At 43.1% G+C, this 58,190-nt stretch overlaps 2 protein-coding genes across 4 annotated transcripts; both read right to left on the bottom strand.

Annotated features, from left to right (window-relative positions):
- Positions 1–906: 906 nt before the first annotated feature.
- Positions 907–34,305, bottom strand: wtip (WT1 interacting protein). The gene is made up of 8 exons (XM_080492701.1): positions 32,240–34,305; positions 22,641–22,742; positions 7,741–7,808; positions 6,066–6,128; positions 5,754–5,884; positions 5,463–5,514; positions 4,368–4,436; positions 907–2,099 (listed from the first exon to the last, which is right to left on the bottom strand). Exons 1-8 carry the CDS (start codon positions 33,708–33,710, stop codon positions 1,947–1,949), a joined length of 2,109 nt encoding a protein of 702 aa, XP_080348827.1. The 5' UTR covers positions 33,711–34,305; the 3' UTR covers positions 907–1,946.
- An 812-nt stretch (positions 34,306–35,117) lies between these two features.
- sdr42e1 (short chain dehydrogenase/reductase family 42E, member 1) lies at positions 35,118–41,295 on the bottom strand. Of its 3 annotated transcripts, XM_080458674.1 has the most exons (4): positions 41,135–41,295; positions 39,003–39,300; positions 37,173–37,249; positions 35,124–36,921 (listed from the first exon to the last, which is right to left on the bottom strand). In XM_080458674.1, the coding sequence occupies exons 2-4, from the start codon at positions 39,075–39,077 to the stop codon at positions 35,823–35,825; spliced, it is 1,251 nt and encodes a 416-aa protein (XP_080314800.1). In that variant the 5' UTR covers positions 39,078–39,300; positions 41,135–41,295; the 3' UTR covers positions 35,124–35,822. The 3 variants fall into 3 exon arrangements, with proteins under 3 accessions (XP_080314801.1, XP_080314800.1, XP_080314802.1); XM_080458675.1 differs by lacking the exons at positions 39,003–39,300; positions 41,135–41,295 and adding an exon at positions 37,562–37,619 and having other exon boundaries at positions 35,118–36,921; XM_080458676.1 differs by lacking the exons at positions 39,003–39,300; positions 41,135–41,295 and adding an exon at positions 37,562–37,602 and having other exon boundaries at positions 37,173–37,294.
- Positions 41,296–58,190: the final 16,895 nt, after the last annotated feature.

Consider the following 58,190-nt stretch of genomic DNA (forward strand, 5'->3'; position numbering starts at 1 on the left):
CCTTTATTTTCCTGGACGTCTCGAACGCTCATTCTCCCTATGAAATTTGGATTGCCAAAAGTTACAAAAAGCTTCTTTTTTTTTTATATTAAATACAAACTGTAATATACAGCATAGTCATCACATTCTGGTTTCACCCTGAAAATACCTGCTGTGCTTCTGGTATTGTGGTTAAAGTCATCGTGTGTAGTTTTAAATTTGTTGTTTCTGAATCTGAATGACGATAAACACAGACATTTGCCACCAGGAGCAGCTGCTTATTGCAACTGCATCTGCCACACAGAGCAAAGGGCTTGTGGCGAGAATAAAGACAATAACACTGAGGGAAAAAAAGTCAGAATGTCAAAAATAACATCTCGTCTTCCAGCTCAGGGGCGACTTTATCCTCTACATTGCAACTATGTGCTCAACTATGCATTTTATGAAAGCGAGGTGGCATTAGTACTATTACAGGTTTCATTCCTTCGCTCGGTCTTTATAGCAAGAATTTACAAGTGAAAGGAGGGCTGATCAAGCTATGAAATGAGTATATTAACAAGCTGTGTTGTGCAAAAGATTACATTTATGGCACTAAAATGCCACTTGAGCAAAAGTCAGCAGGTACTCAAAGCAGATTTCTAAAGGAAAAAAAAAGGCAAATGCTATTTGAGTTGGGTCTGCTCAGACAAAGCTTGTGGATCTCTGACCCACTGACACTTAAAGAAGACTCTGCATCCTGGATGAGAAATGATACAACAGACCTAAAGGTTTCAGAGGCTTCAGACAGATCGACAAGACAGTTTCACCTCCAACACGAGCGCAGAAACATAAAAAAAAAAAAAAAGAGAGAATAATCTACATCTAGAATCTTATGTGGAAAACATCTGCAAAATATATATTCATATATAAAAGACAATCTATGTGCATCTAAAATTTTTCTTTTTTTTCTTTTCTTCTGTCATAATATAATCATTAATTAAGACACTGCTTGTGAATCTCTCGAGGTGTCATCTTGGACTTCTACGTGGAATGTCAGTCGTTCCTCCGGGCTCGTGGTGCTACGGTGCATCGGTTACGGCGGCGCGGCGCGACGAGCGGCGAGTCAGCGGCTCTTCTCGTGTCGTGACGCTGGCTTGTCCGTTGCATAGCCTTTTTAGCGGGGCTCCATTTCAGAGTTGGGGAGCTGCACGGACAGAGAGAGAGCGAGAGCGAGAGCGAGAGCGAGAGAGAGAGAGAGAGAGAGAGAGAGAGAGAGAGAGAGAGAGAGAGAGAGAGAGAGAGAGAGAGAGAGAGAGAGCCCGCTCTGAAGGCACAGCATGCCCACCCCCTCGGGCCCGTCCGGTCCAGCCAGCACTGGAATGCAGCGGCTCGCTCCCCCGGCCTTCCTGACGCCGACGTCAGCACAGTTCTCAGACGTGACGGCACTGGTGAATTCGCTTCAGTCAGAGCGCAGGAATGAAAAACAGGGAAAAGGCAAAGAGGGAAGCGGTGGAGAGATAGAGAGAGAGAGAGAGAGTTTGCCGTCTCTCCTCCGATCTCTTTGATGAATGTGCAGGGGTCAGGGAGAGTGACGTCACCGGGGGCCTCTGGGTGGGCCGCCGTGTTGGCTTTCAGGGTTCGGCACCCAAGGGGGAAGAGAAGAGAGGAGGAAAGGACCTCAAATGGAGGAAAATGGGGGGGGGACCCTGTTTTATTTTCCCAGCCATGCCATGTGACAGCAGGGTTTGTGGTGGGAGCTGGACTGTGTGTCAGTCCGTGGCCCGGCCGTCCCACTGAGGACGGGGGAGTGGGTCGGGGGGTGGGGGGGGGGGGGGGGGGGGTGGGGGGGTGTGGGGTGCTCAGAGGGTCACACTGAGGCTTTCCTGGAACTGCTCAAGAGGGGTCGATTGTTTGTTTGTTTGTCTCTTTGCCCTCTTTTGGTGTCCCAGATCACCTGGTTGGTGGAGCGCGGTCCTGCTCCAACCTCCTCACAGTTCAGTGACGTGGAGCGGGTAGCTGGGGGGCGGGTGTGCCGGGACCTGCGACTGAAGCCGGTGGATGTGGCAGCCGTGGCAGAGCAGGTGGCCCTCCAGTGGGTAACAGCGGTGGCCCTCCTCGTCGTTCAGCTGGAGGCCGCAATCCTGACAGGGCGACATGGAGAAGTAACATGAACACACCGCAGAGCATGTCAGAGATCCACGGCAGCACGTGAGGACAAAAACCAGGGTTATTTTTAGGTCTGCTCATTTCAGATCAAACAATATGCTGACAATCTTTTTTAAGTCTTTTGACAAGTTTGAGGACAACAGTTTCTCTCTTTTCCCAAATATTCAACCATCCATCCAGCTTGATTTGCTTGGTTCCAATCCAGCCGAGAGATGTCATCCCTAGAATCTCTCCCCAGGGTTCTGCTCCACTTGGACATCCTGGTTCACCTCTAATGGGAGCTCGCCTCAGACTCCTCTCAAGAAGAAGAGCAGCAGTTTGGCTTTGAGGCATTCATGGATGATCATTGCAGGTATGAGTTCTCTCCTCGCCCTGCGGCGGGTTTCGACCTACATCTCAACCACCTCGCACTCACTGACAGACCATCCCAGTGCAGACTGGAGGCCTCCGTGCATGAACCTAATAACGATTTTAGCAAATATATTTGACATAAGAAACATTTGAGGTTTAATCTCATCACTTTGACTTGATTCTCAATATTTTGACTTTACTCAGAACTTTTCATCTTATTCTTGATCTCAAAACAGTAATAAATTTAAATGTTTTCCTTTTAAGATTTAAATGTACTCCTCAATAGTCTTTTTATTTCCAGGATATCATCCTATTAGAATTTTTCATATTCTAAGCGTCTAAACTTTATTCTGAAATGCATTTTTTCCCAAACAGGCTCACGGTGTGTCTGACGTCTTTTTCAACTTGCAGGATTTGTGTTGTGGCTGCTGTTTGTTCACGTGACTAACTTTCCTGTAGTTTCAGGTGTCTCTCGCTCTCTGAGTACAGAAGTGTCTGTTGCAGTTTGTCGTCTGCTTTGTGTTGTTTGCTTGTTTCTGTACCATGTTTGTTTCCTTCCAGCTGTTTTCTGATGATGTCCAGGCAGTGTATCTCACATACATTCAGTTCTGGTTTGATCATCTAAATAGCTTTCCGTTTACCGCTCTCTGTACTTTTCTTGGGTAAACTGAACTGTCAGGCAATTCTACTTACACCTGACTACACGTAAACCTTTTGGACTTCAGTCTATGTGCAGACTTCATTTGAGTCTTCTCCTTGTAGTCATGTGAGATGTTTAAGATAGTTGTCTGCTGGGAGTATAATGAGACACTGCGTGAGTTCATCTGTGCAGAATCCCTGCAAATTCCACATCTTTATGAATGAACACACTGAACCTTGAACCTGTAGAGGAACTGTGTGTACAGTTGCCATCCTTGTATGTGGAATTGTGTAAACTGGCCTTTAGCCACTTTGATGATTTATAACCGTTCTAGCAGGTAAAAAAAAAAAAAAAAAAAAAAAAATCCAAGAATGAGTAGGTTGTGAATTCCTCTTCAGCTTACAGCATGAGATCGCTTCCAAGAAACCATCTGTGGAAGCAGGTGAAGTGTGACCAAATAATGACAAAGCAAACATGTTTTTCTGTGAATGTAGCATGTCTAGAATGCCTCAGCTGTGGACTTTACTCTTCCTCGATCTTCCCTCCCTCCCTTTCAAAGCTCGGCTGAATGATTACCCACTTACATAATGATCCCATCCATTTCTGTGCGGTGGAATGTCAGCCATCCCAAAACATTAAAAAGTATTACTCAGCACATGAAAATAGTAAACACGATGGGTTTCACAGATTCCCTGCTGGGTGGCACAAAATGTTTGTTTTGCTAAATGTTTCTGTCACAGTTGACACACGAAGCAAGTGGCAGGATAAATGGAGACGATTTCACAAGTCGGGTTTAAGCAACGAGCCCCCCTGCCGAGTCCAGAGCAACAAAACTGGAATGTGCTTCTGTCAATGAATCACAATGTTGAGCTGTAACCTTGGGTTGGTATCAATCTGTGTGTTGTTTTGCATCTCATTCAGTCTGTGAGTGCAGTGATTCACCCTCGCTGGTACAAAACAGCGAGTCTCATCCCACAGACGCGCAGCTTTCACCCCGGTTCGATGGGTTTATGAGAACCAGTGGGTGTGTGTATTTTGTGTGCAACGATGGTTGTAAATAGAGTGTGTGTCTCATTAAGTTCTACAGTGTGACTTGTAGTAGTCAAAACACATGAAACATATTTATAATGAAATACAATGAACTCAAACGGGAATTTGAGTCCTGTTTGAGTTCATTGTAGTTGTCATTCATGTTCCAACTATATCCGAGAGTCGAGATGTAGCGTGTCGGTGTGCAGTAGCAGCGTCTCACCTCACAGTGGTAACACTCCACGTGGTAGTCCTTGTCCATAGAAACAACCCGGATGGTTTCTTCTGATCCCTGTTTTGAAAACACACACACACACAGTCTGTCAGACATCCATATCAGCCTGGCGTCTCGCTGAGGTGAAGGTTTGATAATCAGCAGAGGTTGAGTTTGAGCGTCAGGAATCCAGAGCATGCATGTACTAATTTCCTAACAACACAACATCACATTGGAGTCACTCTGTGAAGAACAGACTTTGGATTTTCAATGCTTTCAAGTTTAAAAAACCCCACAAACAACATCTATATCTGGTGTTAATTTAATCACTGTCACTGTCAAAAACAGTCAACTTGAGCAGTGGTGTCCCTCTATAATCCGACTGCTCTGCTTCATTCAACAAGTCAAATGCAATCTACCACACCAAATGTTCTGTGAATCTATACAGTCCAGCCTGAAATGTATTTTTCATTAAAGACTATTTTGGTGCAACTGAAACCATTATCATATTTCCACTGCACTATGTTGAAGTGCAATCACACCTCAGTACGAAATGGTCTCCACTTCTGTGTGTTTCCTCATACACGTCAATGAAAAATGTACAAGCCACTATTTTAAAGATTGACCTTTTCTGACCACTGGATGCAGACCTTTGGAACTGCTCTCCTCATTTAGACTCTAAGTCCATCAGTTAAGAAGAGGTTGAAACAAGCATGAAACACTGATCCCAATACTGAAGGCATGCTGTTATATAGTATACTTACAAGTATACGTTTAAGTGACTGTTACAGTCTAGTTATTCAGGAATAAAGTAGCTGATCACACTTTAAATAGCTAGAGGACGTGAAATGAAAACTTAATAGCTGTTAAGAAAATTTCTGTTGTATTATACGCTTTCTTATTTATTTCTTATAGATACTGTATGTCTGGGATAGCTCTATGGGGTGCTTTAACTTTGTATAGATTTAAAGTAAGAACAGAAACCAGTTTGTAAATTTCCAAATAGAACGGATTCAAGTCTTAATCTCTGAATCAGACCTACTATAAACTAGAATTGTAGCGGTCAGGAGTGAGACTATATGAGCTTGATTTTGCGGGTTTTACCTGGGCTGGAAGGATGGGCTGGCTGCATGAGGCACACTTGGGAGCAAAAACCCTGAAAGTATAGAAAAACACAGTATTACAACACATTTACGTACGTGTGGAGCGAATCAGTCAATTTTCTCGTTTCACTTTTCAGGCACGTTTTTTTTGTTTCTCCTAAAAATACCAGGACAATACGACTCGACGCCGAGCGGCGGGGGCACAGAGCACAGAGTGTGCTGTCTTCTGTGCAGAACTGCCTGTTCGCCTCACATTTTAGCAACGCGGTGAGCCGAGAGACGCTCTGCTTACGTGTGGTAGTCTTTGACACAGTAGATGTTGTTCTCGACGTCCACGGTGAAAGGCACTCCATCTAGACCCTCTTTACACACAACGCAGCGGAAACAGCCTGGATGGTAGGACTTGCCGAGCGCCTGGAGGATCTAAACACCCACACAAAGAAAAAAGAAACACACACACACAAAAATAAAAAATAAAACCAAGAAGACAGTGAGATTGAGGAGTGATGTCATATGATATAACACAATGGAAAGAGAGTCCAGAGAGACTGAATTTCCCTCTTTGCTGCTCTGCTTCATGTTTTCACTTGGACAGACCGCTTACCATCTCCATGATGAGGTGACCGCACACAAAGCACTTCTCAGCCGTCTGCTGGAAGCCAGAGTACTGTGGGTGAGAGCAGACAGAAGATCATCCTCAGAGGGGTGTTTCAGGGAGAAGTTGGCTTTAAGAGTGCCAATGAACGCACACATCTTGACCCGCACAACACGAGCATGATGATATGGCTTAGTTGTGGAGTCGCCTATAGAGGGCGCTGCTGCACTCTTCAAACTGTCATCGCAAGGAAATCCTTGAAAATCATTTGTCAGTTGGCTCAGTTCCTCTTTGAATAACGAGGTGTTTTAGTACAACTCTTTAAAGTTGATGGAAATTTGTGCATGCAGGAGGAAATGAAGTTCCTAAAACCCCCATGTCACGTCAATACCCCCTTTCTCTTAAACCCGAGGCTCAGGATGATAATGAAGGCGACCATCTGCAGAGTGCAACCCCCTCTGGGTCGTGACCTGATGATTTGGAGGTTGGGGGGGGGGTTGTACGCTGTGTTGTTGGAGACACAGCTCCCAGGTGGAGGTGGGAGGTGGTGATGCCCCCCTGCCTCTGACAGCTCCACTGCAAATCTACCATCTGCTCCCTCTAAAAAAAACTAAAAAAAACTGACCGCCCCAAAGCTCCCAAACAGCCCCGGGGGCAAAAAGCCAGACTAGTCAAGTCTCAGCCACAGGAGGGAGGCGGAGGAAGATTAGCCTCATCCCTTCATCTGACCTCCAGCTTCAGAGGTGCAAAACAGGAATTTCCATGTTTCCCAACAGATCAACAGGTTGACATGAACAGGGAAGTTGCTGATAAACAGGAAGTGTTGGGTTATGAAGTGGTTCTGCTTTTATGTTGGTGAAACATTCTGTGAACTTCATCCACTCTCTGTGATCCAGCTGCAGCATTTACATGACCCGAATGAATCAAAAGGAAAAACAATTATTGACAAAACATCATAACGTCCTAAATAGACATAAACGTCATCATGAGTTGAAGCTTTTGTGTTTTTGAGCAGGACCAGGAACCAAAGTTTACATTTAGCAGAACAAATTTATGGCTGGAATAAAAAGATGTAACGTTTTCCAGCAATTAGTCTTGACTTAAATCACACTTTAGAGAGGCATGAAGACTTTCTCTGCAGAAAGTGTAAACACTTGCAATAGAAGAGTGTGAGAAACCAGCAGCAGACAAGAGCAATAAGCTCCTTAATGAATATGAATTGAACATGAAGTCGTTGCTGCTTGAGGTTCTGGAACTAAACATTAATGAAGGATGAAGTACATATCTATTGGTTGGATTTTGATTTGGCTTAATAGTTGTTTGTTTGTCTCATCCTTCATAACTCTGGTGTCTAATAAATATTGCGATGCCAGGATCCGAGACGATGTCTGTTAACCTGAAGCATATGGACCAGAGTCCTCAGAGCTCCAGCTGTCCAACAGACCTCCTCCGCCTCTTAATTGTAAGCACTGGGGAGCTGCTTGTGGTGTAATTTAGCTCCTTGGGGAAATCTGGAGGAAATTACTGTGAATTGTAGGGGTGGTGCCAGATTCCTGATTGTAGCTGTGAAGCTCGTTTCCTCTGGAGGGTTACAGAATGCAGCATGAGATCCTAATTCCTCTGTTTTTGCACCACCTGTCAGAGTGATCCCTTCGACAGAAAGCAGAAGACACAGGTGACTTACCAGGAAATCCTCCTCGCAGTACACCTTCCCATTGACATTGTAGAACGCTTTGCCTCGCAGTCGTCTCCCTGAAGAGAAAAATGAGAAATTAAATATATATATTCCAGAACAGAATTCATTAAACATGTAAAAACAGGTCAAACTGAAGGCTTGTACAGCACCACCGCACAATAAAACAATCCAACACAATTTTTTGGTCAAAATAGATCTAAATGTGGACGTTTCCATATATTTTCTTCTTCACGCTTTACAGCCACTGTGGCCTGTGCGGTGCAGAACAGATGGCCGGGCCAATGCAGGCGATTTTCTGCCTGAAATCACATCGATTCCAATGGAAAACCCATTCACAACCGGTACACAATCAATACAGGAAAGTGCCTTCCAAACCTCCCCCTCTCCCAGAATATACGGGCCTCTTCCTTTCCCTGCCATTGTTCACAACTAACAAGCCAAGAGTTGATAACGGGAGGATGGTTCTCACATTGACTTGTGCTAAACATGTTCTGATTTGGTTTTCCATAATAAATACTAGTAATGTATCAAAATACATGACCCGATACAGATTTGTATTCTCTGTCCGATAGCACTAATACTTGCAGACTCTAAGGCTGTCTTAGCTGCTAGTTGTTAGAATACTCAAACAACTTCTATACATCACCTAGTTTGTCGTTTCCAAAGCGAAACACAATGAAACAGTTGCAGGCTTAACAACACATAAACACATCCACACGGCGGTGGGCCGAGGTTCAGCACACTGAGCTTCGAGCACACAGCATGAAGACTGAATTCCTCTGGATGAGCGCTCATTCATCAGAATCCAAGTTTGAGTCCAATCCCAAAAGGAAATTCTGGCTTCTGCAGCTCCCCCCCCGCCACGCATCTCACACAGCTCGCCCATTCAAATTCACTTAACGGCAGCGGTGTCTCTCTGGCAGCGCGATGACTTCACCAGAGCCTGGCAGACGGATCCCGCGGATCTCATAAATCTGCTGGATTAGTCAGGTTTAATTGTCTTCCCGAGCCACCACTGATTTTATGGGTGTCCCAGCATGGAAGAGATGTGCTTTCCCCTTTTCTCTCTTCCACACTGAAATTTATGCAATCGCTGTATTTCACGTGCACGTACGCACACACAAAGGCGCACAGACACACGGTGTCACGACGCCGGGAGATGGCAATACATTAACACCCACATTAAATGGCCGGAGCAGCGGAGGAATGCCGTCCACACAATAGGTGAGACTTTTAAGACTTTGAGACTGAGAAGCAATTAGCATTTTGGTGGTGGAGAGCAAAGAGAAAAGCGGGATTGAGGAATAACTCTTGAGAAAGACTTGTCTTCAAACCCCCAGGACTCTGGAAGGGGCTGGACTGGTGAAGAACAGTGAGATTATGGGGAGCAGTGTCGCGGCGGGGGCTGCCAGCGAGGTGTTGCTGTGTGCTGGTCTGTGGCCTCTGCTCCGGAGTTTGGGGTCTGGAAGGTGAACACAAAGGCCTCAGTGCTGATGACTGTGTGGAGCGCTGCTAGGGGAGCAGGCCGACTGAGCAAACGGGGACATTCTTTCTGCCTGAGGTCACTAGCTGGTCCCATTCATCCCCCCCCCACACCCACCCACCCCTCTGCACCTCTCCAGCACTCGCTCTCTGCCCACATCCCTCCCCGAGAAAAGGAGGGGGAGGTCTCCGTGCCCCCCCCCTCTCCCCCTCCTCTGGCCTTTTGTCACCAGACTGTGCTGCAGAAAGTCCGAAACGTCCCCGCAGAACTGCAAGAGATCGAACCGGGAGCAACCAAAGTAAACACAGTTCAGGAGACTAATTGTAGTCAGAAGATGGAAATGAAAAGCGCAGAGGATAAAAGTTTGACTGTAGACATGAAGGACTGGTGTGGATTGATTTGATTCTACATTTTCTAAAATGTAAAAAAAATACTGCAAGCTCTGCAGCATTGAAATGGGAAGTTAAGACACTTTTCACCATTTCACTCTTTTCAGAGTTTTACTGAAACTTATTGGCTCATACCCCCTCTGCATTGTGTGAAAGCCGGTCAGCCTCTGGTTGAATGTTTTCCTCCAGACTCATTATCATCACTCTTGGACGGTCTGACAACTATCTGAATTTACAACATGATCGGTCAGGAACATTAAATTATACTGTGCCGCTCTGATCAATTGAGGCATGGACCCCACTCATGAGGGGTTTTCATGATATAACACCTGGGTATGTGTAACGTACCAAAGAACCCACACACAAGGACTGCAGGACCCAAAGAACATTGGTCAAAGCATCAAATCACCTCAACTGGTTTGTCTTCCTCCCATAATGCATCCTGGTACGGTGCATTCGCCAGGTAGGAAACACATGGACTCATATTTATCATCCACTTGTTGGAGAAAAGATCCACGGTTTCAATTAGAAATGCTTTCAGCAGAAGAACCTCAACTCCTCTACAATCATGTCGACGGAAACGCAGCAAACTGTGTATCCTGACGCCGCTCAGTCGGGACCAGCGGTGACGTCTGCAGCAGTTTGAGCCACAGAAGCTCGACCGTTGGATCAGATCAAACAAGGAAGTCTCGGCTTTCATGTTGAGTGAGCCTTTGCCACCTTGTGACCGTTTTACTGCTTTTCCTTTTATTAGACAACTTGTGATAGTTGCTGCAGACAGGGACCGTCACAATTTGATCCTTGCCAAACTTAAATCCTTTCTTATTACCTTCTTGCAACAAGTCGAATTCAACAGCAAAATGTCGACTCATAGTCTAATTTCTAGGTACCATGGTAAAAGGACCAGAGCAAAACACGCCATTCACTCCCTTTGCATAGTCATAATGTTTTGGCTGATAAGTGTATATAGTTTTTAACCTTTTTTTTTCTATAATCTACATCCCACTTGAAACACTTGAAGCAGATACTGTAAACTTTAAAGTTTCATAACTTTTTCAAGCTGAAAATAAACACAAAATCTCAATTCCATGAGTCATTTGTTTGATAATGTCATTTTTATAAATAGAGTCTGTTCTCGAGAGCATCGAATGCTTGGTTGACCAGATATGTAAAGAAATACATTTCTCAGGATGCATGCACATTTTCCCATGACCGTAAGATTAAAACAGATTGGCTGGATCCAAACATGCTGAGGGAGGAAAAAAAGAGTGATTCCCATTGAAGACTAAAATAAAACCTAAATTCGGTCAATATTGTGAATAAGCGCCTAACAAAGAGTGATTTCCTCGTCTTCCTCGGCCTGCGTTCCTGTGAAGGCTGCGAGGCCCCGACCTCCACCTCCTTAAAATTGGCTGCGTGCAATTTTTCATCATTTCGGGAGTACTCGGCTAATGCATTCATTCTGAGTGATGATGTTGCCATGGGAATGTGTTCTGGTCTTGTTGAGAAAATAAAATTGAATAAAAAAACAGGATGGACGTGTCACCATGGCAAAGGTATTATTTGTCAAATTTTTTCCTGCAGTGCAGCAGCGAAAGTCCAACCTACTGAGAATTAAAGCGGAAATACACTCAATCCCTCCCCAATAACCAGACACTGGACTGAATCCACGCTCCACAGATTACAGGCTTCCTCGGTACTTCGACCAGAAGCCTTTTAAAGCTTCAACCACGCATTGTGATTACCAAAATTAAGATGACAAGAGTCTTCTTTGCTCTTTTCATATTCATTCAACAGCACAGTTAACAGCCCTCAAGCTTATTAAGGCAACCTCCATCCTTTTTCTCTCATTTCAAAGGCTTTTTTCTTTTCATCCCATTAAAGCCTGGATCAATTTCAGATACAGACAAAACACTGATTCTCTGTTCTCAATACACCACTCTGTCTACACACCTCAGACACCGCGCGTGTGTGTGTGTGTGTGTGTGTGTGTGTGTGTGTGTGTGTGTGTGTGTGTGTGTGTGTGTGTACATACTGATGACTTCCTAATAGTCTAAAACGTAATCCAACCTTGAGACGAGGGTCAGTTTCACAGTTCAAATTAAGTCGGAGAACAGGATTTATTTCTATGCAACCTCAACTGAAAGAATACATTACAGGTTTAATAGTTGTCCATATACTCTATAGAATGCTGCATTATTTTTGGACAATTGGAAATGCAACGGAATATGTCGTAACAGCCATCCAGCATGTGTTTTGCTTCCATATTTAAGCTCCAACTGAACCAAACTGGGCTGCAGGATCGGGATCAGTGCCTAACAACTATGAAGAACCTCACATTTGTTCTAGTGGGAACTGCAGATGCATGATGCAGTTGCATCTGGTTGAAGCTGGCTCAGAAAAGAGAAAGAGCACTGTTTTATTAAAGTGCACGTCACGAAGCATAAAGATATCAGCAACATACAGATAATAGTGAGCGCTGCTAGTGAACAGTGCCTGAAATATCATCTTGTTGTGTCATTTTCTGAATACGTGCACAATTTAAATGAGGTATTTGCTGATCATATCCTAAAGTTTTGTTAGCGGTGCGGAGCTAAAGTCTGGGAGTAATGCATTATGTGAGATAAAATGCTCTTTATGTGCTAATAAAATGATTAAGATGACTTAACGTCACTTCTCCAAAGCCAACGTGCAACAGTCAGACTAATGTTATTAAAACAGAAACCCGGCTACAAACTCTTCAGGAATGTTCGCAGAATCAGGGATTTATCTTTAACCTGCGAAACATTTTTACTGCTGACTTTGTGACTCAATAAAAAGCTGTAATATCTACATCCCCTCAGCAATCGCTGACACAGACGTGGATCACATCAGGTCACATTCCAGCGAGAAGTGTTTGTCAACCTCCTCTTGGTCACAGGCCTGCTGCCGTTTCCACATGAGATAACTTCCTCTCAGCGAGGGCAGCTACTCTGTGGCTAAAAGACTTGCTTGGAAGTGTTTTTTTCCCCCACAACCATATAACTTAACATATGTTGACTATTTTAAGCTTAAAACTTAAGCAACTGGACTTAGTTGATGAGGTTTTACTCTTTTTTGGGGGGTCAAAAACACTCCTTCAGCTCAGATATATGTTGGTGGACTCATTGATTTTTTTAGTCGAAGCTTAAAGATCCATCATTCCTCCTAAACTCTCCAAGCAGTCAGCCTTTTAGAAACACCTTCAAAAGTCCAAGCAAGTCTATTTGCCTCTATGATGAGACGTTATTTATGCCTTCAATAATAACTGATAAACACAGTGAGGAAGCAGCAGGTCTGTTTTTGTTCCTACTCCTACATGTGCCACTTGGCGTCCAATCTGACCGGAAGAACAATTGTTGTTCCCCTCAGTGACGCTCCCAGAAGTTGTTGCAAATGCTTAATTAATGGACAATCTTGGGTTTTAACCAGAGGCACACACAACACAACAGAATGTATTCTTGATGGGAGCTGCGTCAGTGAGCGATGTAAATCCAGTCAAACTGGAAGAAGTCAAACAAATGGCTCAGTGGTCGTTTTCTAACTTAAAACATCCCGGTTTTCATTTCCAAAGTCAAAATCGCATTATACATGGTGGAAACAGGCCGAAAGACATATGTAGGAAAATGACTACAATTGAATGAGTCAATTACTTTTCCCCTTCTGAAGTCCAACTGTTGGGAAGTGCAGTGTAAAAGAAGAAATCCACGGCACTGTGCAACAACTGATAACGAAATAACTCCTGTTTTTTTAAATTACAACCATATGTGAGAGAGTTTGTATCCTCAATGAATGAATATGATGACTATCCCATCCACTGGAACTAGTTTTCTTAAGCAAACTGCACAAAACTTTTACTTCCAAGAAATGCAGTTCTATTTGTGTATATTTCCATTCGTGGCTCCAGTTATTACATTTTAAAATGATTTATTAACACTACTTCAATCATGTAATAAGTTATTACATTAATGGTAGAATGTTATTACCAGAATGGATCAAAACTCTTAACACAATATTTGCAAGTTACTGCATTATTGGCTTTGCTACAATGAAAAAAGGCCAAAATGGTTGTATTCCTGGCATTATTACATGATTGGTCGTTACACACACTCGGACCTGGAGAAAGTCATCAGCCGCGGGGCTGAAGGAGAATTTTCACGATGGATAACCGATTTGATTAAACTGATTTGACAGCACACACAAACTCACATGCCATGTCATCAGAATCTGAATTTTGGTGGGCTTGCTGTGGGTGCAGATCAGCAGCTAAGGACCAGCGACTAATCACACCTCTCACTGAGAAGTCAGGCTGATTAATGGGATTAAGGACGGGCCTGTCAGGGTCCTGTCAGCCCTGCTCCAAATGTCCTCCCGCTCTGCACGTATAGTAAGTCACTTTAAAGAATTATTTCACCCCCTTTTTCTGTAAAACGTTTGACAATCACAACAACAGCGTGGCCTAATACAGAGGATCTGCTCTTGCTGGCGGGAGGCATCAGAGTCACTTGTTCACAATCAGAGTGAGCAGAGGCCACAACTGGGCTGCAAGGACAGAAACGCTCACACAGAAAAGGAGAGTCACTTTGAACGCAGTCACAAGCTTGTGCAGGCCTGGTCTTGGAGAATGTTTGGTGAAAACCAAGCTCTGAAGGCTTTACCACCACAGGCACTGCAAACTAAGTGAAATAATGACCAATAATTGCCATAACTCGTGAGCAGCTGCAGAGACAAATAAACGTGTGCAGAAGAGAGGTGAGAGTGTCTGTGAGACAGAAAGCATTTTCTCTGCTGCGCCAACTGGAAAACTGAGGTCACCCAAACCCAGTTTAGACTGTAACACCCCATTATTCTGCCGTTCTTAAATCTTCACATTTAAATTGAGATAACAAGAGAAAGAAATGCCTCTAATGCATTTCAATGTGCCAATCATCTAATCCGACAGTAACACAGCTACAGGCGATTTAGAGGAATATTAAGAAAGTAGCAGAGCTGTAAAATATATAAAACAAAAAAGAAACGAAAGAAAGAAAGAAAGAAAGAAAGAAAGAAAGAAAGAAAGAAAGAAAGACAGCAATCACCTGCTGTCAACTTTACATCCTTACACCTTGTACTTGGCTGTGACCTGCTCATCTCCAATAACAGACTGTGAAGAGACCTAATAATTTTTTCTTCTTGATCACTTGTTTCCAGTATTTAGGAATGAAACATTTTCATAAAACAGCAACCATTTCGAACAGGGAACAAATCAATACTTTGCAGCAGGTCAATCCGGGGTCGTGTTTACCGACGGTAGTTACAGCGTGTCTCACACTCTGCCTGCTATTTATCGCATGAAGTGAAGGAACTCTGAGTCGAAGAGGTCACATCAAGCGTGAAAAAAGAAAAAAAAAAATACAATCCTGCTACGGGCTTGTTAGACGCAGGCTCACTGGCCACCTGCTAATGAGACGGCTTGTTAGCGGCTCGTACCTCGCGAGCCACTGACTTTTACAGCAATATAAAGCAGACCGTGTTGGATTCTGGACAAGCTGTTCGAGTCTGGAGAGCAGCTCATGAAATCTATATGTGAAAGGATAAATAGCATTTATTCTTAGTTTAAAACTTCTAAAGGTAATGTGATCAGTTCAAGGATGAGTGGGAAAATGGGGAACTTAAAAATGGGAAACTAAAAGCTTCTGCTGTCCTGTAATACTACTATTTACCACTAGATGGTGCAGTGAGTCACAGGAGAGTCCGGTCAAGGGGAATTAGAAACAACAAAATAAACTCCTAAAGCTCTGACATTTTCACTACTGAGAAAGACAAACAAAACAGTGATGTTTTCCATCACTTTGGACAGCTGGCGGTGAGTAAACAAGCTGTTTGATGCAGACATTGAAATGTTTCCTGGGGCCTGGGGCAAGCTCATGTAGAATAAACACGAGGATGAAAAGTTTTTCTGCCAAATCTTAAAGTCACAGTGTCAATACACATTCAAACTTTATGGTTTGTGGACATTTTTTATTTTGCCAAATAAATCCAACAACTGATGAAAGTTGCTGGCGGCTAAACGCAGTCGTCACAATAAAAAGATAATTTCATGGTACCAACAAACTGCACCACAGTCACATCATGTTAATGTCACAATCACGAGGCCTCCAAATCAACGCTTGATTAAATGTGTCTTTTTCAAATGGTTTTAAGTTAAAAAAGCACAGACAAGTCTCTTCGGTCGAAACAATTAGAAAGATTTATAATATAGCTGTGTCTATTATAAAATATAGCAGACACAATTAACCACCCAAACACTGACGCTTGCAGGTTCGCATTACATTTGAATTAAGCCATCATCAGAAACCTTTTGTCAAAATAGTAATGTGGAAACAAATACACATGTTTATTATTTGACACTCTTTCGCACCCACGGAGCACTTTTCTTGCCTCAGTCGGCTCTTTGTAACTGTAGACTGCGTCTAACAGCCGGTTAGCCCAGTTAGCTCGCCCTGTGTCTGTCCACCAAAACGCACATAATGGTACGTGGGAGTACGAACCTTTTCATTAAAACAAGTCTCTCCGGCTAATGGCACCTCATAATATAAGTAACACATTCGAATACGACTGATGGTTTCACATTAGCAGAATTATTTATTTTATCGCTGCTATAAAGTGGACACATGTCAACATAAAGCATGGGTTGGACAGAACAAGTGAAGCCTCCCTGTGTTTGAGCTCTGAGACTCTTGCCCGCCAGGTGTAGCTGATGGTGGTGAATGATATGAGAAATTCAAGCTCCTCGGCTCTCTGCTGCTGCTGCTGCTGCTGCCTGTGGTCTTTGAGGCCTTTTAGATTATTGTTACACTGAAATGAGTCATCATCCTCACAGTCGATGGTCTGCCTGTACAGCCCGAAGCGCCATGTTTATTTATTTATTTATTTTTTAATCTTTCATCCAGAGAAAGCGTGTTTATCCTCAACAACACCCAGCCTCGCAGTCAGAGAGAGAAATACGCACCCGCTCTGATTAGGCACATGTTTATGTGTGTGTGTGGGGGTTCAGTAGCAAGCTGATGGGAAAACACAGCAACAACTTCAGCAGATCCACGTCCGGCCGGCCTCCTCCGAGAAGCTGCTAACACTTGGTGACCGTCTGGCTGAGGTCCTCTGGGGAAGGCTGGCTGGCTGAAGTGGTGGCGGTGGTGCTGCTGCTGGTGATGGTGGGGGTGGAGGGGTTGCATTCTTGGCCATTTCATGAAAAAAGGGTGCAACCATGGGAGTAAGCCAAGAGGAGGGCTCAATTATGCATGGTTAAACAAAGCCCAAGGCTACCAGCGAGCAGTGTCTCAGCAAACCCGGCCTCACTCTGGAGCTCCAGACTCCAGGAGGGACGCGACTCAGGAGCACCAAGGAGAAGAGAAAAGAAAAAAAGAAAAAGAAGAAGAAGAAGAAACAAACAGGAGACACACAAACTCCTGATAAATCACCAGATTGTGTTATGACAAGCACAGGCACTTGGAAACTAAACTTCTCAGAGGTCTTGGAGACACCAGTTAAAGGAAAACATTCCCATTCACACGAGGTCAAACGATACATCACCCAGTTTACGTTCCTAATAAACCATCTGAAGAGGCGGGGATGGCCCATGAAGCTGTCAACAACAAAAGTGAGTGGTTAAATAATCGCGGATGACATTTCTCTCATAAACCCCACCGTATTTCTCTCCGGAGCGGCGGGATTTTTTTTGCCGTGGAAGTAATCCGGGGCAATATTTCAGCGTATTTTCAGTCTTTAGAAGAAATTAGCTGGTTGTTTCACCAATAAGTGTGTTCGGAAGACAGAATGCCGAAATAAAGCCTCTGTTTTGGCAGGGAAAAGTGACTTCCAAATGAACCCTAAAAAAACCCAAACCATCAGCACTATTAAAACATCTCTTACAAGCTCAGCCGCGCCGGGGGCTTCTTTTCCACAGCAAGCCCCTCGACTTCGGCAACTGGACACTCAGCATCTGGCCCCCTCTTTCTTCCGCCACACAATAAATCGGAAAGTATGTGGCTTTGGTTACATGTAAATTATAGGCACTTCTTCCAGAGCCGGAGGGGGAGAGGCGGAGGATCAGTATCTGTGTATAGTGCACATATGAATGGATCTCGGCTAAAATGCTCTCTACCGACATCTTCCTCTTGTTTCCCCGGGAAACGGGAGAGCGGGACTGGAGTCAGGTGACGGGCACATCTAAAAAACACACACACACACACACACACACACACACACACACACACACACACACACACACACACACACACACACACACACACACACACACACACACACACACACACACACACACACACTATACTGTACTTTTGCTCAAGAAGAGATTTAATTTGAGTTTTAAAGAGGAAACATTGTCAGCACGGTAGTTCTTCATGGCATCATTAGCTCGTCTCTGCCTGATGATTTATATTTATTTATTTTGTCTAATCAACAGATGTTTTGATCGCTGCTGGTTCACCTCTAACAGCCAGCTGCTGATGTGAATGTAACGGTAATCTAGCAGTGGTTCGAAGCTTTGAGCACGGCCGACACCGCCCATGAGGATAAACACATCTGAGACGGGCTTTAATCGTCTGAAGAGGACCAAAGCCTGTCCAAAAAACAAACACTGGTTCCTTCTTTCCTCTGCAGGTGAGCCTTGAGACCTCAGTACGAGTGCCGTTTGTGATATTTATTTTAAGTTTCCAGAATGTTGCTTACGCTGTGAGCACTTCCACTCAGAATATAATGCAGCATAAGAAAAAACTTTTTGAAATGGAGTCACAACAACAGTTTCTATGACCTCATGTGAAGCACCAGTAAATGGAGGTCACTTACAGTATATGGCGCTAACAGCCCCGAAAGCACTTTACAATGTGAGTCACATTCACCCATACCATTGGAGACGGCTGCCACGCAAAGTGCAAAGTGCTAAGTGCTAAGTGCATCCAATCGGAAGCAATCTGGCGTTTGGGGCATGGCGACATATGAACAGGAGGGGGATCAAACCTGCAACCTTGCAATTGAAAGATGAACCGCTTTAGCAAGTAAGCCAAAGTCGCCCAGTTAGGTAACAACTTGTCTGTGCATTCTGACCTGTTAGTAGAAACTTTGTCTTGGTGTGTGTGTGTGTGTGTGTGTGTGTGTGTGTGTATTGAGAAATGTATTATTGAAATTACTACCAAAGCACTACCATAGTGTGACTCAGGCCGTTTGCATGACTATAGACTGAAAACGGGATCGTTCTTGCGTTTACATTTCAACAAAGTCTCCAGTTCAGACAGCAACCATTTGAAAACAATCGCCACAGAAGATGAAATGCTGATGATACCGTAGCTTGCAAGTCAAACCACTAGTTGGTGCTTGTGCGTTGGTGGAGCATTCGTGGAGCATTTGGTATCTGGTGTTAAAGACATGCGTCACCACATGTGATCCAACTTGTTCCAGATGTTATCGACAACGATCATAGTTTGCAACCAAAGCGTGCAAAAATATCAAGATTAGTTTACTGTAATTTATTAACGTACATTGTAATGTGATTTAGGCCTGAAGACATTTTAATTGTTTATGATTGTGTTGTCTGAGCCAATTTGCAGCAACTTTTCAAAACAGATATGCAGCTATTATTGTGGCTGGCTTATCTTAGACTTTAACTAAATAAATTGTCTCCTGTGTGTACTTCTTCTGTTTTCATCCTTTTTGGGAATTCTTCTGGTGCGCTTGGTTTTTTCCCCCCCTACAGCTTTGGCTTCACATGTTGCATTTTCTTTCTTTTTTAAAAAATACTTCAAACTTAATAGTTTCAAATGTAATTTTGTACTTGTCAGACTTAACGTTCTACACAGTCATGAACAGAAACAATAAATCCAGCAGATCCTTCTCGTGTAAATGTTCTTCTTCGGGCAAAACCCTGATTTTAATACTTGGTCGATTGCTGACAAAATGTGTTTGCGTGCAATTTATCACACTATATGCAGGAACTCAGTAAATCAGGCTGTTAATATTTTAAATACTGAGTGAGAGTGAGTCTGCTGGTCTACAATGAAAACAAACAAAACACGGAAATGCAGACAAATCTCTCCATCAAAGCATCAGAGCAAACTGCACTTGAGCAAAGACAACAGACTGAGAGACATTTACAGCCCATTAAACAGGCGTGCACAAACATCTGTACACACACGCACAAGTTGTAGCGTAAATCTAATTAAACATGCACAAATTCTGATATGAACATCCAAGTCTAGGCAGGGACAATTCAAACCGGCTGTCGCACCATATCACAGGCAGGCTTCTCTGTAAACGTGTTCTTTTACAATCAGATCTGAGAAGAGACATTTCTGACACAGGTCAGACACAAGGATGGATGAATGTTCTTGTGAAAAAAGGGCTTCTGTTGGCAAACAGTGGGGCCCCAGTTCACCTTGTCGTGATTCCAAAACGGAAAATTCCCCAAACTATGTTTATATGGGGAGGAGGTGGCACCAGACCACGGTCACTGGATGGATGTTAAAAGCCCCATGAAATAACGTCCGAGTGATAAATTGAGACGCATTTTGCAGATTTGATTGACATTTTCGGACCACAATCAGGATGACTGTGAATTACACCCTCCACCGTACTGGAAGGTGGTTCAAAGACACAAGGCCAGCGGCAACAGCGGCACATTTCATTTGGAATTTGACAGTATTTTAGAGAACCAGAAGTGCCTTGCATGTGAAATGTTAATCGTTTTTTTGGTTAGGGGAAAAATAAATGCACAACTTGCCAGTTAACACATGATAAAAACCTACGAAAACCTATTTTTTGTATCTCTGTGAAAAAGGCACCTCGTGATACCCTTTTTCCCGCCTCTGTCTGATGAATGCTCACTCCTCTCCGTGTCTGAGGCCGCAGGCCGAGCAGACGCTGCGAGGAGCCTCTCCCTAAGAGGGCGTGGGAAGGTTGCAGGGGTTGAGGCAGGAGGCAGAGACAATGTGCGAGACGAGCCTGACAGATGCATCCACCGATCTGAAATCCGTCTGTTTAGCCGGCCGAGTCGGGAGCCGCGGGGACGGCTAGTTTCAAATGCATTGTGACTTCAAGCGCCCCAATGATACGATTAACCCACAAAGGAAAACATCCATAAATCTGCTTGGAAAACAAGTTTCATGAATAAAATAGAGACTTACGGAATAGTCTATAATAAAACCGTTCTTGTGCAGTAAAACGCAGTGAGATGTCTGCACCTGTCCACAGGTATTTCAGCAAACTCTGTCAGATGTAAAGGACGCTTCCTCCTCCTCCAGACTGCATGTTTCAGCTCTCTGGATGTTCAGCGGGATTCGGATAAGAGCCCACAGAAGCCCACTTCAGACTAGTGCAACGTTTTGTTCTTGGCATTCTCCAAGGACTTGGAACCGAGACGCCTGTGTGAAGCGGCCCCAAAACCTAAAACGGAACTGAGACTCTTCCCTCAGTCTTTTCTTTCTTTTTCTTTCTTTTTTTTAATGGAAGATGTGCTGTTTTATCCAACACATCACATTTATCAACCTCAGTTTTCCCTCATCAGTCCAAACGACATTCTACCACACAGATCTACCTTCACCTTAAAGTCGAAGCACAGTAGACGAACTTATATCTTTAACTCATATCGTACTGGAGAAATTCCTTTAAAACTAAACCAAAGCACGACACTGATGTAATCTCACTGTACTCTCCGATTGTCCAGCTAAGACAGCACATAGTAAAAGTGTGACTTTCCGTCAGATCAGTCGCTGGCAGCAATGCATTCGAAAGCAGTTTGCCAATCCTCAATATAATTGTATATTTGTATATTTGGTTTGCTGTGGCAGAAGAAGCATGCTGTTAAACATTAGATCGGCACATTACTGTGTTTTCTGGACACATGCCGGCTTAAGTTCACCACTTCATGCAGCCATAGAACGAAAACCAGCAGGTTTTGTGCGACGGAGTCGTGTCACAACGTCAACGATGACGATGACGCCCGACCGAGCTAAAAGCAGCTGATTTTAATGGCTCATGCGACTTGAAAAAGGTTCCAAAACTACACAATATACCCAGAATAAGTCATTATCTTTCTTTTCAATCTGGAGAGTTTCTTTCTTTAGGCTGTGAAGCTGCTCACTGGTGGTTTTAAACGATTTTCAATTAGAAGCTATTTTAGCTTGTAAGCTTTTCTCCCTTTGAAAAAGCGAAAAGAACAATTACTACGAGTGACAAAGTCACAAATATCACGACCATTTTTTAAAATGTCAATAACACAACTGAATTGAATTAAACACTTTTTCTTGGGTTTACCACAAAACTTACAAAGGGGTGACCTCTTCGTCACTATCCAGGTGGACTGAGTTAGTTTCAGCGAGCTTCAATGACATCTGTCTACATCTCATCAAATTTTAAACACACTTCAAATAACGCCTCCAAAATGTATAACGACAACTGTAATCCCCCAGTTTAGACCATCTTTATCCTTCTATTATACAAGCAACACAAATGGAGTCCAGTAATTTGAAGTCTTTCATGTTTCCATAATCACTGATGACTCGTAATAAACTATAAAAGACGGGAGGGGTTTGCAGGTGCAGGACAACAAAACAAACAGTCCAGCTCTCTCAGCACATAGATCAACCTTTAACATTACAATATCACGTATCACAGTTTAGCGCCAACAAATACTGAAACACATTTTGTGCTCAGGTGAAACGTAAATAATCTGGACAGGTAATACATTTGAATTCTACAACAATCTGTCAGATGTGAAGTACCAACTCCTATATTTCCAATGTGCAACGTGAAGCTTTACTATGGTAACAATATGACGGTTAAAAGCACCAACAGCTGTCACTGCCCACGTGTTTTACAATTAAAGCCATTAAATATGCAACAAAAGAATTCACTGTGTGGATTCCGTCATAGCGGGCGATTTCTGTTTGAGCAACATTTGCAGACCAAACAATAATCGCTGCTCTGCACAGACATGTTGTACTCACCACAGGAGCAGCAGGTGAAGCAGTTTGTGTGGTACAGGTTACCCATGGCCTGGCAAGCCTGGCTGGCTCCGTACACACCCTTCCCACATTTGATGCAGATACCTGCCGGAGACAAAAGATCAGTCACCACACAGAGAACTTCAAAAAGAAAAAGAAGAAGAAGAAGAAGACTATGTGAGCAACAGAGGAATAAAAACCACAAGCTTAATAGACACACTGTATCGTAGAGACTAGAGCCAATCACAAGACGGCGTCAACTGACGCCCATCGATAACAGGGATGATTTATAAAGCTGCTCTGAAACGTCCTCCTGCAGCTTGGGTCTCCTCCGAGGACCAAACACCACAATGAGTCACTCAATAATACATCAAAAAACAGCATCACAGATCGGCAGTTGGCTGGTAAATCGAAAGCAAATTATAGTGTGAGAATATTCTTCCACGAGAAATATTTCATGATTTAATTTTTTAATTTTTTTTTTTTATTCCAGCGACTGGAGTTCGACTTTCAGCATTTCCACGCGTTACATCACGCCGTTTGAAGGCCAAGTTGTCCGGGAAAGCCGGCGATTATACCAAAAGGCGTTGAAAGGAAATCCAGAGGACGAGGTGAGGGGACCGTCAGGACAGGAGGGCCGCAGACAAAGGCTGAGCTCCTGCAGTTTTCCAAGTTACCAGGAAAGGGGTAGTTGGACACATGGTCACTCTTTCCAATGTTTTTATAGCCCTCAACTAACAAAACATGTTTCAGCCTGGCTTTGTAGATGGTTTTCTTTTTGTCTCTTGTTTTAAAGCTCATAGTTCAGTACTTTCTCTCACTTTCTTACTATAATTTAGGCCCTAACTAGAATTTCATACATATTAAGTCTTTTATCTCACATTTCAGACACTTTTGAGAGGATATGAGACGCATGGTTTCCATAAATATAACTTCTAAATGGTTTGTAACGTCTATAAGACAGAGCTTTGTCAAAATAATGTGTCCACAGCTTCCAAACACAGACATCATCTCTGCCAAATATTCCAAGTTAAAATGATCTTAGAAAAGAGTTTTGTTGGCCTCACGCACTGACAGATTGGACACAGACTGTAATCATGACGGGAAGACAAATTTTACTCAGACACTGGAAATCCCCAGGAACTCCCCCAGTTGATGAATGGACTGCTGAACTGGTAAAGGTTGCTGCATATGAAAATATGTCTTACAGGCTCACAAATAAGACACAGAAATATGAACAGAAATGGGCCAGATATATCTCAACCATGATGACATGAGAAAAGTATGAAGGTGTAAATACAACTAGATTAAAGAGGATCACTGCTAATGTGCACATACTTGTTGCGTATGTCTGTGTATATATGTATGTCTGTATATAGATATATTTTTGTTTTTATTTTTGTCATTACTATTTAGTTAACAGTTTAAATCTAGCTTTCAATTGCATCTAGTTAATTGTATTTTTCTTTATTTATTGTGTTTAAGTAGCAAAGCCATATGGAATGAGTCATGACCTCCCTCTGTTTGTTCTGTTGGGTGGGGGGTGAGTAGGAGTTGGTTAGTTTGTGTTTTTGTAAGTTTCCATACATTCAGTGGATCTGTATCTACAGTTGTGTTTTGTTAATGAAAATAAAAGAGGAAAAGGTAGTTTTTTTTGTGACATTTTTTGTCATAAAATCTAAATAAATCCAGGCAGCTTATTCACAAGAGGGTTAAAGTCACATGAAGTAACGTTAAGCTGTGTTGACACTCGTGGTTCAACTCCCAGGTCAAACCAAAGCAGCTATTTTTATATCTCTAATTTTAATATCAGACCGGGAGATGTTGCATACTATGTGACAGACCTTTTAATACTTCCACAGAATCGCAGCCGACCGGGCTACAATCAATTGCGGGATCATTTGATGGTACTAAGAGGTAATCATTTCCTCAAAGTAGCCAAAGACAAAACAAAAATCCGCTCAGTTGGCAACAAAACGGGCACCAATCTGGCTATCGCTTGGATTGAATCAGAGGTGACAAGTGTTGATGCTATTGAATTCCAAGCCATTCACCAACAAAGAAACCAGGAGGTTCAATTGAGGAAACGCTACCAGAAATCTATAAATCACACAGACAATGAAAAGCTGGTTCAAGCTTTGATTTCCAAATAACAAGATTACTGTAAAGCAATTTGAGCGTCCCTCAACAGAGAGACACGGAGTCTGGCAAAACGCAGCCGTAAACGAGATCCAAGAGGAGAGAAACCACATCAGTCCTGCTGCAGCTACTTCATGGTTTAACTATTTGCTCCGTGTAAAACGGGACTCATCTTGTAGCAGGTTTATGGAAGCGGCGCAAAACAGCCGGAAGAAGACTGGAGAGGCAGCTTTTAGCAATTATGCTGGAAAAGGGTTAGATAACAACAAACAAAGAACAAAAAAAATCCTGACTGAAGCTTGAAACGGTTCTTTTTAATGTTTGATTGAACTAATAAAAGCATTTTCAGACACATTATTTGAAGCAAATAATGAACTTTTCAGTTTTTAAGCATTTCATTTGTCATTTGTGGTTGAGCTTCCCGTCACCTGGTGTCAGCTGGGAAAGAGACTCCAAGACCTTCACTTACATGAAAGGAGGATAAAAGATTGAAGAATTAATGGACTTGTTGTGCTTCTTCATTTGCTGCGTAGTTTCTTAATGCAACGCACTCAGAAGAAGTTATAATATTTACAAGTTGGGAGATCATGAGGGCGGGTGAAAAGTGAAAAGTGGTATTCCATCTTCACATATCAAGAGACTAAAACGGGCTCCTCCAATGTGGTGCTAAATAGAAGTGAGAGTGATGGCTGCAGGGTGCTTCAAGTCAACCTTTCAGATCTTTGTATCCTCATTAGCAATTTCTCTCATCATCATCACCTTCTAACCCTGACAGAGCTTTAGAAAAGCACTCTTCACCCTGGACATAGGGAGGTTTTCTGCTTATGATTTACACTGAAAGCCATAGAAGACACTTTTTTTTTTTTTTTTTAAATTTATCACACAGTCCTCTAGTGAATATGATGTTGGTCATTTTATTACTGTAGGTGAGTGATGCACTGTCCAAGTAAATAAGAAAAAGCCACCTAGGTACAAGAATGGAAGAAATGTGGGACTTCATACATGTAGATATATGTACTTCTTTTTTTTCTTTTTTTTAGGAACATAGGTTAAGTCAGTTAAGACTAATTAACCTGTTAATGTAAGCTATACATATGACAGGTGCAACATTTGCAGAGTTAAAAGGGCCTAATTACTGCATGTCCACTCAAAGTAAAACTATATTTTGTGTCTAGGCCCAAACAGTCAATAGCACCAATATCTTTTTTCAGAAAGTCCAACATCAACATTAATAGGTTATTTGGATTTAGAAATATTTGAAATGTCTGGTCAGCTGGTGAAATAACTCATCACAATGAGGAGAGCTGGATATTAAGCGTTGACCGCAGGGATGGGGCTCCATCACCCCCACCCCATTTAGGTTTTAATACATAATAACAACAGCAGCAGCAGACTAACAATCTCTCGCCTATCTTAAACAAGACAGCCTCCACCGAGGTCACATTCCACAGCGAGTGCAGGGTCAAAGCCTGCGTGGGGTGAGTCCGGGGTCAGAGTGCCCACAGGACACAAGGTCTCGCCAGGAGAGCTGCACGCCAACACCCCATCCTCCCGCTCCGTCTCAGCTCACAGAAACACTCCAACTTTCTACATTCAGAACATGAAAACACGTCTTGTGATGCAACAGAGGAAGTCTCTGGAAACCCGGAGGAAGAAAAACCTCCCTTTGATAACAGTTAGGGTAGACTGAGAAGAAAGATGAGGGTGTATAGAGAATACACCTAAAGGCTGCGTCTCAACCCGATGTGTTCAGGCAAATAACCTGGATTAAAGTCAAATATCGGCATTTTCCGGGCAGAACTTGGAGTCGTGACTACACTTACATACTCCGCCGAGAGATTGAGACAATGAATCTGTACGCTTTAACTGGTTAAAATATCTGGAAAAACAAGTGTTTAATGGCTCGTAAATCGGCACACGGGTAGAGGGTGGGGTGGGGGGTGGTGGGGGTGCATGAAGAACAAAAACATAAACATTGTTTGCTGAACAGCATGTGTGTGATATGGGCTTGATAAGACATCATCCAGATTATTACAATATTACGATTGCAACCACATTCCACAAGTCATGGCAGTATTTGCAAAGAGTTGCAACTTTTATGCAGTAGACACAAATGGGGGGGGGGGGGGGGGGGGGGGGGGGGCTAATGTACTTGGTGTAACACTGTGGCTAAACACATATCTGTGCAGATATCCTGTATTTTACCTTATTTCTGTACATAATCTACTAACATTCATCCCTGGGATAACTGCTTTGTATACATTTATTGATTTATCACAATCTAGGAGTGTATTTTAACTTCTGGTGTGTAAATTGTGATTATTTATTTATAACAGCACAAGTGCATCTAAATTCATCTGTAAGCAGTTGGTAGCTTAAATTTCTTCCAGGTTCAATAAGGTATTGATCTCCCCGTATAGGGAGAAGCACAATATTGTGGTTGAATCGGTTAAATTTGGGAGTTTGACTTTGGGTTGGTGTTTGCATGTTGCACCCTGCACATGCTTAGGTCTCTGAGCCACTTTTTGATTTTGTTAAATCTGAGATTAGGACCCATGCCTAAACTCTCATGTTACACATGCTTTGTTTCATGACAAGTTCGAAGTTTTGATCGAAGACCAGGCTTCTTTCTATTGTTCACATTACTAGATATTTTTGTGAACAGCTGTTTTGAGCCATGGGTAAAAAGAATGCGAGCATTTATTAACATTCTGCAAAAGTTCCACCGGGTTTATCAACATGAAGTGGATTTGTTGCCATTTACCTGACAATGAAGTCAGTTCTATTCAGTTGAATCAATGTAAGAGAATAAAAAGGAAGAAACTCAAATCCCATTTCAATCAATACAACTGCCATCTTCATTAAATGAGTTGTACTCTGAAACCTTTCTGAAAACACAAAGGTGAATTTTTACCAATCAATAGAAGTTCCTCAAGAATGGAGAAAGCTGGGACACAAACATTAAAGGGATCCAGAGTTTTGTGATGAAACAGACCTTAAACTATCTTCCCAAAGTTCACACACAGTATTTGTTGCCTCTCTGCTCTGCATCAGGACAGCAGACTTCCTCTTTCACTTATTTACAGAGACAAAAATGAAGAACCTGGACGAGCGCGTGCTGACGAAGTAATGTTTCTTGGTAATCCGGTATTTAGAAAACAGCTTCTTTTTTTTTTTTTTGTTAATAGTTTGCCTCAGTGCAAGCACTTCCCACAACCTGTAATTGTTGTCGACCTTTTTTTGGAACTCATCCAAACAGTCTGTGACGTCGAAGTTAGTCACTGTGTGATAGTTACTCTGTTGCAGGTATCAACTTCTACCACCTGTCCTACTCAACACTCAGACCGGACAAAAAGCTTCCCCGTGAACAACTGACTCACCCCCACATCTGTCTGAATGCCAGTAAGCAAAGTCACTGATTCCCGGCGTTACACGGTCTTCAGCGATTGAACCATAACAACAAAACAAAAAAAGACTGGCCTCTGCTTGTTTTCAGTCAAACAGCCTGGGTGTTTTAATGGGACTGCTTCACAAAACAAATGTGCACCAAGACATTGTTTAGTTTTTTTGGTCCCCTAAGCTTCATGTCACGATGTGCCTCTATTTTCAAACAGCTGCTCTCAGGCCATTATATCTTCAGAATACCCTCCTCCTCCTTTCATAGCTCTTATTTCTACTTTTTCCCCCCAGAGCCAAACAGTCCCTGTCACGTTCCTCTCAGCTTCAAGTCCAAGGCTAAAAACGTAAGTATGATTTATTCATGCAGACTCATCAAACCGCCTCCGTTACTTGAATCTCCTCTACTTGTAACAATGCTGCGGCAACACCAACGTTACGCCGCCTGTCGGGCAAGATTCGGCTGTTTTTAAAAGTCTTCGTCATGAGAAAACGGAGGATAAACATCAGCGATAAATGCGATTTGTTAAGAGTCAGCACACAGGCTAAAAATCCTGGGGGTCCTCGTGAGCGCGGATGTGGTTATCGTTTTATGAGGCATCAGGGAAATCTCTGAGGCGTCCTTTTGTTTTTGGCTTAAAACAGGAAGCTGAAACTCTCATGTGCCCGTTTCATAACATGTCCATTTTGGCCAGGACGGGGGACGCCGCCATCAAAAATAAAACTTGTGAAGTCCTGCACCTCTGGGGAAAATGGACAAGCTGGTTGTGTTTGATGTGGGGAAATTGAGATTTCTTTGGATTTCACACTGGAATGTTTTAACCTGATGATAAAATGAAAGGGAATGAGTTAAACATTTTCGTCTCTTTTTTCTTAGAGGGAAAAATCAGATGAGGAAGCTCAAACAACAAAATTATTTTCAATAACCGTGATGTAATAAGAGGATTAAGGTGAAATCGCACAATATTGAATATTTACCTTTTCTATAAACACACTTGACTTTGGTGAAAACAACAGCAGACGTGACGTGAGTTGTAAAAAAGGCCAGCGCGGTCTGATTCATGAAACTTTAACAATGTGCGGCGTCTTGCGGCGCGATTTCAGCCCGGCCTCCGGAGACGCGAGCAGGTAGAGCGAAGAATTGCAGTCAATCAAAAGAAGACGATCATTTGCAGCACAGGCAGAGACACATTTTTTGGGGGGGGGTTTGCTGGCGCTTCACTCTGTCTGCCAAATACTTAAAAATCTCTGCACGTCCTGAAGGAGTGATTCAGCGACTGCATGTGGAGCAGGTTCATAATCCTTCAGAGTGTGGAAGAATCACGGAGCTGGTAGAGTAAACACTAAATCACACCTACTGGAGCATGTGTAAACAAATATATGTACCCTGGTGCGGACTAAAAATGAGTCAAATCTTTAAGGGGACATTGTCAACTGACAGCCATGATGCATTACGGATGACAGCAGAAAATATTAACACACAACTTGAAGTAAAAACTTGAAAATGAGTTAAAAGCTTCACACAAAACGAAAGAAGTGTGCAGAATCTACAATGGTAAAAAGTCACATAAGCAGGTCAACCTACTGTATGACGGTGTACTTTGACCACTTGGGAGAAATGTAGTTTTTTGTATTAACTTTCACAGCAATTACTGTCAGCTTGCAGACAAGGTGAATATTTCCAAATGCTTTTCAGCACTTGAATGCATATAAACTTATGACTTCACTTCAGATTGTCGATGAATAAAAACACATCACGTATCGTGTCAGTGTCTGAGAGAAAGCTGCTAACTTTGGATGGATGCTGAACTGTGAGTGACGGCCCGTCATCAGGAATGTTAATGTATAAATATATAAATATACACTGCTACATCAGCTGCATGTTGCTAAAGCACAATGTACTACGACCTGCACATAGTGTGCAGTTGTTCAGCGTGTGTGTGTGTGTGCGCGTGTGTGTGTGTGTGTGTGTGTGTGTGTGTGTGTGTGTGTGTGTGTGTGTGTGTGTGTGTGTGTGTGTGTGTGTGTGTGTGTGTGTGTGTCTCAGCCATGTGCATGACTACTGCCATTATAATTCTGGGCAGGTGATCAGACTTGACCCCCACCAACTACGTCTGGCCCGCCAGCCAAGACCGTGTGCCAAGTGTCTGGTGCTGCCCGACTCCCCACTGGCTGGTTAATGAAGGGCTTCGCGGGGGGAGTCAAGGGCGGGGTGGTGGTGGAGGGGAAGGGAATGCAAAGAGGTGGGGTGGGCCTCGCTCTGCTGCTTCAATTGCGAGCCTGTATTGGGCCAGCTGTTGATTCACAGCTCCTTTTTTTTTTTTTTTTGCCACCACAACAAACAGAGGCCACACAGGGGCCAGCCGGCCAACAGTGCAGAGCGGGCAGTGTGGGACACTGGCAAGCACTAATGCCCCCCCCGCCCCTAAAAAAAAGCCTCTGTGATCAATTTCTTCACTGTGACTACAGAAACAGAGCTGTCTCTATTGGGCTGGATGTGAAGAGCACATGAATGCATTCTTCTCGCTCTCTTTCTCTTCCTTCACTCTCCGGCTCTACCTATTTCTACCCTCTGGCTTCTTGCAGCTTCCTCCCCTCCTGTCCTCCTCCATCCTCCTCGTTTCACCTGCTTCCTCTGGAACAAATCAGCAGCTGTCTTGGACTCCGTTTGAGCGAGTGCACTGGCTATAAAACACACCACTGTTCTCTGGCTGCAGCCATTTGTCTGGCTGCTAATTCAAAAGGAAGACGACAACTTCCTCGGGGCGGGCCTTCGGGTCCAAGTCTCACAACAAGGTGCCGCATGCACAGGCAGAAATCACAAGCGATGGACAAGGGATTTGGACCCTAAATATCATCTTAATATATCACTAAGAAATTCTGACTCCATAATAACAAAATCCTGAAACCACTTGTGCCAATAACACACTGAAAATGATGCCGATGGTGGACCATATCGAAATGACTGAACAAACCAGAACAATTGCAATATCAAGTAAAAAAAAACGAAACCGCCAGTACGAATTTTAAAAGGTCAGTTTTCAAGACTTCAAAAAAACGCCTCTTGAGAAGCTCCCGCCACGCCTGCTGCATCGCTCACAGCGCACTTGACCACAGGCCGCACCGCATTTCAAACAGACCCAGACCCACGTCGCTCTGAGTGACCGAAGGGGGCGTCTGCTCCTGCAGAACAGAAGGTCCCATTCAGTGACGTGCCGCGCTCTGCAAACGTTAGCTCTGCCAAGACAAGAAATTAGTATTGCACTGCAAAGCCGCTCTTATCTGCCAGAGAGAGAGACCTGTTAGTAGCGACATGGCATTAGCAGGTGGCAAACAGACCTCGGCGAGGCGGTGAGCCTATAAATAAAGCTCATCAGCACAGAAAACAAACACTGTCTGAACCCTCCGCGTTGTTTGCAGTCAGAGATCGCAGTCAAAAGTCACTGTTTTGTGGCTTGTGGTCACACATGACCTCTGGTGCAAATGTTCATTTCTGACAGTGTGAGTGCGCCAAGCCAGCAGGCCGAGACGACTTGAGGTGCAGGTGTCAGAACACTTCTTAAACGCAGACCAACAAAAGGCAGAACGCGACAGGTGGCAGAGCCGCCTTGCAAACAGTAAACAGAATTCCTGTCAAGTATGTACCATTTATAGTGAATCAATAACCCACATTGAGCTTTCCTATTGTTTAAATATTTTGGTCCATGTGTTAGAACTACCAGTGAGCGCATGAAGCACACCTCGGTCTTCTTCTGCTTTGATTATGAGCAAGGTAACTGCATTTCTGCTGTGAACCCAACCCAGAGTTAAAGCGTTCAGGGCATGCGAGGTGGAACTCCCTGAGCAACATACTGGTGTGAAAGACTGAATCAATGGAACCTCAGCAGACTCTCGCAGGTCGCGAGATGAGCAGTGAGTACTTGGACTGAAGTCTTGGTGGCTTCTAGAGGCCGACTCATACAAAGAGATGCCCCTTTATAGTCATGACTTCGCCTTTGATTTCCCAACCTGTTGAGTTAGTATTTCATCTGTATGTCAAAGAAACGTTAAACAGTAATCAAACCTACCAAAGTATTCCTTTTTCATGTGCATCTCCAGCTCCTTCTCCAGCTCCAAGGTGAGCGCCTCCAGCCGTTTCTCCGCCTGGCTCGGCCCGCTCTCCCGGCTGGGGGTCACCTGGTAAGGCAGCTTAAACCTCTGACCCGAGGACGTGGCTTTAGATGACATCCCATAGCTGAACTCAACCGTCTGGCCGTGCTGCTGCAGCTGCTGCTGCTGGGGTTCGGGCACGGTGGAGAGCCCCTGGAGGTGGATGCGACTTTGGATCCCGTTGGAGTCTCCAAACTCCTGCAGCAGTGTGTCCTCATGCAGGCTGCTGCCCAGCATGGACGACCGAGGCGAGGGCAGCTGCAGGTCCGGGTAGGTGCTCATCGAGCCCCGGGAGCTGCGGGAGCTCCTGGAGCTGTGGCTGGAGATGCTGGAGCGCGGACTGACCACGCAGTTGGCGGCAGCGCCCGGTCTGGTGTCCTGGCTGCAGATGCTGGACCGGGGGCTGGCCAGCGGGGCCGCGTGCAGGATGGCCCCCTCCAGGTCGTGGTTGACCACTGGCCCGTACCGAGAGTCGGAGTAGCTGGACCTGGGGCTGGTGGTGAAGGAGTACTGGCTGGCAGTGCTGGACCTGGGGCTGATGTGTCTCTGGTCGTAGCCCATGCTGATGCCGCTGGTGCGGTTGCTGCTGGGCTTGCTGCAGCAGTCACAGCTGTTGAGGCTGGTCCTGGGGCTGGAGTGTTTACTGGTGTCGCTGGCGGTGCTTGCATAGCTGGATCGGGGGCTGAGGACACTGCTGCCTTCGCAGTGGACCAAACTAGACCTGGGGCTGGTGTACCTGTCCTGGCCCGGCACCACCAGACTCGTCCTGGGGCTGCTGATGCTGGACCTGGGGCTGGCATGCTTGCTCTGCTCCTGGGAGGACAGAGAGGACGCCAGGCTGGACCTCGGGCTGGTGGCGTTGTACCTCCCGTCGTGGTTGCCGGTGATGCAGACGCTGTTGCACCTGTTGCCGGGCAGAGCCGCCGGTTTGTTGAGCGGCACGCCGTCGAAGGTGGAGCCGGTGCTGTACCGGTGGCCCTGCACCTCCAGAGAGTACCTCCGGTGCCTCTCGGAAGCGCCGGTGTAGCACGGCAGAGCCACCTCGGACTTGGTGCAGCAGCCCTCCTCGGTGTAACCCGCGTCCCGCTGCGGGGCGCAGAAATCCACCGGCACAGTGCGGGCGCAGGTGACCGGGCGCACCGGAGCCGCGTTATACACTTTATTCCCGGACGTGAAATTCTCCACGGTGTGATGCTGCTGGTGGAGCACAGAGGTGCCATTCATGGGCTTCGTCTTGTGCTCCGCCGGAGCGGAAAAGTCCAGATCGGGGCTGATCACCAAGTCTCTCCTCGCGCCGTACATCCCGTCTTTGTAGCAGGCGTCGTACAGGGAAAGGTCCTCCATCAGTTGAGTGGCCCGGAGCCCCAGATCCTCCTGGTAGTGCTCCATGTTGTGGCGAGAAACAAGTTGCGAGTGGTGCTGCGCTCCGCGACCCAAACTAGCGAGCGCCGCGGAGCACTAATTGCATTTCACATGGAAATCAAAACAAAACGCCGCCGCACCGCCGCTGCTTCATTCACGCACACGAAACCGCAAAACGCGCACCGACAAAACCTCCCGGGCGAGCCGCATCGTCTTCCCCGGCTCCCGCCGCTCCGCCGAAAAAAACAACTCTTTCTCACAGTTTCAGCCGACGGGGATACGTTTGTCAACTTCAGTTTTTGTTAAGTTGAAAGGTCTTTACAGTCAATGGCGCGCTGCGCGGAGGAATTTCTCCTTGTTGGTTTTTCCTCGAGATTTCTTTTTCCAGCCCCGTGCAACAAATCAAAGTAGTCCGGATAATCGCACACGCCGAGAATATCCTTGGCGTGCGTGTCCGAGTGCGCCAAGTGGGTGAAACTCGGAATAAAACACAGTTTTACGGAGGGGACTCGTTCGCGTAAAAGGAATGCGGGGAGGGAGACGGGATGCGCTGCGCCTCTCTGGAATGTGGTTAATGCTGCAGAGAAACAATGATTGCGACCAACTCAGCAAGGGGCTGCCGGCTCAGTAGAGAATAGTTTAGAGAGAAGGGGACGTCTGCATTCATCCCGGGCAGACTGAAATACCACACTAAGCACGCCTCACCTGGCCCCGCTCCTTTTACACCGGGAATAAACTGCAGAGGATGGCTGCCGGAGAGGGCAAAGACATTTAAAACTACAGTTTGATCCCGTCCGGTTTTTGTCTCATATAACAGGGGGATGTTTCCTGATAACCCGAGTAAAAGTGTGTGGTGCATTCAAATGACGTGCAAACGTATTGCACACATATAACAGGTATATAATATGGTAATGCATTGAGGTTCTGAATGCAAAATGTGTATTTTTGTTATAATAAACACGAAAATATAAAATATGGAGGCATAATTCATGATTCCAGCAAATGGCGGACATGTTTGATGTCGTTACTTACCTGTTTACTGTTGTAGTTTATTTTTTCAGTTTCTTTCCCAAGTATTTTGCAATTAAAGGTGCAGTGTGGGCAATTTGAGTAATGCCACGTTTGTGCAGTCGGTGGCAGTTGTGAGTCTTAGAGTTAATACTGTAATTAACAAAAGTCCCAGCTATAGAGTTCAAGTAAGCGTGTTAACTTTTGCAAGTATACACCTACAACACAACACATAATGGAATCATATATTACATTTTTTTTTTGATTAGCTTATTGTATCATCTGACAGTATTTTTTTAAATACATGCTGAACCATCAATACTGTGGAACATGTTAAATGTTAATGTGCATACAAACTGAGATTATTTTGATGTTTGAGAGACTGTATGTTTGATTTGGCACAATCAATTTTTCAAAACCCAAAATGCAAATCTGACTCAATTGGTTTTTATTATTTTCTTGCATTACAAAACAGCACTGAAACACACGCATGGATTCAGTTACAACATTTTCAAGTTCTCAACAGTACTATTGGGAAATAAAAAGTATGCACTGTGAAAATTTCATGTCAAGTATCAAGTGTTAAGACTTTCATATCCAACATGCCCAGAAATATAATCTGCGCTTAATTTTATTGTTTGAAGTGAAACTTCTCTTTTGAAGGCTGAGTTTAGATCAAGCGCTGATCACTGATTTCTCTTACTTGGTAATCCATTCAAAGGCTGACAAGAGAATGGTGTCAAATTACAAGAACTCAACACAGCATGCTAAGATGCTTTAAGGCCTGTGAGAAACAGCCTTTCTGGAAGTTGACCAATCAGAATAAAATTTGCTGACAATGAGACATAAAGAGACCAGCTCGAGTTGCTTTACCCAGCCCAAACCTAAATATAACAACAAATTGTGTGTGGATGAAAAATTAACAAACCCTGTCATTTCACCTGTAGATGGCCCGTCTGAAGTACATTTGAAAAAAATAACTTTCATCTCTGTAAAATAAAAAAGGGCGACTAAAGTATTGGTCTGTAAACACCAGTCACACCAGCACCAAGTAGTACTACCAGGCACCAGATACAGATAAGTTTAACATTTCTGCAAATATCTAAATAATACTTTGGTTTAAGCTGCTAATCAGCCGCCAACCCCTTGCACAAAAGAAAGCGCCACAGCAACAGATGCACAAACAACAAGGATGTTCAGCAAAAATCTACTGATGTAGGAGCTGTGATATTTCCTCCCGTGGCCTCTGCTTCTGAACCACTGTACAACCTCATCCAGGTTGTACTCCTCGGGCTCGTAACTGAGCTCGGCCTTCGCTTTAGCCATGCTGAAGTAATGTGTCACGCCAGTTTTGTACACCTCTGTACGCGTCAACAGCGGCTGGAAGTTGTAGAGGGGCCCGATGAGGTGGTGAATCATCTCTGTGAGAAAGGCAAAGAAGTAAATAAGTGTGACAGGAAGGCGTAGTTTAGGGAAAGGATAGCCCAGGCCCTCCACCAGGGGTCTGAAGAACTCAAAGTTGTTGACCGGCCTGCCATCTGAGATGAAGTAGGCCTGCCCGGCTGAGCGGTGCTGCTTCTCTTTGGTTAGGGCTTCTGCTGCCAGCATGTGTGCAGATACCAGGTTGTCCACATGGACAAACTCCACCAGGCTGCTGGGATCACCATAGACAAACCTGAAGATGCCCTTCTCTATGTATCCAACGATCCTAGGCAGGTGCCTCTGCTCCCCGGGGCCGTAGATCCCTGCTGGACGCAGGGCACAGGTCCTCAGGACCCCGGAGTGGCCCTTCAGTGCTGTCCCATTGGCTTTCAGCACAGCCATCTCTGCCAGGGACTTGGTTCTGGAGTAGTGGTCCGGATGAAGGTGGAGAGGTAGATAAGGGAGGCTTTCGTCACCGTTCTTGATTACCTGGCCTCCAAAGACCACGTTGAACGTGCTGGTGTAAACCAGCCTGGACACTCCATGCTCAACACAGGCCCTCAGGATGTTCTGTGTACCTTGAACATTGACCGCCTCGATCAGATCCCGGTTTAGCTGCTCCCTACCGGACATGCCATAGGAGGCAATGTGGAAGACACAGTCAACACCTCTGACGGCTTCCTCAACCTGTGCATATTCCCGTATATCACCTTGCACAAACACAATGTCTTCAGGAGACTCTTGGTTTGGAGAGGCAGTGTCAAATAGAATGAGTCTGGCTCCGTCTTTATGCAGACATTGAGCAAGTCTGAAAGATGAAAAGTATTAATAGTATTAATAATTTGCACGAAACTAAACATCAACAAAAGGAATAATTAAATTGGCAGACGTGCATTTTTACTTTCAAATATACTTGTTCTGTGACAACGCTTCACTAGAATATAATAATGCAACAGTGCCACCTTCTGGCTATACAGCACGCTTACACGATCACGACACATTTAATCGCCTTAAAACAACTATTGAAATAATAATTAAACCACGTGAAATTGTACTTACCGATAACCCAAATATCCACAGCCTCCAGTTATTAAGAATGTCTCTCTGTGAGCGCTTTCCATTATAATGGGTCGATTCTGTGAGGGTACAGGATGATGAAAACATAGAAAAGCGATCAGAATCTGAGGAGAAATACACACAGAAGCGCACTTGTTTACGCAAATATCGTCACATTTATACTGAAATTCAGACTATCTGTTTTACCACGCGTCACATTATGCAACAGCGTCAGTGTGCAGCACAAGACACTTGAGATAACGCGCGAGGAAAGCTCGTGTGTTCCGTCCTGGGCGCAACACAAGCTGAGAAGAAAACCGCCGCGAATAGCCGCCGAAAATATCGTCCACTGAGTTTTACTGTACAGCACAAGAGGAAGAGAAAGACCGTACCGGCACCGAGCGCACGTCTTTCTCCTGGGCTGCGTGCGTAAAGTTACGCAATTCCTTCTTATTCGTTCAGGTTTGTCGGCGAGTTTCAACCAGAGCCGTGGTGCAGTACTGCCACCTGCTACATGGGAGTTTGTATGCAAGGGATGTCTTACTTCTACTGCAACTTCTGCTACAAAGACTAAATTAAATCCAATTCGATCATTTGCTTTAAACATAATGCGATGTGCTGATCGCACCTGATCTAGAGACCGAAAGTAGATAATAACACAGCCAACATTCGTATGGACAGATGACAAATTGGATGCCATTAGAGGTAAATATCAACTATAAAACTACTGATATGGATGATAAAACTAGAATATCATGCCACTACGGAGGCCGCCGTCTTAGTTACTCGCTCATAAGCAGAAGAACTATTTATTAAGGCTGTGGTCCACATGTGCAATAACAGCCTCCGTAGCCTCGAGCTGTCTCTGCAGGGAGGAGTCGGGAACGTCAAAGAAAAGTTTTCACGTAAACAAGGCCTTAAATTCACAATTAATGGCAAAGTTCTCTATCTTTCAATCTGAAACGTTTGAAAACCAAATGTACATGATTCTATTTGGTCAGGTCAGTTTTAATACGCTTCAGCTTTGACAAACGTCTTTCTGCCTCAGCTACAGTCACTGGAAGGGTCGGGCCAGTTCAGAGAGCAGTCCACAGAGTCTGGTAGGTTTCTGAAAGCTGTTCTTCATGAATGAACGTCAGCAGCTCAAGCTGAGTCGTGGACTTTGATGGTAAGTCAGGCATGTTCTTAAGCTCCTGCAACGGTCCTCTGCCATCCACATCTGTGTGTCCCTTAAAGTGCAACGTAGCATGAGGTGCCTCACATTGTTGTGCCAGCTCTTCATCTGAGAGAGTTGGGAAATCTGAGAGTGTGACACTTTCTAGTGAGCAGATCTATTTTTGCACGGGGGCGAAGTTTGACCACCCGTACCTTAAGTTGTCATTTTAGTTCTAACTTTTGCTTGAGAAATATTCAACTTAAAATTGTTATTGCTTTGTTATGTTAGTTGGATTCATCAACAATAACACTGTTTCCAATCATTACAGATATGATGTAAAAGCTATTTACAGTTTAACAAACAATTTATACAGTTAATGCACATTGTTGGAGTTCTGGGTACCATTTACAGTTGTGAAGGAATATTTCCTCTGGGGAAAAAGGCCGACGACGTGTTTCCTAAAGTGTATTGCTGTGCTTTTGTGTTGAAGTAGAGAGTGGAGAAGAAGACTGAGTGTATTTGGAGTTAGAGAATCTGCTGGATAAAAATGATTAAAGGTACCAACACTTAACAGACCTAACTCCTGCTTCTGTCAGCAGAGGATAAACCAAACACAGCCAGAATGATAGAGATGCTCCACCAGTCACATTCATGTGTTCATTCACACTTCTCCATACCTGTTCTGTGTAACTTGATTTGAGGTTGCCAGATGAGTTCCAGCAGTCTGCGCTGACGATTGATCTCCTCCTCATACTGAACGACACTTTGTTCTAACACAGTGAAGATTTGTCTAGCAGCAGCAGTGAGTCGCTGGGGGGGTCCAGTCTCTCACAGAGTGGTGGGAATTGTCACGTTCACCGTCAATAACAGTCACCTCAACAAGATTCTCCTCCTCTTTAATGCATGGAGCTTCACGTTTCTCCCACTCCACACCGGAGCTCGTCTTCTGGTGACCAATGTGTCGCTGTGGACTCTCTGGAGGGGAAACAAGACGAATGTCACCGATGTGAATATTTTACAATGAAGGACGGATGAGACAGGAAATGTTACATTTAAAATAGAAACATTTAAAAACAAAATGTCTGCTCATCTCAACACAACTGATAGTAGCTGTTGGGTTTAAAGAATAAAGGAGTAAACTGTGTTCTGGTTTGATGTGGAAAAGAATCTCAGAAGATGCTTCTTGGTCTCAGCTGATGTTTTATTGTCTCGTCAGGAGTCATGTCTGTATTCAAACCTGGCCAAGGTTTCAACCTGTCACCACTATGCAGGACGAAAGCAGAAGAGCCCCGGAGAACAGGTTCAATTACATTTAATTTCTTGAGACAGGGCCTCTTCTAACACACGAGTCAACTATTTGGTCCTTTTGATCCATAAGTGTCAACTGGTACAAGCCAGCTGGTTTGAGTAGATGTTGTTTTCTTCTCACTTTGGTGTGTGCGTGTGTGTATTACTGAGCAGAACGTGTGTGTATGTTCTTTCCTATAGGCCTGGCTGTTCTGACTCCATGCAACATCAAGTTCTTGTGCTATGATGTGACATGTCGAACTGCAAAGTAAAAGCCACAAGTGGTAATAATAATAATAATAATAATAATAATAATAATGTGAACTTCTAGTGTTGCAACCTAGTGACCTTTCTGTGAGCACAAACACAGAGCCTGGCCCATAAAACACCTTTCCTCTGTTTGTGCTGTTTAATGCTGAAGTTTTCTGCCTTAAAATCACTCCAGTTGTTTCACTTTGAATCAGTGCTTTACACACTACTGGCACTTTTAATTTTTACCCCTCAGTTTACTGGAACTTTTCGTAATGTCCGGACTGTCAGCCGCTACATTTTTCACACAGAGCTTAAACAATTTGGACGTACCTTAAGTGAGTGACATCCTGGGGTGGCCTACTATCAGTATGTCCTGGAATGGTTCACTGATAACAGGGAAATTCTTTTTATTATCAATTCAAAGTTAAAGCAATAGGTGCTCAGATGAGCTATTTCAAAGAGTTGTTACTTTGAAATGCCACATCAGATTGGGCTGATACTTGGCGAGTGACATCCTGAGGTGACCTACTATCAGTCTGACCTGGAATGGTTCAATGATAACAGGGAAATTCATTTTAACATGAGTCTGAAATCAGAGTCATTCAAGCCCAGATATGCTTTCAGAGGGCTCTTATTTTCATATACCATATCCTGATCTGGCCTGTTATCAATCTGAAGTGAGTTATGGTTTATATGTAATCTAATCTAATCTAATCTAATCTAATCTAAGTCCGAATTTTGCCAAGATCTGTTGTTCTGTTGGGCCTTTAATTTGAATAAAGTGAATAGAGTGGGCTGATGTCTATAATATTATAATAACATTAATACATCACTGACTGACTAAAAATGTGTTTGGTTTTTTTGCTTCTGCAAGCAATATGTTTTATTAATATTTCATATTTAATAGTTTTGATCAATGATACTTTCATTTATTTTCTTTGTTGTTATTATTAGCTGTAGTATTAATTTGTGTTTGTGTGAGTTTGCTCTTACTGTAATGCACAGTGTAGAGGTGCACCACTAAACAGAGCGGCGGCTGGCTTGACACCAGTTTACCAAGAGGAGTACAGGTACTTATTCTTTTTTTTTCCACTTAAAAAGCACTGCTTTGAATTATAACTGCAGCTTCAGCCTTACGGAGGAATGGTTGTCAGCTGGCTTCAAAACAAATGTAACGACCCATCACAGGTCCCACTCATGTGTTCATTCAGACTTTTCTATACCTGTTCTGCAAAACTTGATCTGAGGTTTACCGCTGATTTCAAACAACCTGTGCTGACGACGAATCTCCTCCTCGACCTGGACGATACTTCTCGTTCAAACACGGTGTAGAAACTCCACTCATTGTCGATGCAGGAGATTAAATATTTTCTTTGTGAGACAAGAATCAAGAGTTCGTGCTTGTAATTCTTCTTCTTTTGACGTTTAACGGCAGTTTGCCTCCATATAGTTGCACTACCGCCATCTGCTGGGGTAGAAGGGGTCGACAGCATCGCCTCCAAACAGACTTCAGACAGTTTTGCACCTTAAATTCACATTGTTGAAATTGGAGAACTTGTAGGTTCCACAGAAGAGCCGGCAGGTGGCAGCATCAGACAAAGTGAGTCAGGCTGAGGCGTCAACGTTTCCATCCTCGGTGAAGAGGATGACGTTCAAATGACAAATGGATAAATAAATGGATTCTATAATGAATGTATTAAACTCGTCAACATTTCAGAGTTGTAAAATGAAAATGGATGTGCTAAGTTTGAGTTCAAAACCAGAATACTTGGAAAATATAGTTTATTAAATTCACATGTATGCATAACTCACTGAATATGATTTTCCTGAAGAAAAAAACCCACATGCTTTTATTTTGTTTGGGTTTTTTTTTTGCTGGTGTTGGTATTGGAATTTTATAGACTGTCTGGCTGAGCAGTCTTATTACTGAGTCACGTCTAGCCAAAACTCAATTTCTACTCAGACACAGTAAATATGACAGAATATGCCGTGTGTGTCTGATCTGGTATGCCAATCATGTCCTGCTCCCCGAATTTGTACACGATTAATATTCAAACAGTTTGATATACAAATATGAGACGAAACTACAAAGGTGGCACTTCAGTTCTCGTTTCACAATGTTTATCTCTTCAAATCACAGAGCTGGAAGTGAGCGGAGAGTGGAGACAGCGTTCCCGCTGAGAGGCAAATACTGTATTTTAGGATATAATTACTATTTAAATACAATGAACCATCAAACTACTGCTGCTGCAATTGTCTAGCCAAAGCTCTGTTTTGGTGAAGAATAAGGTCTTCTCAGAATTTAATTACACACTGTAACTTGGTTCTGGTCTGCTGCTCTCGGCACATTATTCCTGCATGCATGTCGGCCTAAAAAACTCAAACTTTAACTTGTTCCAAACCCCTTCTGAACATTTTTTTTTTCTTCCCTTGAGGTCAAAATCGTGATTGTTACTTCAACCATAATGAGCAGTCATTTAGAAATGTGGTCAGAAATCACAGAGTATAGCAGTGTACAGATATTGCCAGTGAGGAGTTGGAGTTTATTTCTGCATTGATTTTACTGGAGGGAGTGTGTGTGTGTGTGTGTGTGTGTGTGTGCGCGTGTGTGTGTGTGTGTGTGTGTGTGTGTGTGTGTGTGTGTGTGTGTGTGTGTGTGTGTGTGTGTGTGTGTGTGTGTGTGTGTGTGTGTGTGTGTGTGTGTGTGTGTGTGTGTGTGTGTGTTGTCATAAAAACAATCAACACCCAATAAAACTGTTGTTTTAGTATCAAAATCTGACTTGAAATACTCTATCAGTGGATCCTACATATATTAGTGGACACGAGCAAATCTAATCTTTAACAACCTCAGGGAAAACAATCCCTCGTCATCGCCTTGTCCCAAACTCCAGGCTGGGATCTCATATTGGTCTTCTATACTATACTTTGTCCAATTCGCAGAGGGCCAGAGCCAATACTGGTGGACTGTGGGTAAAAGCAGAGCACTTCATTTAAACAAGTCCTGACGTTCATGTTATTAATGCCCACAAAATCCAACAGACTGTATGGTGAGTTATATTTGCCTTCGTACAATACTTCAAAAATGCAGAACTAAGACGTGGAGCCTCAGTGTTCGCCACAGCAAACACAGGGTCTGGTGGTAAACAGCCACTGGTGTTCTGGAGCGTGAAGACTTTACCAGCCTGTAGAACAGCATGTTGAACACTGTGGTCACTTTATTGGGCTGGTGGCGACACGAGACAGACCAGGATGTCTGCCCCGTGACTTGTTTTCCCCACAGCTGCTTTCAGTGACAGCGTCCTGCCTAAAGAAAACTATTTTGAACCGGTGGTGCGAATATCATCACCTGGTAATTTGGACAACGTTGACCGCTTCGGCAGCCTCTTAATGTTAATGCTGCCCCAGCGGGAGTGCTCTGCGACTCCTCATGTCAGCAGGCGCATCTGCAGTTTAAACAAGAGCGGATGGAGGAAGGTGGGGAAAAAACGCAGTTTCCATTAATTTCATACTATATTTAACCGTGGAATTATATACTAACCGTAAGAGTCCATGCGCTGTCATTTCCCCACAGAGCATATTCAGACTACTGACAGACGGCCTTTGGTGTGTGTGTGTGTGTGTGTGTGTGTGTGTGTGTGTGTGTGTGTGTGTGTGTGTGTGTGTGTGTGTGTGTGTGTGTGTGTGTGTGTGTGTGTGTGTGTGTGTGTGTGTGTGTGTGTGTGTGTATTTGTAGACTTAACCGCTTGCAGGTAGTTTCTCCGCATATACACTGAACACACACCTCCATCACATATTTACAAATTAAGAGCTCTGTGCAAATGGTTTGTTTTCAGTTACATTTAGAACGTTGAACCTTGTACACACCAAGATGCATCTGCATTATTTCTTGCTTTATTATGTATTTTCATGACGTATAATAAAACCCAAATCACTGACTGAGTGGAAGCCAAGCAGCTTTACACGCAGTAGTGTGTGTGTAGTTCCACTGTAGGTGCTTTGATTTAGTCTTTACAAGACAACCAACATTTGATTGCAGGGTCCTCACGCTGTGGCTCGACGACTGTTCTCGGTGCAGTCTTCTTTACCCGTGAGCATGAAGTAGGGGAAGCGTTGATGTGTGACAGTAAAAACTTAGTGTGGCAGGCTGGACGTATGGTGCATTCCTCTGTCTCATTTCACCGCCGTCATCCATCACGCTGCCAGAGTCCTGCCCGCTGTCGTAAATGATTGATGGGACTTGCTGATCCCATCTTCTGCTCTGCCTTAATGTCCCTTATGCCCTGATTGTTAGGAGCTAATTTTGACATGAGCCCACAAAATTTATATGTTGCCCGTTCTGTCTTGCTGACGGCAGTCCAGGTATCTCTCTGCTCGTTTGCGAGCCTTAATTTTTCTGATTTTAAACCTGACAGACATTCCAATTACCAGTACTGTCTGGCTATTTTTTTCTAATTAGGTTTTCAAAGGTTTTAACATCCTTTCTGGCCCAGTAATGGACTGGTGATCTGTCCAGAGTGTGCTCTGAATTCTTGGCCCCTGGCATCCCAAAATAAATCAAATAGTTTACAAAATGGATGGATGCATTGATGATGGAAATCAGGTACTTCGCGGGCTACGTCACTGAAGCCAATATACTAGTAGACTTCAAAATCTGCCAGTTGTGCTCGAAATACCTTTGATTATCCGTCTTTGTGGGATACTGCGGCCCAGCTGCACCTCCTGACGCTAAACGGGCAGATTTGTGGCGCCCTCTAGTGTTCGTGGTCATTATGCAGTAACGGTGGCAATGTAAGAGAAAATGAAGTTTATAAAAGACAGATGGTGATTTGGAGTCAGGGGAGGAAACTGACTGGCCACCTGAAACCAAATAAAATGGATACATAGATAGATATAGAGACCACTTTTAAACTGACGATACGGATAAATCCTAAACAGTCCACTCTCTACTATGGGGAAAAAAGTGCAAAAAATGAATTCATTGGACATTTCCTACATGATTTATTTTGCTAGACTGGCATGGAATCCAAATAAACCCAGTCAATCTATTAGTTAAGGGTTTAAATCATAATTCTAAATCTTCCCTACTACTCTTTAGATTTCTACATCTTTGTAAGTCTCTACATTGCATTTGGTTTCAAAAACTTGCATTTGAATGAAGTAAATCAGCTTCATTCCTTTTTAAATGACCCCTCCAGATTCCAGAAACAGTTGTCCTTCTGGTCTGATCAGAAATTGCAGCCTGGTCACACGCAATGTGTTAAAACGGTGTTGTTGTTATTGTTTATCATTAAGTCTCAGACGGTTGCTTCAGTAAAAAAAGAGCAATGGGTCTTCACACCGCAGTCACAGAACATCACCAGTACGCTTGACAGTGGGAGACTTTATTAAACACTTTCAAATTAAATCAATTGCTTTTTGTTGAGCTGATGACATGCAATTTGTATTACTGTCAGTAATGGTGAAGAAGAAGAAGAACATCCAGTGTTGTGTTTTGGGGGTTGCAGGGTGATTCCAGTTGCCACCAGGCAAGAGGTTTGTAAACTCTGGCTGGTTCACCAGTCTGTAACACACTCACACACATTTTCCATAATAGAAGTCCTCCACACAGAGAGAACATGCAAACGACCCCGGTTGAAACCCAGTGTTTTTGTTTTGAGGAAACAATGCGAACCACGTCATCACAGTCCGGTTCTGGTGTGTATGCTTCTCTGTATACTGTGATATGGTGTTCCATTTCATCCTCACCTTTGTCCTCCTCTGTACGAAACATAAAACACAGTGAAATAGGTTGATGTGTTCTGTTGTTGGGGGAAATAGGACATGTATGCATGTTTTAGTGTCTTCTAGAAGAGAAATTCTTGACAAGCCAGAGAACTGGGGAATAGATACTTGAATTGGGAGAGAGGGTTTTATGCACGATTGAATATATACCAATATGTGTTTTGGGAGTTAGACGAAACAAAGCTTCAGAGTCAAACTCTTTAGAAAATAGAAAAACAATGAATGCTCTTTTTTAGAAAAGTGAGCCAGACAAGAAGACTCCCTCCTCTTCTGTGTTTGTATCAACACTCATGTTTCATTCATTCCTATGTCGTAACAGGAGGCTCGTCTTGTTTCACCTTAAATCTAAGGTCCAGTGGTTCTTTCAAGGGGAAATATAGTCGGCATGGTCCGGTTAGTTGGGAGGAAAAAAGCAGCACAAGATTGTTTCAAGGTAATTTCTCATGGAGCACTGATGTTGCATTGGTTGACCTTGAGCAATGGAAATTCTCTGGAGGGACGATTTTTGAAAGCACATTGAAAGTGTTTCTAACTTTGGGACTCTTATGACTCAGGTCAAGTACATAAGCATAATTGAAATACATCACACACACTTTTAATTCAAATTCGCTGCCAGTAGCTGAAGGCAGCACATTTGCATTCAACTAATATAAAGTGAGATTGAGAACTGCACTGTGAGAATAAAAGACGGCTGCAAGGTTTGACTCATACTTTTAACTTGCTCCGTTGGCCTTGTGAAACTATGATTTAGTGTCAGATGAATCCAGAATTTGGGTGAATAATCTGATCGTTAGTCGTCAAAATAAGTGGAGACAAACACCTTCAAACAATCGCAGTGCAAATCAATGTAGCCACACACACACAATTTACATGAATGAACCGATGGCACCTAACAAGTGAGATTATCAGGGGGAAAGCATATGCAAATTGAATTTCATGTGCAGATCCACAATTATTCTTGTATCAAGACAAATGTCGGCTTTCGCACGGCAACAATGCAGTGTTTGTAGTAAAGCGTTAAACCTGTCCTCTCACACCGCCTAATTGAATGTTCTTTCACTCAGTTCGGAACAGCAGCCATCATCCGAGGAGAAAACTGTGGCTTCATATTTCTTTCACCGCGTTTGCTTTTGGTTTGCTCCCTGATTTAATTGTGCGTATGACCTGCTTTCAACGGCACAAAATCAAGTGCAAAAGAAACCGACTGTTTTGAGCCTTTGTGCACATGAAACGTGTGACGAAAGAAAACATAAGACTACTTGGGGGTGACTTGATGGATTTTCACTGAACACACAGTCAGCAAAGTGGGCTCCCATTAAGACCGGTCCTGTTGAGGCAATATAAACACAACATTGTCCAGATGATGAGTTTAGGAATGGTTGCCAAGGTAACAGAGTTTTCTCAGCTAATGCATGACGTGCAGGACAAAAGATGACTGCATATCAGTGCGCGGTGCGCTGGATCAGACCAAGTGCTTCTGACAAGGAAGGTCCAACATCAAACCCAGTTAGGAAAAGGATAATTGCACCAGACCTACAGGAAACACATCTCTCTCTCTCTCTCTCTCTCTCTCTCTCTCTCTCTTTCCCCCTCACAGGTTTGAGCGTGTCTCATTGTTTAAGCCGTCTCCTCCTTCATCCCAGTCTGCCTCCTCATCCTCGGCCTGTGTACGAGCTCACCCCGTCTGCTGACTGACTCATCCTGGCTGAATCCAGAGACGGAGGATCTGACTGATGGTTTGCCTCGCCGCATCTGAAGCACAGAAAATTATTCCATCGCCGCAGCTCAGCGGAGACTCACTGAAAACCTTCCGGCCGACTCCACCGGATTCATCAGCAGACGTCTCGTGGATAAAATTGTTTAAAATTATTTTGTACATACTGCAGACTGAAATAACAATATCTAAAAAACATTAATTACATGTAGAATACACATTGAAAAAAAAAGGTCCTGAATACCAAAAACTTTGTTCTCTGTATAAGCTTAAAAAATTAATTTGGGTCTTATTTGATAACGATCTATGACACTGAGTGTTATATCAAGATTGGCCACTTCAACCAAGTCAAAGGTACAGATCAAGTTTCTCACTAACGACCTCAGAAGTATGCAGCCGAAGTGACTGCGACTGAATTCTGGACCATCGGACCTCTTGGATTTACAATTGTTGATGTGGGAGCTGACGAGGCTGTGGACGAGAATACAAGAGAGTATAAGGAGGTGGTGGAGAGAATCCATGTTGTGCAGATGAAAATATGCTGATGGGTTATTAATATTGACGTATAGAATGATGATCTATCAAGGATGACACCAAGACACCAAACCGAGAAAGATTGTCAACTGTCCACATTATACAATGAAAGCAGTATTCAGTTCTGTCGGTTTGGTGAAGTTTGAGGTGACACAAGAGGGAAGTGTGGAATTTGGATTTGTACCACAGGTGAAGCCGGGTATCCTTTGATAAGCTGCGGAGAGGGATATTGAATCTGTGAAGATTTTGCCTCGGGAAAAGGGAAAGGCGATGAAGAATGGGGGTCCTGGGACAGAGCCTTGGGGCATACCTGAAGGGACAGGGAAGGGTTGGGATCCGAAAGACTTGGATGTGGATGAACTGAGTGTGACGGGAGAGATATGATTGGAGTGGTGGGAGTGATGCCAATTGATAATCTGCTGAGGAGGATGTGTGAGACATTGTAGTGAAGCCTGGATTCTGATCCAGGATGACGAGAACAGAGAGAGACCATGAAGCAGCTGCCGTGAGGCAGAAACCAGACTGGAAATGTTCATAGAGGTTATTTATTGATCATTTGAATTGGGTATTCAGCTCAAAGTTAAGAGAGGTATTCTCTGAATTGTATTCAGAAAATGACATCCTCGCCCATAGAATCTCCTCAATTGGCATCACAGGCGCTCCCTTCAACTGGTTTAAATCCAAAGTGAAGACAAGACGAGATAAAGTGTTTGAGGTGTAATATGCAGGAAATGGTGCATTCACGTCACACACCCAAGAGGAGCTCTATTGAGTCCTAACTTCACTGAGAATAGTATATAAAAGTACTGGTTTGGTAATAAACTGTCACAAGTTCGGCAGGAAGCAGTGGAAATGTGTTGTCAGATTAGATCAGAACGAAATCCATCTAGATGACAAATTTACTACTTTACCAGAATTGTTTGATCATTCTGTAAGACTTACAGAGTTAAAACATTATTCACCATACCTTCAGTGCTTTTTGGTCTCATTTCTCACAGAGTACTTTGCAAACCGGACTTCACCATCACAACAAAGGTTGTTCTGTACAAAGTGTATGGTCACCTTGTTGTTGTATGGCAGGTCATATTTTCTTGGCCAGGAAGAATTGTATGCACACTGCAATGAATATACAATACTTAGTATAAAACTGATTACAAAAATTCTTCTAGAAAAATCAAAATCTCCTTGCCACTGTCAAACACAGTCACATACGGTAATAATGCAGATTTTTCATACTTACTGTTTTCATACAGAGTCCTGTAGTGGTCCTAGATGGTACTACGTTTCGATAATATAAGTAAACAGTCAAACAACAACAACAACAAAAAAAACCTGTGACTTATAGTCCATAAAATAGGGTAAAGGAATTAATAAGGATTTAACAACACTGTCTCATGATCCTAATTTGCACATTTGTGTTGCACACTGTATGCAAGTGAAATGATGGTGTATCACAGTCAAACTCTAAGAATAAATGCCAAATGTAATAATTTTCATGTATGATTTATAATTATTACTCCATATTTCTATACAATAATACAATAATTGTATGGAAATATGTTGTAATAATTATAAATCAAACATCAATTCAATCTTCCTACTTCAAAAGAAAGCTATTAGAATAGTCAATTATGCAGACTATTGTGCTCATAGCAATGCTCTTTTTATCGAATCAAAAACATTAAAATGACACGACCTTGTTGACCTCAACACTGCAGTTGTGATGTATGAAGCACATAATCACATGCTGCCTCAGCACATCCAGGAGAGGCTCAAACCCAGGGAGAGTCCATATGACCTCAGAGGCTCATCTGGCTTCCAGAAAACAAATGTGAGAACTCGTCTAAAAAGTAGACGTGTTTCTGTCAGGGGGGTTCAGCTTTGGAACGGTCTGGATGATGCTTTAAAATGTTCCCGCTCAGACCAATGTCATTGAAAAATATATTGCTGTACAATAAACACCAGGAACATTATCAAAGACAGTAATAATAACAAAAACTGAATAGTAATAATAGTATAGAAATACTAATGGTAAATTTATATAACTGTTGGTGTATTGCATAAACTGTATATATACTTTTACAACTATAATATGATATGATGTGTATACATGTGTATTTATAATATATTGTGTATACTTGTATAAATGAAATGTAATATTATGGTTTTCACTTTATATATGAAGCTTAGTTCAGAGTCTGATGTCTTGCGGTCTTGCTACATCTTGTATTTTGATTTGTTTATAGGGTTAGGCGAAATAAGTGTTTTACTTCAGCCTGAACCCTTTCGGTCTGTAAAATTGTCAATCTTTGGATGAAAAATTGCTCTTGCTTTTTTTATTTTGTTGACCATTGACCAAAGAAATGATAATAAAAAATAAATAAATAAATGAATGAATTTGTCACTGCAGTGAGCACTAACACCAGTTAAATAGTTGGGCCACATATCCAGTTGTATGATAAATACAGTAATGTAAGAATATAGTATATTAGACATTTGTCAGAATGTTTCAATGATATGTGATCAATTGTTTATTTAATGTTAGTTAAACTCATTTATTTAATTATATCAATAGAATCCCACAAAACTTGATAAATCCAACGTTGGAACCATTTTATCTTTTACTGCTTCTTTGCACACAAAAATATGAAGATAAATGTTGAGCGCAGAAGCAGTTTTCCCAAACGAGAAGCGCTAAAAGTAGTATCTCAGCCTTGGGAGTCTCCTCCATGGCAACCTGCCTTTACCAGCCTCAATTAGCTGAGTGGCAGGACACATGGGAACCCCTTCCCCACCTCCACCCGGGACTCCGGGGACCGGAGCAGAGGGCAGCCGGGACAGAAGACCAGGTCTGTGCAGCAAAGCCCGTTACTGCTGATGTGAGGCGTAACAAATACCCGCAGCCAGTTTTCCCTCGGAGCACATGTGGAGACAAATATTATGAAGGTTGAAATTAGATGCGGAGCTCTCCTTTAGTCTCACCGCGGCTCCCGGGACATTTCAGCTCTGAAAGATAATGTGGATAATGATGAATACTTAACACAGACTGTGTTGTGTGGGAGTCTCTGTTCGTCTGCGTTTATTTCTGCAAAGTTTTGCAAATAGAGTTATGTAATGAAAAATATTACTGGTGAAGCAAATAGCTTTACCTGTGAACTTGTGCTGTCATAGATCTTACATGTTCACGTTATAATTTATAAACCCTCATACTACTACACGCCACTTCCTTCCCGGGGGAAATGTTCAGCTTTGTATACGCACTTTGGTTTAGGTTTTGTTTTTTGTCTTTTTTCATCCCAATCCTAAATGTCTGCATTTTCAGCTGCTCTGTGTCACTTTGTTTAACAGATAGGTCTTAATGCTGTTTTCTTCTTTGTGATTTTCATGCAGTATACAGAAGCAATAAATAGATAAATAAATAAAAAAGTTGTCCTTCATTTTGATCATTGAATACAGATAGCCAGAGGTTTTGTTTAAAAAAGAGATTTTCAACTCATTAATTCAAGTGAGAGAAAGAAAGTTCTGAAGTTCTTAAATGTACTTAAAAGTACAAAAGTAAAGTCTAAATAGACTTTTTAACCTTCATATTCATATGACCTTGGGGGAATATTTAAACCAGTCAAGTCTAAATTCCTGCTCTGCTGTTGTCTGTCCAAAGTTCATCCTGTGTGTAAAGAAAACAAGCTGAAGCCTCATATTAGACTATCAGATCTCAAGGTGTTTGATTTGCATGAAACACCTTGAGATCTACGCGCCCACATAGTTCATTCACACATCTGAGTTGACCAAACTCCTGCTGTTATGGCTCCGTCAACTAGTCTGTGGAGGTTGAAACAAGTAAGGAGCCAGTGTTGAGTAGAAACCACAGACATCGATGCTCTAATGTGAGAAGTCCTCAAAGAATGCTGAAGATCAGACACACAAAAACTTTATTTTTTTAACTTCAGAACGATTAAAAAGTATTTGTATTTGATAATAAGGAACGGATGGAAGAACGCGGTAAAAGTGACGGACAATGAGAAATCCATGAGACATCTGTCTCGCGCTGGATAGAGTTTTAGTGTTTGGCAGACATATATTTGTGGTTGGTGACCTGAAGCAGCTCCTTTTTCACATGCAGCCGTCCATTTGTTGTGATACCTGAAGTATTGATTGAATCAGCCAGAAAGTAGCCCATGGGACTTCGGCTTCCACAACCACTTGATGCATCACCGTTTCTCTCATGTATTTTGTCTTTTCTCGTCTGTAGCCACCACTTCAGTGTCAATACACGTGTCGGTCCATTACAGTGACGTCTTCTCTCATCACTGTTATCGCTGTTAACTGTTCCTTCGGGGCTGTCAGCAGATGTGCCAGTAAATATGACATTAGCCTTCCGGCTTGTGTATCCGTCAGCTCTTAATTCCCCTTGTCGTCGGCTGAATCGACATTAAGAATGTAAAAGCAACTCAAGTGTAAAACAAGCTGACCTTAACTGTTCCTGCTCGCTGCATCGCAGACTGACTGTAGATAAAAAGCTACAGGTTGGGATAACGTGCACCTCACGAAGGCACAGAAATCCTCCGAACCCTTCAGCCACCGGCGTCCCACCGTCATGATGTCCGGTCGCCTCCACAGTGACTCACTCTGAACATCCATATGCATACGAATGTGCCATAGATTGTTCAAAAAGCAGTGGTATACATATAATCTTCTGAAATGACATCAATGATAATAAAGTTGTTATGCACTGGGGGGATTTTTTTCTGTTTCTGCCATTATCTTTTTTTTTTTTTTTTTCTACATTAAATACATCCGCTGTTATTCTCCCTGTCGCGCCTCTTTGTGGACATGCCGTGCAGCCGTGGCAGCACCATGAATGAGATGACGTCTGTGGCCTCAGTGAGTCATCGAGACCCTCTGGAGCGGCTGTGGCTGAATGACTGTATCCCCCCCACTACACACACACAGACACACACACACACACACACACACACACACACACACCCGTGAAGCTCAGGATGAGGCAGCTCCTATCATCCAGCCGAACAACGGGGACAAAATGAACAGTATTAAACTCTGGGATAAGACACTCTGCAGCTCGTCTCATGTTCCCGGCCCTTTGGCTTTCAAGTGTGATTATCTGCTTGTAATACATAATACGACTCTTGACAAGGTGATGACTTTAATCAAGCGTCAAAGGAAATGGCATCATGTGGTGCCTACATGCACACAAGAGAAGAGAATGGGAGTCGTTTCTTTCTCCTTCACTATACCATCCCGTGTTCGCCCACTGGCTACACGCTAACAGCCTCACATGGCTCTATGGATTAAAGTATTCCACTGTCCCTTCATGCATGCTAAAACATATCGACCGATAATTATAAAACTGCATGAAATTGAAAACAAGAGCTGAAATATTCCATAGACGTCAATTAGCCTTCGTGCTCCTTTGTTTAAACATTCATTGCCTTTACTTGTGTTGATACTCTTGACGATGGAAGAATTTTTAATGCACAGTTATGATCAGTAACTGGAAAGTCGAATCTTTCCTTTTGCGAAAATACATGTGTACACAGTCACACCAGGAATGTCAGTGCTGTTGGAGAGTCTGACTTCACGCCAATGGCAGCCGATTTGGTGGAAGATCAAGAAACGCACTCGCTCTGCACACAAAGAAGATGTGATCGTATTTCTGCTGGTACTCTCAAGTATGAGTTGCAACACGCTCAATTTGGAACCAAAAGTTTTTAATGCAACAGTTGTAATGAAAGTTAATTTTTGGTGTTAAGCAATGTGCAAGAATGAATTGTAATAAATAAATAAATACCCTTTTTTCTTCATGTGAGGATGGACTTCTTTGTCTCTTTTTGTGGTTTTGACAGCTCAGAGGAAAAAAGCCCCGCTGCCGCTATGTTTGTTTGTTATTGTTGTTTGAACGCCGAGACTTTTCTACCCGGTAACTAGTTTCCACTCCAACTTTCTGAAGCATGTGTTTAATCATTGTGATTAGTGATTCATGTTTAAAGTTGGCTCAACCAACTCTCTGACTCTTCTTCCAGCACTACCACAGAGTCCAATTATTAGATTTTTTTTCCATTATTTATTTGACCATGACTTCATTGGAACCGTAAATGAGCCAGAATGTTCTGATTTGTTCTCGTTGGTTTGTTTGGTTTGAAAGAATAATGGTAAATTTGTTTGGTTTGTTTTGGATTATAGGTAATCATTGTTAATTGCTTTGAATTGCATTGACCGTCTGAAAGTGTTGTATTTTCATTGATTGATTGATTGATTGATTGATTGATTGATTGATTGATTGATTGATTGATTGATTGATTGATTAAAAAAGTAAAGGCAACAGTAATAAAAGGTCTGAATTATGAAAAGAACACAACATCTCAAGAAATACCAACATTAAAAAAGTCCTCTTTTGACAAACTGCTGTCCATCACAGTCTCCGTTCAGTTTGGTTTTGAGCACTCAAGAAGTGCTGATGGTTATTGTATTCCCCGTGATCCCGGTAGAGCTGTGAGTGTTTGTATTGGGTGCTAATTCTGTCCCATGACAGGAATTACAAACTGGCAGATCCTGCATCCTGATATAGGACACAACCAGTCAATCAGTCACTTATGACAATTACATTTTCAATGTCTCTACTTCTATCCTATTTTGGATTTATCAAGCAATATAATTATCAGGGTGTGAAAATTAGCATGTGATTCCAGAGACACGAGTCGTCCCACGTCCCTTCATATGAAAGCGTCATTAGTGGCGTCTGACTGTTATTGGATCGTTGTGTCCCTGCGGTTATGGAAGTCGGCCCCAGCCCAGAATTTCTCTGTCCTGCCCCAGAGGCGGTCTGGTGTGTGTGTGTGTGTGTGTGTGTGTGTGTGTGTGTGTGTGTGTGTGTGTGTGTGTGTGTGTGTGTGTGTGTGTGTGTGGTGGCAGAGAGCTAGTTATACCAGAGCAGACTGATATTTTAATCAGAAATTGTCCAATTATGCCAATTAAGCAGTAAAAACTCAGACGTTAAACATCCTGCTGAAGAATTTAGCTGTGAGCTGAATGTGGTTGGTGCTTGTGAGAATGATGGAAACAAAAAAAAAAAAAAAAGATGATTAAAAGATCACTCTGAGACAAATATACAGCTTGCTTCAATCTGCGCATTGGTTTATTTTCCATTGTAAAAAAAAAAAATCTCCACCTCGTTAAAGACCAGCAGCATGAGGGCAGCGGTTGGTTGTGGGGATGTTTTTCAAGTTGAGACAACAAAAAGCAGCGCTTGTTTGGCTGCTTGTCTCTTCTCAGGCGTGGAATGATCCGTCACACCTGTACAGTCACAGTAAAAAGACATGGCTGTAAAGAGCCTGTGTTCTCAGTAAAACACCAAAACACCTGGGTCTGCTTAGCAACGAGCGCACACACACACACACACACACACACACACACACACGCACACGCACACGCACACACACGCACACACACACACACACACACTCATGCATGCAGAGGGAATGAAAAGTTGAGGCTGGTTTGTGTTGCTTTGTGGGAAAGTTTGCTCTCGCCTCCACTTCGAAGACAGTAAAAACAAATGTGCAGTATCAGATGTGATCATAAGCCACAGCGTTTTCCTGAACTGCCGTTACAGCAGTCTATTACCAGGGTCACATGTTTTTCTATTATTGTGAAGCTTTTTGGAAGAAAGACGTGGCTAGTGTGTGCTAAGCCACTGGACTCTACGTCCTCTGAGATCATTGCGTCTGATTGCTTTGATTAAATCCTAGTTTTCATTTTGCTTTGGTAGCTTTCAATCTGACTCTACTTACCTCAGGAGCTCTCTATGCATTTGAGTCTCCTTTGCTCCAACAGCAGTCTCTGTCCTTGAATGCTATTAGAAGAAAACATGAGACTGATTTTATTAACAGAGAGAAAAAAGCTTTCCAGCCAAGTGTTGCTTCTCTTGTCTGTGCACTGTTCTGGTCATGCAGCACAGAAACCCTGCCTGCAGTGTGGCGCTGCGCCAGGCAAGTAACACACAGCCTCAAAATTCCTCGTTTTCGTGCAACCATGTCTGGATTCTTCATCTACATTCAGACTCAGACAATTAAAATCAACTTTGCAAATAATTGGTCGAACTTGCGCAGGTCAGTTCAAACAGCAAAGACAGTTTAATATCAGATTCATGAGAAAACTTAGTTACTTTGTCAACACAAGTAATACTATAAACATGTTGATTTCTCTTCAACACCACGCATACCTTTGCCTGAACTAATTCATAACTGCTTGTTATGAGGTGGGATTCAGTCTTATCTCAACACCTTTTCCAAAAAATGCTGAATTTAACGTTGTTAAGCACCCAAACATGGGTGTGTCTTGTGTCTTGACTCATTTGATAACAAGTCCCACCTTATTTGGTAGAGTAACATGTCCACCCCGTGTTGAGAGATAAAAGACGGTCAGAGTCAAGTTGCAGGAAACAATCATCAGTGTTCATCGCTACTCCAGAAAACATGCTCGATCTCGGTCATCACACACTGCAGAGACATTACTTTCTGTTCTACCAGTACACACCCACACACACACACACACACACACACACACACACACACACACACACACACACACACACACACACACACACACACACACACACACACACACACACACACACACACACACACACACACACACACACACACACACACACACACAAACACGAAACAAACCGCACCATCTTCAGCATTTAAATCAAGAGATTTTAATTGTAACTGACTTTGTAGTTTGGTTTCACATAAAATAGTGCTTTGAATTCATCATGTGATTCAGCAAAAGTCAAAAATGAGAAAGAATTAAAGTCCATGAGACAATGCTGTAAAGAGTTCTGTTGTGTTGACACTCGGAGAAGCGTCGTTCTCACACAAAAGGCGTTAGTGCGCATAACCCGATACCTTCCCTAAATTCTCCCTCTGCCAGATACACCATTGCTGCCAGCTGAAATAACAGTGTGTGCATGTGTGTGCATGTGCATGTGTGTGTGTGTGTGTATGTGCATGCGTGCACGGCACACACCCAGTCTGAGCCTCAGCCTTTGAGCCATTACTTCTGTCTTTGTACAAACGTTGGTGGGTTTAACGGTGAAACGTGCAACTGATGACGAAAAGCTCAATGACGTGCAATCAAGTCTGCTTATATCTGTCAAATGAAATATATGAAGACTAGTTGTGACATAAATACGGGAGGTACTTTGAATTACAACTTTTTCGTTTCATTCTTCTAATGGAGGGTGACTGAAATGGTGTCACCACAGATTCAGAGTCACCACAACATGTTTTAATGCTGTATACATTTTTAATGGGAATCATCATTTTTGCTGAATCTATCGATGTATTTGAAGGTGCTCAAACAGAAACAACCTGCAACTGTCTCACAATTGCCCAAATGAATCACGTCGCCCAAATGAAAGAGTTTTTCGCTGAAGAGACTCTGGTCCGGATCAAACAGGGGAATGTGAACGCGCCCTCAGTATCATTGTAAACATGCCCTAATGTGCTTCCCTAGAAATGCTGCTATGAAACCATAAGAAAAGTCTGTTCAGACTGGATTGGAGCAACATAAACCGCACATATTTGGTACAATAATGTGAGGTGTTCAGAATGAATTTAATTTTTTTTTCAAAAAAGCATAAAATTGTCACAATTCATATGACGCTTCTCATCATGTTTCAATTTTGAAGAACAGCAGATAATGTGGATGTTTTTTTGTTTTTTCAAACACCACCTCCACTGTAACATGTGTGCATGTTTTCTCCTCTGGACTCTCACCTTGATGGTGTGTGCTGCTGCTACTATACGGGGATCATCATGTTCTCTCTGTGTGGCAGCGCCGCATGATTAAACCTGCTGGTGGCGGTTCTATCTGACGCTGACGGCTCGGCGTGAACAATCTGGGCTGTTTTCCAGTTGCAGGTGTCGTGGGAGTCATTGACCTCAGGTGTGGAGTGTCACTCCCCGGGGGGGCCGGGCTGCGCCTTTGCGGCTTCACACGCAGCAGATGGCAAAACCCCAGACAATGAGTGGAGGAGACAGAAGAGAAGGTAAAGAAGAGGGAGGGGCTGAAATAGGTTAATCTTCCACTGCTTGTCTGGCGCTTGAAACTCACTACGTGCACTTGTGCATGAGCACAGATTCATAATCTTACACTCTATTACACATAGTATTACTACACACAGAGAGAGTTTCATATGTAACAATGCAACATATGAAAGAAGCTTCTTAGTGACAAAAACAGAAAAAAAAGAAGTGAAATTGTAGATAAT

This window comes from Lipophrys pholis (genome assembly GCF_963383615.2).
Source record: "Lipophrys pholis genome assembly, chromosome: 2".
In the NCBI taxonomy this organism is placed as follows: domain Eukaryota; kingdom Metazoa; phylum Chordata; class Actinopteri; order Blenniiformes; family Blenniidae; genus Lipophrys; species Lipophrys pholis.

What these genes read in the sequence shown, in the direction of transcription:
- wtip (XM_080492701.1), bottom strand. Translation starts at nt 33,710, where the DNA reads ATGGAGCACTACCAGGAGGATCTGGGGCTCCGGGCCACTCAACTGATG. An exon ending in CTTCACCTGCTGCTCCTGTG is followed by an intron (nt 7,809 to 22,640) that starts GTGAGTACAACA and finishes TTTTCTCTTCAG; the next exon opens with GGAGACGACTGCGAGGCAAA. An exon ending in TGGAGTGTTACCACTGTGAG is followed by an intron (nt 2,100 to 4,367) that starts GTGAGACGCTGC and finishes TCGCCCTGTCAG; the next exon opens with GATTGCGGCCTCCAGCTGAA.
- sdr42e1 (XM_080458674.1), bottom strand. Translation starts at nt 39,077, where the DNA reads ATGAGGAGGAGATCAATCGTCAGCGCAGACTGCTGGAACTCATCTGGC. An exon ending in AATCAAGTTACACAGAACAG is followed by an intron (nt 37,250 to 39,002) that starts GTATGGAGAAGT and finishes GTACCCTCACAG; the next exon opens with AATCGACCCATTATAATGGA. An exon ending in TGTGGATATTTGGGTTATCG is followed by an intron (nt 36,922 to 37,172) that starts GTAAGTACAATT and finishes TTCATCTTTCAG; the next exon opens with ACTTGCTCAATGTCTGCATA.